This window comes from Cyprinus carpio, unplaced genomic scaffold, assembly GCF_018340385.1.
Source record: "Cyprinus carpio isolate SPL01 unplaced genomic scaffold, ASM1834038v1 S000006514, whole genome shotgun sequence".
NCBI lineage: Eukaryota > Metazoa > Chordata > Actinopteri > Cypriniformes > Cyprinidae > Cyprinus > Cyprinus carpio.
Window position 1 is genome coordinate 271354 of NW_024879182.1, and position 72089 is coordinate 343442.

The window sequence follows — 72089 nt, forward strand, 5'->3', positions numbered from 1 at the left end:
TTTCAAGCAGACCAACCTCCAGGCTCGCCTGAAAAAGACTCTTAAAAACTCTGTAGAGACACGTTGGAATTCCCTGCATACAATGCTAGAGTCTATCAGCAGTCAATATGAAGACATCCGCACACTTCTGGAAGAGCGAGGGGAAGTTGACCACCTCACAAACTTGGATGAAGAGGCCCTCTCCGACTTTGTTGCATTCCTGGAGCGATTTAAGGAAGCCACTAATGCGTTTCGAGGCATCGAAAACCCCGACCCTCCATCTAAACCATTGTTTTGGTATGAGCGCATCAGACGCCACTTGCGAGCTTCTTCAAAATGATAGCATGACCATTTCCTCACTGAAGGAGAAATGCCTCAGTATTCTCCAGGACAAGTTCGAGATTCATTGTTTACACAGTCTTGCAATGTGTTCCTTCATCCTAAACTGAAAAGTATGAAGCTACTTGCTGACAGTAGTGAAGTGGCAAGCGTGCACAGTGAGATGCGGGCACCTTGTGAAAGGTCCCAGTATTAATGCAAACACAGCCACAGGGGGGTTGGAAGAGAGAAAAATAAAAGTGAGATTTTGAGGGAAAATTGTATTTTTTATTAAATAACATTTGAAAAACCTGTTAAAAACTGAAAACACCAAAGAACAACATTAACTATTGAGCGATGGTGACGCGTTCATGAAAAATGTCACAAAGAACAGGGGCAAAAGTATGATTATGAATATGTCAAATATTGCCAGGAGACATTTCAATCGTTTATTAATAAACTAGTGTTATCTGTGTCGGCTGCAAAGATGAAGTTGATGATGCTGACTCGCATCTTCACAGTAGTGAACACGCCAGGAGAGAAATGCACATTTCATACAGATTACAGATTACATAAACAGAGAGCAGTCCGTTTTACTTTTTCGTTTTGAATAGTTTTGTTTAAAAGACACACATTTCAAGCTTTCTATATATTTCTCAGGTCTGTGAGGCATGTAGTAGCTTATACACTGAGTTTCGGTTAATTTATGAGACTAGCTCCAGTTCACGCGCTGGCACCTCCGCTCCGTGTCCTGATTATATTGTCTGCTATATTTACTAATTATTTATTAAATCCAGGCAATATTGGTTGATGAAACATTTATTAAAATTAAGATACAATTAATGCAAAACGAAATTAATTTTAAAGAAAGGCTTTACTTATGACTCATCTCCCGATATGGGCTACTGCGCATCTTATGCCACTCTGTCTCCCGACATACTGCGCAACTTATTACACTTTCCATCCACTTCTCATATAATCAACATAGATGAAATTATATATATATATATATATATATATATATATATATTATATATATATTAAACATAATTGTGAAAATCGTTTTCTTTAATGACTAGGCTACCACACGTGGGCCCCCTAGTACAGAAAAAATGTAATGTGGGAGCGGGATTTGAGCGAACGCGAAAAATGTTTTGCCACCTAAAAGTTACACATTTTTTGTGTCACGTAGACGTGTATTTCCCCTCATATTAAATATAAAACGCATGTGTATACTGATATTTTTCTAATGTCTGGACTCCTTTATTAAGGGGAGTATGGATATATAAACAGACGTTTTTTTAATAATGCATTTTCTGAGAATTTATATTTCGAGTTTTGACTGCAAATGTCACGTCCATAAAATTATTGCACTACAGTGTTTGTTTACATTTATTATAGACCTTAAGGATAAGCGTGAAAGTCCTGAGGAGCAGTGCCGCCACCCCCCACCGGAGAAATGAGTTTGAGTGTCGGCGGACACTTTATCAGACGTAGAAGATTCCAGTGATGAGGCTCCGCTGTATCAGGACGAAGTGGCTGCTTACGTCGATCACAAAACGCCAAAAGATGACCATTTTGACATTTTGTCATGGTGGCAAGACCATGCTCACCTTTTCCCTAATATTGCCCAGATTGCGAGGTCTATCCCCGCCATCCCTGCATCCAGCGCTGCAAGTGAGCGAGACTTCTCTTGTGCTGGATACGTTATCCAGGAGCGGAGGAGTCATCTGAAACCGTCAACAGTGGACGATGTGCTTTTTTTCCACACAGCAATTTAAAACACCACACCACAAATAGGATCTAATCCATCGCACGGGGAAAAAAGGTAGGCCAAAATTGCCCCCATTAGATCCTTTGGATTCATAAACGGGACAGTTTTCACGTCTCAGCCCTAATTGTAATCTATACCTAGGCTGTATAGTTAAGTAGCGTAATTCACAGGCCGGTGTATGTAGGGTTTGTTACGGTTCGCATACAACTGGACTTTTCTTTCATTTAAAAAAGTAGTCTATCACATAGCCTACACTGTTGTTATTGTTTTAATTTAACACTGTTAAGTAGCCTATGTGTGGGGTGCAGAGCGTGTTTGAACCCAAAATTGTCTGATGTAGGCTAGACGAAATTGCATTACTCAGTTTTGTGGTAACGTTAGCCATGTTCTTTATGTACCGGCTTTTTGACAGCTTCGGCTGATGTTGTCCTTGTGTTAAGGCCAAAGGCCGTGTAATAACTTCTGTATGACCTGGCAATAAAAATGTGAAAAAAAAAAAGTGTGTCTATAATGTGATTGGCTAAACTGATTTTGATTTCGGGTGCGGGTCGGGTGTCCGGTTTCTATTTTAAGCGGGTCGGGTCGGGTGCGGATTTTAATTAGTGCTGCTGCGGCAAAAACAGGTCGGATGCGGTTTTTAAGCACTGCGGGTACGGGCGGGTGCGGATTTATAAAATCGGACCCGTGCAGCTCTCTGCCAGGGAGCACACTATGACCCCCTGGTGGTGAGGAAGAAAAACTACCACCCATTAAAACCGATACATGTAAATTCATGACACTTTTATAATGTGTAAATGCGTTTCTGTACATACATTCATTTTATGAATCACATGTACAACATTTTGAGAGATGATCGTAAGATCAAATTTAGGATGGCTTCTGTGCAACATTTTATAAATGAGGCCCCAGGTGTCGAGTGATGATTGGCTAGATCTGAGAAATAAATGACATCACATTAGAGTTTTCCCGGTAGACTTGACTTAGAGCTCTTTTTACATTTTTACAAAACACTTAAATAAAAACCCAAAAAAACATTAAAAATATTTAACAAACCCCACAACAAATGATTAAAATACAAATACATACAAAAACATCCTAATAACCTAAAGACTTAAAGTTACAAATAATACAAAAAATCAAAAGAATGGCTTGAGCCCATCTTATGGTGATGTTTCTTACATACAACTCCATATTAACTTGTGTATGAATAATAAAAAGCCTTTCTATTTTTTTCCCCCAGAATTCTGCTCCAATAAAAATGCTTATTCAAAAGTTATGATTACAACATCACTGGGTAAGTAACACTATATATTTGTTTTTCAAATGTGTAAAATATAAAATGAAATTATTACATAAACATGAAACCATTAGCATATATAGCTTAACTATTATACAATATAAAATAAAAATAAATCATTGAAGCAAACAGAAAAAGGAAATTAAGAAAAGATGAAATTACGAGAACACAAAACAGATTTATGATTTTTCTTTATTTTAACAAACTCTTATAACTGTACAGAAAGTTAAACTCTTTGTAGCAATAGATGAGAATTGTATACAATTCTAGGTTTGTTGTCTGTATATTTTTGTTTGTAATGTACAGACAAGTCCAATTCTTGATGCTCTTCAAATGAAATTCGGTTTTATGTAATTATTTGTTGTCACCAATATAAATGTAAAAAACAGTAAGTCCCATCCCATATATGGACATTTTCCAAAAAAACCTATTACACATATTCCAGATAACGTTCCTCTTCAGTTAGGACGGTGTCAGATCCAGACCGTCCCCCGCGTAGGACCTTCTGGTTTGTCTGGTCCCGTAGTCATAGCGGAGCTCTTCGCCGGTCTGAATGTCCCGTGTGGCCATGAAAAGTTATATGAGCGGTTCATCCTCCATGAAGTGCAGTCTTGGACTGAGATTGGCGCGTAGTGTGAAGAGTGTTTCATTTTGTCTGGCCAAACGTAGTTTTGTTTTGGATGGCACTCGCAGCGGATCCTCATGAGCGTCCAAAACACATGTCCTGTCCGTTCTTGCTGGTTAAAGAAAAAACAGATGTCCAGCTTGAGTCTGATTGGTCTGCTGGATTTCTAGTCCCTCGTCCCTGGAGAATCAGCCGGCCGTGGAAAGTCACAGATCACCTCTCCGCAAGCAAAACGGCCTGCTGGTGACGACCCTGAGACCCTTGGGTGCCTTCTCTGTCCATTCAGCTGCAGGCCTTTCCAGCACTGCCTGCGGCTCATCCTGCGGACTCGATTTTACTGTCTGTCGGTGCCTGGATGCTTCGTGGAGGCTTCCAGTCCTTCACAACTTTCAGCAGCATCTGGCACGTTCTCCTCCATCCATCCCTGCTTCTCAATCCAGCTGTGCACTTTGCTCTCAGATGGCTGACGAGGACCAAACGAATCTGCAGAGACAAGATGATATTAGCTGTGCATGTGACTTCCAAAAATGCCTTCAACTTCAGACACTTTCAGCAATGTTTTTACACTATGACTAGTCTTTACTGAAAGATTATACACTTTCTGGCCAGAAATAAAGTTTGCATATTGATTTATCAGCCTCAAATTGTGCAAGTGAGGGATCAGGGGAGCATGAGAATAATCTTTTGTCTGAATTGTACACAAAAAAATAAATACATTAATAAATTAAGAAAAAAGTACTATTGTTTTAATAAAGCTCAACCTGTCAGATATTGCCAATGCCAAAGTTGATGTAACACCCAAATGAAGAATATCAGTTTTGATGACTTGATGGAATGACTTACCAAGAACAAGACGCTCACGGAGTTTCTTCTGAGTCACGCACCAAAGCGAGTGGCAGTCGCTCTCGAATTGTCTTGAGATTTGCACCCGTGCAGCTCTTTCTGGAGGCGCTGCATGCACCGTTACTGGGTGTGACATCTTCAGCAAGTAGAAAGCTGTGTTTGCATTCATCCATTTGGCCCTCGGGCGCTTGAGCTGGACTAAAGGAACACAATCTCGGTCAGGACACTTGAATGATGTAGAACATGCATATAACATACAATAAAGACCTAGCAGGACAGGACTGGGCTTTCTCCTCATTGTCTGTCCAGAAGCTGAAGTACCTTGAAAGTTTCTCATCATCCGTCCAAATGCAATTTGTGCACAGCGGTGTGTACAGAAGATCTGAGCATATCAGTGGTGATGCTTGGGAGATCATACCTGCATCCAGAACAAAAGGTGGTTTTTAGTAAAGAACGAAGAAGATTCACAAGACCATGCCTGAATCAAAAAAAAAACTGCAAGTAGAAAACAGAAGGTTTATTTGGGGTTGCACTCACTCGTCATGCAGCTTCTTTAGATCCTCACAGGGATTGTCCACCGGATTCCCTGAAGAGCACAGGAAGAATTTCTCAGCTTCATCTGCACTGCATCTCCTGTGTCTCCTCGTGATCAGCACTGAACGCAGAGATTGGTAGTAAACGTCAAACCACTGCATGATGAACAGAAGAGAAAGTTGTGAGGTTTTGACACATCCAAGTAGCTTCATTTTAATCTCATTTATTATTAAACTTACCGCTTCCTCCTCATTTGACAAGACAAAGAATGCATTGCACTCGTCTACTCCCACCAGAACTCGCTCACGGACGGTTTCCCTCAATGTACGCCCGCTTCAGCCAATCAGAAAACCTGCAAACAATTCAGACAATAATAAACCAGAATATCTCTCAATCAGACACTAAAACTGACCAGATTTATCTACAATTATGTGGGTTGATAACAAGAATACACATTATTCTCTTAAAAATGCATGAAAAATCTAACACGACTGAACATATTTTCAGTTTCTAAACAGTCATTTTTATATGTTTTGTGAATAAACCATATGAGTTCACATTTAGGAAATTTTCTAACATTGCTATGCGTTTCAATTTCTTAATTAAAAGTCATATACATTTGACATCTGTTCCCAGCTGATGTTAGTTTGTTTGCATAATACACTAATATCCATCCCAACACACTTGTGGGTTTTAATTTGTTTCAATGGGGACATTTGTGTGTAACTATCTGTGTATCAAGTGTAAATTAACTTTAGAAATATTAAAATTCTTATAAAAAACATACAATGATCAATTTATACAATTTGCTGTAACAGAGCCAAAATGATCAAAATACAAAAAAAAAAGAGAGAAATACTAAATGTCTCTAAAGATGCACAAGGGTTAATGATATTAACATGAATTACTGTTTATGAAGTGATTTTCTGAGTGTTATTTGAGTAGTTGTAACACTAATAAGCTTGAGACATAGAAGCTTATGGTGCTTTTAATGGAAAAACAACAGATTTATTTTGTCTTTATATGAGTTTATATGTTCATGTAGAAGAGTTCATTGTCACTGAGACTAAGTCACTCACAGTCATTTTCTTCACCACTTCTGGCTCTTGGAGGAACGACAGCATCATTAAAGCCTCCAGGAAATACACCAGCATCAGTTCCTGTTCCCTCGTCATTTCTCCCTGACGTATCTCCAGTCACCCATAAGGTTTCAGGATGTTTGTCAAGACGTTGTTTTCAGCAGACTGCAAGACAGCCGAGCACTGCTCTACTGAAAGAACCCTGGAGGAGAAAAGTGAAGGAAACATGCCACGTTTTTTAAGAAAAAAACATAACTCTCTTAAAATAATTATAATCATCATTTTTGGATCATTTTTAATCCGTGATTCTCTATATTCTACAAAAACCAGAAGCAAGATGTTCAACACAAGAGTTTGGAAGCAGTCTGTGTGTTTGAGGCTAAAATGAATACATCAGATCACTATAATGTGATGGAAATGATTTTAAATCTTAAACTTTAGAGATTAAATGTCTGTAGTCAAATTGTAAACCTAAAATGTATATAAACTCTTGCCTATTAATTAAATTTTTTACATTTCTTAGGGTTAAACTTAAATTTAAATTTCAGGCACAGATCTTCTGCAAAGTTTATAGGATATTAATGTCTGAGAACAAACATAAATACATTCATTACTATTTTTTTAGTTTTATGTGTAGTCTTAGTTCAACAAACCTGAGGTCAGTTCAAATGCTAATAAATGCTATAATTTGTAATGAATTGTTTCAGTGGAAACTATCAAGACAACAAAAGTAAAGTATTTACCTTCTCAGAAGCCATTTCAGAGTCCAAATATCTCCAAATAAAGGTTTTTCCCAGAAAGCAAATAAGTCTGAGCGTTTGTTGAGGTGACTTCAGTCGCTGCAGAAGAGATCTACTGAAAAAATCTGTGAGCTGTGGAGACTTTAAATGATCCGAGCAGCTAAACAGACGACCAATCCTGAGCTGACGAGCTCATTAGCATTTGAAGATCATTTCTCTTCCCAGCGTGAACAGCAGAGATTCACAGTGATGGACCGTCATCATGTTAATGGAGCAGACAGATAAAGCAGAAACTCATTTGAATGAGAAACAACTGAATCGTGTAGTTTTACACAAGCAGAATGTCATGTACTCTATATGTTTGGTTTCTATGTCATACGAATATCTTGATTCAGCTTTTCCAGCATGAGGACCAAGTCCTTTTAATCCAAGCACTTATAAAACATTTTAGTATAATTTCATTTACAGAATTAGTCATGCGAATCACACTGCAAACATCTTTCATCATAAAAGAAGAGCATAATCTTTAAGATACCAAATCCTAAACATATTGCATATATTTATTTGCTGAAACACACAGTTTGATGAGTTCTGTGTAAAATTATGGAATGAGTTTCATTCATCAGTAAAGCAGCTCTGGAGAAAAGTGACGTCACCATCAGCTCGGTTTAGTTGATGGTAGATAAAGAGTTGCATTACATTTAATTATTATTTATTTAACAATTTTAGTTAATTTAACAGAGCCTTTTATAAGGGACTTACAAATGAAGATTTTCCTTTTTTTATTTTTCAAATCATTAATTTTAATCAACTTTGTAGTAATAACTATTTATTCTGATGAACTAAATCATTTTATTTTTAAAGGTATAGTGTTAAGCTTTGCTGGTGTCCATTCAAACTGTACTTTCACATATGCATACACTGAAGTTTTAAGCAATAGCTTTATTCTACAAAAGCACAGTTGAATCATTCGGCTGAACATGTTAAAAAACCTTTCAAATGATTTTAGCTTACACTTAAACACATACATACAGCGCTTAATGAATTATTAGACCACCACCACCCAGTGTAATATATTTAGAAAACTATTACATGTCATTAAAATTATGAATGATCAGAAGTATTTTGTAGCTAATTGTACATTTTAGCTTAGTTCCAGAGACTATAATATGTCAAAATATGCTTAGATTTTTAGTGGGTGGTATTTATTTATTTATTGTATTCAATGTAACTTAAAGCTTGCACTATTTCAAGACAAAGTGGCATCTAGATTATGTTTTTAGCAAAACTCAATAAGGGTAAATTTAACATTTCTTATTATGATACAGTAATGTAGTAATAACATGCTCTACTAAAGAGCTGAGAAACTTGGGAAAGGGTTGAGGTGCTCTATCTGATCCTTTAAGCTACTTTAGTTAATGTAACTACATGTAATTAATGTGTTTTAGTAATTGCAGATGTCTTTTCAATGACAATTAAAGAGTTCATTTAGATGAAATAAAGCACTTTCTTTGAAAACTTGAGAAAACATTATAGTGTGGGTTTGAGTCATGTAGAGTCTGACAGATAACTTCAACTGCAGACCAGCTATTAATTGCTTTGTTATCACCCAGCCCCCAGTTCACCTCAGCCATTATATCTGAGAATACAAGACAATAGTGATATTGAGACTTTCCAAAGATAAGTGTTGGTTAAGGTAATGGTGAAATCTTTAGTAGTCTACAGGGTGCGAATTACCGCTATTATGACGCAAAAACCTGCTGATGACTGTAACTGAAGACTGAATGTGTGCTAATGTACTTGCTGAGGGGCACAGGTAAATATGACATATATAATCACTTTATGTGAAGATTGTTTAAAGTTCACTTTAAAAAATAAGTGCATTTTAGTCTGGGACTAGCCTTAAAAAAGCTAGTCTGTAGGTACACTTAACTGGTCTACTAAATTGGAACAACAAATTTTGTTCTTAATGCACTTTGAAAGTCCTACTAAAGATACAGTATACTGAAATATATTTGTTCGTGCTAAAGTATACTTCAGGTACACTTTAAATATCTTGTTGCATTTAAGGACCTTTATTATTCAAAGATCATACAACCCTCATCAATATTGACATTAAAACACATTTTAGGCTTAATATTAAGAAATGTGCATTGTGCACTAGTACTCCAAATAAAGTTTAATTAAAATTTTTATATCATTAAGTCAGTAACCATATTGCTAGATCCGAACTATACTTAGTTTGAAATACATTTAAAATATGACTTGTTTTACTATGGTAAATTTCTACATATGCCATTTGTCATGCCATAGCATCATTAAACTAACATCTAACAATGGACAAAAGTGTTCACTCACTTTCTTACTCCATAAAGGCTGACGTGTAAACCCAGAACTAGATTTTTATAAGCTGACCCCAAAAAACGAGTGTAGAGTGCAACGTGTCATATTACTCTGAGAACTACGCCCACTGGAGGGAAACGTAATTGGCGACAGGAAACATTCATTATTTTTATTTCACTCCCTATGTAAACATGAGAGGAGGAAACTAAATTTTATTGGTCTATGTCAGTGCCCCTTTTCCTTACCTTCCTATTGTTGGAGAAATGATCCAGCTGAATGGCCCAATGTGAAATACCTAGACATCTGCAACTATTTGATCGAATCACCAGGTAACAGCATCATTTAATCTACCAAACAAAGGATAGCTTAGATAGCGTCAACCTATAATTTATGTAATAAGAATAATCACATAGCCACACAGCACATATCCTCAGCTTTATGAAAGTTAGAAAGAAGCAGGGGTGCAGATGATTATTGAAATAATGGGACAAGTCACCTATTATAAAGCTTATATTAGCTATGCTTGTTAGCAAGCTGTAGCTTGGGCCAATTGGTATTCATCCATGCTGATATTTACTAACATATATAATATTAACTATTTGATACAATTTTGATATTTACAAGTATTTGTTTCTAATCCCCTGGCAGGATCATCATTTACCCCAACAAAGATCAAAACCAGGCCTTGCATAGTTTAGTTAGCTTAGCTTTATTAATAATCAAGAGACAATAGCTGTGTCCAAAACTGAAGTGCATTGACTCCGAAGTGCGCATTTGAAGTACAATTGCATCACAGCGTCACAACGTAAGCTGACTCAATTCAGGATGCACTCTCCGAAGACAACATTTAAAGGCTGATTGCATCACCAAGCTGCGACAAAGGCTGACGTAATTTGGCTGACAACATCAAATGCGCCCTCCGTTTCCCAGGAAAATGAAGTGTACATTTGATGGACACTTTGCACCCCACCATATCCCAGAATCACTTGCACGCAGATGATGACGCTGTTTATATTGAAAGAACATAGCGGGTGAGAGTTCTGTTGGGGAAATCACATTGAAATTTAAGTATTGTGTTTTCATTTACTCAAATACCTAGCGAAACAAGTGTTAAACTCCATTTTAACAAATCCCACAAAAAATAACAAAAAACAAAAATAAAACAATATATAAAGCAATAGTCTTTCCCTTAGTTGTGCTTTTGTGGTCATTCAAGATGTCTTCAAATGTTTTAGCCAAACTTTAGCAATTCAGTATTTTTGGAATGCATGTCCTGCTGTGTCGTATTTTTCTACTGTTAAGATTGCAAACCTGTCTTTAGATTTTTCATAAATGTTTCCCCTTTCTTTTGTTTTAGTACTATTCTGGAGAAAATGAGCCTGCTGGGGAAAGACTTAAAAAATATAAAGTAAGCAAGTTAATAGACAGTGCTGTTGTTGTTAACAAGCATGGTTTATCTGCTCTGCTTTAGGATTGCAAGTGTCCTGGGACAGGTGAGGGAGTGAGTGAAAGCTCAGAGAGGACATCAAACTCCAGAGAGAAAGCAAAGAGAGAATGGAGAGACTGTTTTCTCTTCTTGAGAGAATGATTAACAAATACATTATTTATTAACCAAGAGAAAACAGTGGAAAAAATGGGTACATTACAATTTAAAAATTTTTTTTTTGTCACATTGTCAGTGAAACACAACACCAGGGTCTGGATTATGGCACCCCATCACTGTTGCCCATCACTTCTCAGAAGATCCAGCAGCACTGTGAGGGCCTCCCTGCTCAGCACAAAACCATTAAAAACCTGTCCAGCGCTGCCACATTCAGTTTGATCCTGCAGTACAGTACAGTACTACAATAATGCAGTGTTTCAGTAAAATGGAAAAGTGCTCCTCTTATTGATATTATCTATTCAACTTTAAGAGCACTCGGCAAGCTGGTTGGTGAGAAACCAGAATATTTATTTTAATGAAATCCTACTGATATGTTACTTGCGTAATAATTTGGAACACAGTGTATTTATCGGTGTATCCAAATTGGATTGGACCCTACACTACTGTGGCCACTGAACAAAAAAAGTGCTGACCTACAGTCAGAAAAACAAATTATTCAAAAAGTAAACACTGACCACTCCTGAAGCTTGTCCCGCACTTGCCCCAACGCTTGCTTCAGATCCGACACCAGGACTACTGTAGAGCCCTCTGCTGCCCTGTCACCAGCACCAGTGCCTACTCCTGCCCCAGCACTAGCGCCCACTCCTGCTCAGTCACCAGCACCAGTGCCTCCTCCTGCACCAGCACTAGCGCACACTCCTGCTCAGTCACCAGCACCAGTGCCTCCTCCTGCCCCAGCACTAGCGCACACACTCCCTGCTCAGTACCTCACCAGCACCAGTGCCTCCTCCTGCACCAGCACTAGCGCCCACTCCTGCTCAGTCACCAGCACCAGTGCCTCCTCCTGCCCCAGCACTAGCGCCCACTCCTGCTCAGTCACCAGCACCAGTGCCTCCTCCTGCCCCAGCACTAGCGCCCACTCCTGCTCAGTCACCAGCACCAGTGCCTCCTCCTGCCCCAGCACTAGTGCCCACTCCTGCTCAGTCACCAGCACCAGTGCCTCCTCCTGCCCCAGCACTAGCGCCCACTCCTGCTCAGTCACCAGCACCAGTGCCTCCTCCTGCACCAGCACTAGCGCACACTCCTGCTCAGTCACCAGCACCAGTGCCTCCTCCTGCACCAGCACTAGCGCACACTCCTGCTCAGTCACCAGCACCAGTGCCTACTCCTGCCCCAGCACTAGCGCCCACTCCTGCTCAGTCACCAGCACCAGTGCCTCCTCCTGCACCAGCACTAGCGCCCACTCCTGCTCAGTCACCAGCACCAGTGCCTCCTCCTGCCCCAGCACTAGCGCCCACTCCTGCTCAGTCACCAGCACCAGTGCTCCTCCTGCCCCAGCACTAGCGCACACTCCTGCTCAGTCACCAGCACCAGTGCCTCCTCCTGCACCAGCACTAGCGCTAGCGCACACTCCTGCTCAGTGTCACCCAGCACCAGTGCCTCCTCCTGCCCCAGCACTAGCGCCCCACTCCTGCTCAGTCACCAGCACCAGTGCCTCCTCCTGCACCAGCACTAGCGCACACTCCTGCTCAGTCACCAGCACCAGTTCCTCCTCCTGCCCCAGCACTAGCGCCCACTCCTGCTCAGTCACCAGCACCAGTGCCTCCTCCTGCCCCCAGCACTAGCGCCCACTCCTGCTCAGTCACCAGCAACCCCACCAGTGCCTCCTCCTGCCCCAGCACTAGCGCCCACTCCTGCTCAGTCACCAGCACCAGTGCCTACTCCTGCCCCAGCACCAGTGCTAATGCCCACTCCTGCCCAGTCACAAGTACAGCTATTGCATGTATTCAGAAATGTGCATTTCACATAACACGACTTCTTCAGAAATGTAGTCATTGGTCACAGTAGACTAATTATTTTTAAATATTTTGTATGTGGGGGCCAATATAAGATGTTTTCCTTTTTCACCATTTAGGCCATGTATCCAACAGAAAAAAAACTGTCTTGTTGCTGGATACGGTTGGTAGTTGAGTATGACCTGTATCATCTTACTCAATGAAAATGTAAAAGTTTTTCATCATGTCAACGTGTCTACTTTTTGTAGAGATACCCCTTTTTGACTATTCAAAGTGTTGCACGTAATAATTCAAATATTATATCACATAGAAATTGTATTATAAATAAGTACAATATAAACAATAACAACATTAGTAACATTTCATTATTTACATAAATTAGAAAAAATTACAAAACAATTACAATACATATTGCAAGTTAGAATATATATCAATCTATATTTAATAAAAAGTGCAAAAAATGTATTCTGCCTCTTAGAGCAGTGTTTCTCAACCGGGGGTACGTGGACCCCTAGTGGTCCGTGGCATAATTGCAGGGGGTCTGTAGGATCAATAGGAAAAATAATAAATAAATAATAATAATAATAATAAAATTTTTATTAACTGACACTTTATTTGATTTAATATTGACAATAATATGCTTACAAAAACCATTTAAAAAATCAGGTTCAAGTTCAAGTTACTTTAAGCGCATTTTCATATTTGCCGCCATTTTTGATCATTCACGGGAACAGCTTGTCAGTAAACAGCTGCCATTACAGGTGGCTTAAAAAACTCGATGGGCCATCAACCAGTGGACCTGACACAAGTCAAGAAAATTCTGGCCCACCAGAAAAGATAAGAATAACAGACACAAAAACACGTCAATATCAAGACAATTACAAAATGTTTGGGTTCACTGCAACAACGACTGAGCCCGCACAGCCACTATGCTTTCTGTGTGGTGAGGTCCTGTCGAACCACGCAATGAAACCATCCCATTTGCAGCGACATCTGAAACATTCTTCATGTGTCGGTAGGTCGGCCGAATTCTTCCACAGAAAATATTCTGAAATTCAAAAGAGTCAAGGCAAATTAAAAGCTGCTACACAGATGTCCAGCTCTTCCCTCCTTGCATCATATGAGGTATCACTGGTTGTGGCTTAATCTAAAAAACCATATTCAATTGCTGAGAAATTAATCGTGCCAGCAGCAGCTATTCTCGCTGAAACAATGCTAGACAAGAAAGCAGCAAAGGCAATTAAAACGGTACCTTTATCCAATGACACTGTATGCCGTTGAATTGATGATATGGCTGATCAAAGATATCGTTGCACAGGTGGTGGGTAACTTAAAATGGACTACAAGTTCTGCTTTACAATTAGACAAGTCAACTGACATTAGTGGCGAATCACAATTGGTTGCATTTGTTCGCCAAGGACACGGACGATATCAGTGAACATATACTATTCTGTAAGCCAATGCTGGGCAAAAACCACTGGTGAGGACATTTTTAATGTTGTGGACTCTTTTTTCATGCAACACTCATTGGACTGGCAGATGTGCTCACACATATGCACGGACGGCGCAGCATCAATGACGGGGCGGATCCATGGATTCTTCTCGCATGTGAAGCAGGTACATCCCGGCATCAAATCAATGCACTGCATAATTCACAGGGAGGCACTAGCTTCAAAATGATTGAGCCCGAAATTAAACGAAGTCTATTCGAAGAATGTTAAAATCATTAACTTCATCAAATTCCGACTAACGAATGCCAGGCTGTTTAAAAAACTGTGTGACGAAGTCGTCACTGAGCACCATCAATTACTGCTGCATACTGACGTACGTTGGCTCTCAAGAGGAAAAACACTTCAGAGACTGTTTGAATAACGGCACAAAGCATTCGAACTGAATAAATATCACAACTGCCTGGCCCAAAAAACTTCTAACCTAGCGGATATTTTCAGCAGACTGAATGAATCAACAGACTGAATGAATCAAACTTGGAAATGCAAGGTACAGACACATCTGTCTTACACATCTTTTGGTGCTTTTCCACTACACAGTACCAGCTTGACTCGACTTTATTTGGTTTTCCACTGTGTAAAAGTCGTACCTGCTTCCAGGTACTTTTTTTCGTATCACCTCTGGCGAGGTTCTGAGCGAGCTGAGACGATACTAAAACAACACACAAAAAAACTGAAAACTACAAAATTACCACATAGAATCTTCAATAATCACCGCTACACCAACGCACGCGCCAGACGGAGTATCCTGAATAGCCCAGCCAGCAGTTTCGTTTTGCTGACCTCAGCCTCTCTAGAAACAATGTTTGTCTTCTTGCTGTGAGAAACAGCATACGATCGATTTCGATTAGCGGGTGTGTGTCGCATAGAAGATTACGTCACGTCACGTCACGGCAGTTTCCAGCGGCGTCGCTATGACGACCATGTACTATTGTGGAGGTACTATCTGCAATGGAAAGCGGAGCGAAAAGCGAGACGAGGCGAGTCCAGTCAAGTTGATCTAGCAATTAAAAATAATCGAAAAACCCAGTTTCTAATATCAAGAATATGGTTTAAACAAAAGAATAGACCTCTGGAGAAGGAAATGTCAGGATGGGGATCTCAGCAGTTTCCCTCAGCTTAACAGGTGCATTTTAAATGGTGGAGCTGATACAGTCAGCACTCTACAGAGAGTACAGACACACATGAGCAAACTTTCCTCTGAGTTCAAGTCATATTTTCCAAACATTGAGGTCCAGAATTCAGAACTTCACTGGATAAGGAAACCTTTTGTGGCGACCAGCATCGAGACAGCTCCTGTTAGTCTTCAAGAACGACTTATAGATTTGTCCTCAGACACTGGTTTGAAGATAATGTTTTCAGAGACACCACTGACAAAGTTTTGGTGCAGTGTTGAGAAAGAATACCCTGATGTAGGGAAATGTGCTCTGTATGAACTGCTGCCTTTCGGATCAACCAGGTCACATTTTCAGCCATGGCAAACAAAGACAAAACAGAGAAACAGACTCAACCTGAGAGAAGTCTTATTGCTGCTGTTGCCACAGTTCACCCTAGAATGCAAAATCTTATTCGTGATAAACAAATGCAAATTTCACATTGAAAATTAAATGAACAAATTCAGATGGACCTTTATTAATGTAAATAAATTGAAATGTGAAGGTCAAAGCATAAAAGTATTACTGTTAGTGTAATATCCATTTCATGTTAAAATACTGATCAGAAACAAAAGCAAAACAAAGGTATTTTAATGTAAATGCTTTTTGACAAGTTAAATTCAGCTACGACAACTGCCATTAAAATGTTAAATGCGTTCTATCTATTGAAATATGTTTTACAAGTCAATGTTATTGTATTTGATGACTGCGTAATTTTAATGCAAATGAAAACAAACAAACAAAAAAATACTTATTTTGGTTGACAACACAACACCAGAATTCAAAATTTTATTTGTGAAAAACCAGTGCAAATTTAACATTTAAAATGTAATGAATAACTTTACATTCAGATGGACCTTTATTAATGTAAATAAATTAATATACAATTGAAGGTCAAAGCAATTAAGCATTACTGTTACTTTTTTTCATGTTTTTAAAATACTGACCAGTAGCAAAAGCAACACAAAGGTATTTTTATGTAAATCCTTGTTGACCAGTTAAATCCAGCTACAACACAATTGGAGTAAAATGTGTAAATATTTGTTTTATATAATGAAATAGTTTCACAAGTAGGGAAATTTTCCCTGTTTGGAAGACGATTAATTGATAATGTTTTGTCACGGTATGCGATATTATTACGGTATTGAAATTAAGTTCTAAAAAAGTGGTCATAATACAGTAAAACAGGTAAAATAACTTTTTTTATGACAAAAATAACTAAACATTTGAATACAATAAAGCAATACAAAAAATATATTTAAAAATAAAAGTTTTTTAAAACAACACCGATTAAAGTGCAAAAGAACTTTAAGACCCATAGGTACCACTTTACAATAAGACCTCATTAGTTAACCTTAGTTAATGCATTAACATGCATTATGAGCAATGAGCAATAGCTACATTTGGTACAGAAGTTATTAATCTTTGTTAAAAAATTCAAGTCTTAGCTTACGTTAGCTCATTTAATAGCAAACTTGCAACTTTCGAATTTAACAATGTGTTATTAAATATTGGAATACCTAAGATTAATGAATGTTCAGAAGAATTTCTCATTGGCAGTTTAACTAATGAAGCCCTAATGTAAAGTGTTAATGAACAATATAGAATCAAAACACTTTCAAACAAAATCTAGGGCATGTTGTAGTCTAGATTAAAATGGAAAGATTTTATGGAAATATATAAATATTATTTTATATTATTTAAATGTTTAGAAAGTAGCAGCTGCTTTTATTTATGGTGTTTCCAGGGTAAGGGCTGCATTTTCTGCAGTTTAGCGCCATCTGCTGTCAGAGAGTGCATGTGCTTTAATTCATCGCGTCTCTCACGTGTTCCTCCATGTGCTTCTCGTGAGTGCTTGTTTACATCAGAGCGCACATGCGTCTTTAAAGCAGCATACAGCAGTGTTGTGCATTTTGACCACTTGATGGGAAAAGTATACTTAAAATGCATTCCAAATTCGGACGAATATTTGTAATATATAATTATTCTCGGTATTTAGAAGTTGCCCACACGATAACATACCGTGCATATTCATTACCGCGATATAAGCGCATTACCGAATATCGGCACATGTCTATTCACAAGTCAATGTTAGTGTTTGATGATTGTGTAATTTTAATGCAAATGAAAAAAAAAATCTGTTATTTTAGTTGCCAGTTATTATTAATAAAGTATAAAATTATTTGGACTCAATTAAATACTAATTTTAAAAATGTGACTGGAATGGATAATGGGAGTGGTAGTGCACTGTCAGAAATAGGGGTACAGTAGGGAGTCCATTTCTGTCCCCCAAGGTACAATCTACACTAACGTACCCCATAGGACTTATTATTTGACCTCAAGGTACTGTATGTACATTTTTGAGGGTCAAAAAGGTACATATATGTTCCCAAGTATTAAAAGGTAGATATATGTACTGTTTCTTTTAAAGGTTAAGGTACAATATCAAGAGACAGCCTCTGCTAAGGCATTTTTATTTTTTTTTTTTTGTAAAAGTTGTTGTTTAAAGATTTTAATGATACCTTCATTATTTATGGTAGAAAAATAACTATATTAATAATAATAATAACCACTATATTTAAGTACCCTTGAAATAAAGGAAATAAAAGTTTTGTCAATTTTGTCAAAAGTTTTGTCAAAGTCAATTTGCTGATATTAAATCATTATAATAAAATTATCCAGCTGATGAAATTATGATATTATATTGATCATGTAAATGAAAAACAACACACATAACACACAATGTCTGATTCTCTCACTGTTATAGTGTATTTCATCCAGAAATATTTTTGCATTGCTTAGCCTGAGTACATTATCCCTAATTTTACTTGAGAGAGCGGGAATGGAGACTGGCAACTCACTAGTTTTTTTGATTGGTGAAAAGATGTGTCAAATATGTAGAGCCAGCCCTGATTGGCTGCTTGAATCTCAATTTAAAAGAATGTCCAGTTCGCGGTCTTTCTTTTGGCGGAGAGAAGTCATAGCACGGTTACTCATGGTTTTTACAGGGCTTTCAACCGAGGAGGTCCTTCAAAAAATATCAGAAGCAGGCATAGAAGTAACCGACGTCGAAGCCCAGAGATTCAGAGGTAAGTTTTTATTCAAATGCCATTTTATTTGACAAAATATTTGTGGTAGCTGATGCTAACGGGATAATGTTACCCCCGCCAATTGTATATGTCCTCTGCTAGTGGATTATAAAGTGGATGAAACCTAGAATGTTACTGAATTTTTCCTTGGCTGGTAAGGCCATGTTTTTATTATTAATATTATAAAATATTAGAATTGCAGAGGACTTTACAGGGGCTTGTGCATAAGCTCGCCAGTTAGTGGCGTCATAGGCCAGTCCCGCCGCTCGGCAGCCATCTTGGTAACGGTCAGTTTTTTCGGACTAACAACCAGGCCCCTATCTAAATGAACGTGGAGAGAGCCACAACTGAATTTTCACTGGTCATCAGGACAAACACTGCTGGTAGAATCAGCAGTAAAATATGAATAATATTGCAGCGCACATAGCATCCTATCTGAAAGCCCAGGTGAGCAGTTGTCGCTACCATCGGGCTATCAGTCTCAACTTTGGTCAGTAAGTTAGCTGGTTAGAAAGACACAGGAGCTTAGCTTGGGTCTCAAGTCTACGTTATTCACTGACTGTAAAATAGCACCCGCTAATGTATTAGCACCATCTCGGTCGCACACACTCACACACCAACGCTGTGTTCGTGGTCTTAACTTTACTGCTAGCCTCTACTATCTGCTCCTGTCGTCAATCTCTCTCTCTCTCTGTGTTTCTCTCACTGTGTCTGCACCTATTTTTAAATGAATTTAAATGAATTTTGTATGACACATTTTAGGTTACAGGGATTAAAGTTTTCCATCGCTACAACAGATTTCCATTAATTGCAGAGAGTCTACGACGGGTTTCCATCAGTATCAGGGCTCCCCCTGTCTTTATGTCTTAAGTTCACTTTTAATAATTTTAAGGTCAAAAATATGCTTACATTTCTCAAATAGTGTAATAAATGTCTTAATTTTAGTTTGAATGGGTCTTAAATTAAGTAAGGATGAAGTGTATTCTCCCTGGTGAGGGGGATGCGATCAAAGCCTGGAGTGGAGTGAAAGCACGTTCCTCTCTGCACTCTAGCATTCTGTAATTACACCGCTCCTGATCCACTCCGGGTTTTCTATACCCGATAACAGAAAAACTTCTCAGGATAAGTGCAAAATGAAGGTTGTGAAATGATTGCCTAATGTAAACTCTACTTTGGTGCTGCAATGATATTGCATATTACCACGATAACCGACCTCATCTGAGATGCTTTAGGGGCCGTTCACAATTGTGCTCACATTTGTTTTTTTAAATGTAGATGCGCGAAAAGTGCGCTCAAAGAGCGACGCCGTTGCAACTATCGCTTGTTTTCCCAGGCAAGGTGAAAAAAAAAATCAAAGTAAGTTAGTCTTTAGGGCTTTTTGTTCACTGAAGCTGTGAGCAGAGCGCGAATTCCAGCGCGACACTTCACGACACACTTCAGTTAACGGTCATAAAATATGAGTCTGGCCTGCGCGATGTATAGCTAAGCCAAACAACTGTTTACGATATAAACGAGTAACAGAAACAGAAATCAGTTTGCAACGACTGTATCAATCAAATCACAGCTTTGGGAAGGTTTGCACTTGTATTACGTACACGCACCTGATTTGTATGTGCGCTATTATGGTACTAGGTAAACCACGCCATACGAAAGTATAGTCACCCAAAATGTGTAACCTTAAAAACTGTTTTATGGCTTAATTTCAGAATGAGTTATTTAGGAGAGAGTGATGCACTGCTAGTGAAGCAGAAGCAGTTGGAAGCAGGCCTGTAGTCCACCTGGAACTGGTCATGGCTAAAACTGGAATATAATGTTTAATATAAGATTTAGGTTAAAGGGTTAGTTCACCCAAAAATCAAAATTATGTCATTAATGACACACCCTCATGTCGTTCCAAACCCGTAAGACCTCCGTTCATCTTCGGAACACAGTTTAAGATATTTTAGATTTAGTCCGAGAGCTTTCTGTTCCTCCATTGAGAATGTATGTACGGTATACTGTCTACGTCCAAAAGGTAATAAAAACATCATCAAAGTAGTCCATGTGACATCAGAAGGTCAGTTAGAAATTGTTGAAGCATTGAAAATACATTTTGGTCCAAAAATAACAAAAATTACAACTTTATTCAGCATGGTCTTCTCTTCCGGGTCTGTTGTCAATTCCGACCCAAGACACTTCAGAGACGCTTCTGATGCGTTATCTAGTGCGCCCGAGCTTCGTTTGCAGTCTGAGGGAGACGCATGCTGTATTCAAGCTATTCAACATTGTTTGTATTTTGGTATCGCTATATTTTTTTTAAAATGGTGCGTAAGTGTGCATGTCGCAGATGTCCTAGTCGCCTAATCGACTAAATCGAAAATATCTTAAACTGTGTTCCGAAGATGAACGGAGGTCTTACGGGTTTGGAACGACATGAGGGTGAGTCATTAATGACATCATTTTGATTTTTGGGTGAACTAACCCTTTAAAGGAGAAGACCTTACATTCCCTTTATCAGATGTTGTCAAGAAAATTAATAAGAAGGATCATGTGAGATGTATTCTCTGCCACAAAGAAATAAACACATTTTTTTAAATGTGCTACATATAAAAATGTTACAGCGGAAATAAATAATGCAGATTTTAATGGTTTTATAGTATGAAAACTAACATGTAGTCTACACACAAATGCCACATATCTTCCATATGCCATTAAGTACTGCTTCTTAGATTAGTATCAAGCTGAATGATGATTTCTGATACGGAATAAAGCTTAATGTTTTTTTCTTCTGTAGTTGTGTGATGAGTTGGAACGTATCCATCCAGGAGCAGGGAACTTGTGTCAGCGATTCAATAAAGGCTTCAAATGTATTGTACCGAAGGTGCTTCACCTAGATCAAAGGAAATGCCCACCATTCAAGTTTTACCTGGAGACAAAAGAAGAAGCTCTTACTGAGGATCTTCCAGGTACTGATTAAATGTTAATGCCTATACCACAGTGTTTCCAAGTCGTTGGCCTTAATATGTCTTTAATTCTATTTTAGATTTGTTATTATTATGTCATAAAACAGTGTACTTCAATTGACAAAGTGTTAATTAACACAGGTTCTGTGGGAAAATCATCTTTTTATATTCAAATTGCTTACCTGAAATTGACATCTACACTGGACCAAATGCATAGTGATGACCTTTTATATTTACCTGCACTGCTTCTTAATTAGAAAAATTACATTTTAAATATCAAGTATATCTTATGTCTTGCAGATATTGACTTTAGGGCAGCCCCCATCTTTCTGCCTTACATCTCCAAGGAGAACATTGATCGCTTTATTACACTTGGAGAGGTATGTCTTGCTTGCTAAAATCTCTTTTGTTCACCTCCATAACACCAAATACACTTGACAAACGTACTGATAGAAAGAAAATCACATTTTTAACACCACACATATCTCTACTTTATCCACTTTTAATTATTTCATTACTTTTAAGTGGTATGTAAAGTGGTAATGAGGCTGATCACCTCATCATTGTTGCTATGCTGAAGACTTGCTTGGATGGTCCTATTGCTTTTTGTCTTCCACCATTGTTAAATTACTTTAGATTCATCAATTCTTGCTTAAATCCAGTCAAACAAGTTTTAACAGCAATTCATACCTGTTCTTGTGTGAAAGGAAAAGGCAGAATTTTGAGTACATAAGCACAATATTTGTGCACAATGACTAAAAAATAAAATGTTACTCTAATTGTGTAGCATGAACACCCAAAACAAAATCTAATTTACTATTTATTACATAATTTATGCACACCACATTAGAATATAGTCGCATTGTAATTATAAACCAATATTTGAGCATATAATGTGTAAAGAAAGAATGTAGATGATGCATGTGGTTAGTTATCTAGTTTATCTACCCAATAACACAATGCTAATTATTGCTATTTTAACAACCCTATCAATGAACAATATCACAACAGCCTCACATTCCTCCTTAAAGAGCAAGTGCAATATGTCAGAATGGATTAACGTTTCGTTCGTTACCAGAATTTGTGAGGTATTCATATTTTTCACCAAATGGTAAGACTGTCAGGTTAATTTGCTTTTTACCTTTTGGCTTTGAATAGACTGATCTTGACAGCCCGTACCCAACTATTCAGTTGACCGACCGAGACTTGAAAATGGCCTTTGCCAGGAGAGCTCCAAACATTCTGAAAGTGGACCACATCGAGGGGTTTCGCAACTCAGGAATCGACGAAGAAATCCTCTCAGCCTTCTGCACATACTTTGTGTTCAATCTTGCATATCCAAGACATCTGAAGAACACTCTGGGCCCTATCATACACCCGGCGCAATGCGACGCAAGGTGCAGCACAAGTGTGTTTGCTAGTTTCAGTCCGGTGCTGTTCGCATTTTCCCGTCCAGCGCCACGTAGTCTAATTAGCAAATGCATTTGCGCCCATGGGTGTGCTGGTCTAAAAAAGAGGTGTGTTCAGGCGCATTGCTATTTTAAGGAGCTGAAAATAGACTGCGCCATAGACCAACTCAAACCTGGTCTAAAGTCTGGCGCAATGTTTTTTCTTTGTTATTTAAAGAGCATGTTAGTAATAGGCGGGTCCACAATGTGCGTACACGCTGCTTATTAAACACAGGGACGCACAGCAGCACACAAACATGCCAAATATTAAAAAATAATGGATCGCAATGCATAAGAATTTTTTGTAGGCTAATTAAATATAAAAATGCCTACATGTCATAATGGATAGTTATTGCATGTATCAGAATCAGGCTATCTATCTCTGTTTCATCTCGGAGACGCGTTCTGTCTTTGCGCTTGCCAAATTCCGCCGTGTAAATGGCAAATCCGTCATGGCAGGAGCGCAACTGGCTCTTAAAGGGAATGGAAGATGAGACTCTGATTGGTTTATTGCACGTTACGCCCAAAAACCACCCATTACTCATTAAGAGAACAGGGACAACCCGTTTAGACCATGCGCCCGGGCACGCCAACCGTTTTTCTGTCGTTAAAATAGCGAAAGTGGATTTGGACACGCCCTGAGTGCACATGCACCATACGCTTTACATTTTGCGTTTAGATCGTTAAAATAGGGCCCTCTGATGTTTCTCCAAAGGTACATTGCCACAATAGTTGTGGATGGTTACCAGCCTCTGCCAGTAACTGTCACTAGGCAAATAAATCTCCTCTACTGACTCCACCATGCCTTGTCCATACCAGTGCTCCAAATGCTCCAGGAGGACATTCACTTTGATGAAACTAATTCAGCACATAGGACTCATTCATGCACATGAAGCCAATTTCACTATTACATGTGGACTTAATGACTGCCAGTCAACATTTACAAAATATGAGTCTTTTAGGCGACATGTATATCGAAAACACACAGACCGTGTTTTACGTCCTGACAATGATGATGATGATGGAAATACTGAGGTAGCAGATGAAAATTTTGATCAGCCTAGGACACACACTGTCACTGAAAATGCTCCATGTATGGATGAGCTGTTAAAGAATTTCAAAGAAATTGAAGTATGCTGGGTGAATTTTAGAAAGTCCCGGTAAAAAGTGTGACCATTCCATTTTTATCTTTACCTGTGGAGCTGCAGAGAGCCCTGATGGTCAATCACAACCTCTGTGATGTAGATTTAACAGAGAAAGCTATCCAACGTGTGTCTGAAGTAACAGTCAACAATGTGAAGTATGCTGTCAGAGATGTATTTGTCATAGATGTACTGCATTCTGAGAATGTTCCAGTGTTATGGCAAATCAAGTACATCTTTAAGATAGACACCATGTGGATCCTTTGTGGAAAAATGTTGATTCCTTTGTCCTATGACCGTCACTTTCATGCATGCAGTTTCAAGGTTGATAAAGAATGGACTTTACTGAAACCAGAAGATGAAATTGAGTTTCAGGCAAATGACACTTACTCAGTTGATGATTGTTTATATGCCACAGTTAGACATTGTGTTTAAAATGAAATGTTGTAAAATGTGTAAATGAAAAGGATTTAATAAATTCAGCGTGTGTGCATGTAATATATCTATCTCATTATAGTCAATGATTGTACCCTGTAGAACGGGGGTTGGTTTGATATATGATAGGGGTCCAGTGCTCAAAAAAGGTTGAGAACCACTGCCTTAGAGCACCGATGAGAGTGAAATTAGTCAATGTGTCACATTGGAAAAGTTAAACATTGTCTCATCCTTTCCAGCCAGACTCTACATCATGTGGTGCCTTTGCAATAAAAGTGTGATGTAGATGTAACTTATATCATGTTTTATGTTTTCAGTTTGCAAAGAAAATCTTGTGGCAGGAATCTTGTTTTCCTGCGGCTATGAACAACATTGTGGAGCTAAGATGGGAGACGGCCACCACGCTTCTCAGAGAGTCTGGTGTATTCTGTGATTAAACTATTAACGAGTGAAATTCCTTACAAAAATCAACTTGTAAAATCATAAAAATTAGTCATGTACAGGTGCATCTCAATAAATTAGAATGTCGTGGAAAAGTTCATTTATTTCAGTAATTCAACTCAAATTGTGAAACTTGTGTATTAAATAAATTCAATGCACACAGACTGAAGTAGTTTAAGTCTTTGGTTCTTTAAATTGTGATGATTTTGGCTCACATTTAACAAAAACCCACCAATTCACTATCTCAACAAATTAGAATATGATGACATGCCAATCAACTAATCAACTAAAAACACCTGCAAAGGTTTCCTGAGCCTTCAAAATGGTCTCTCAGTTTGGTTTACTAGGCTACACAATCATGGGGAAGACTGCTGATCTGACAGTTGTCCAGAAGACAATCATTGACACCCTTCATAAGGAGGGTAAGCCACAAACATTCATTACTAAAGAAGCTGGCTGTTCACAGAGTGCTGTATCCAAGCATGTTAACAGAAAGTTGAGTGGAACGAAAAAAGTGTGGAAGAAAAAGATGCACAACCAACCGAGAGTACCGCAGCCTTATGAGGATTGTCAAGCAAAATCGATTCAAGAATTTGAGTGAAATTCACAAGGAATGGACTGAGGCTGGGGTCAAGGCATCAAGAGCCACCACACACAGACATGTCAGGAATTTGGCTACAGTTGTCGTATTCCTCTTGGGGGAAGGTTCTCAAGGTCCTAGAGTCTGGAGAAAGGGCGGAGAAGCTCATAGCCCAAGTCGTTTGAAGTCCAGTGTTAAGTCTCCACAGTCGGTGATGATTTGGGGTGCAATGTCATCTGCTGGTGTTGGTCCACTGTGTTTTTTGAAAACCAAAGTCACTGCACCCGTTTACCAAGAAATTTTGGAGCACTTCATGCTTCCTTCTGCTGACCAGCTTTTTTAAGATGCTGATTTCATTTTCCAGCAGGATTTGGCACCTGTCCACACTGCCAAAAGCATCAAAAGTTGGTTAAATGACCATGGTGATGGTGTGCTTGACTGGCCAGCAAACTCACCAGAACTGAACCCCAGAGAGAATCTATGGGGTATTGTCAAGAAGAAAATGAGAAACAAGAGACCAAAAATGCAGATGAGCTGAAGGCCCACTGTCAAAGAAAACCTGGGCTTCCACACCACCTCAGCAGTACCACAAACTGATCACCTCCAAGGCACGCTGAATTGAGGGAGTAATTAAAGCAAAAGGAGCCCCCAAGTATTGAGTACATGTACAGTAAATAAACATACTTTCCAGAAGGCCAACAATTCACTAAAAAGGTTTATTTATTTTTTTGGGTTTTTTTTTTTTTTTTTTTTTATTGGTCTTATAAAGTATTCTAATTTGTTGAGATTGTTAAATGTGAGCCAAAATCATCACAATTAAAAGAACCAAAGACTTAAACTACTTCATTCTGTGTGCACTGAATTTATTTAATACACAAGTTTCACAACTTTCCCACGACATTCTAATTTATTGAGATGCACCTGTATCAGTGTAGGCATAGGGGACAAACAAGAAGTGGAGAGGATCTAAGTGCAGGCAGTCCTTTACTAAAACAAAGATCCACAACGGAATAATCTAAAACAGATAAAATGTAACAGCTTAGCACTAATAACTCAGGGCACACTGTTTAATCTATGTCAAGATTGTGGAGAGTGAAAGTCTTCCTGTGTGTGCAATGCGAACTCGTTAGTAAATTCCTGCATTTGGGTTCCAACTCTCTCTTAGTCTATTTCCTAACAGAACGCCAGGTCGGTAAAGGGATAGTTCACCCAAAAATTTTAATTTACTCACCCTCCACGTGTTCCAAAGCTATATAAGCTAAATATCTTTGTTCAACTTCTTTGTGTTCAACAGAAGAAAGAAGAAGATTGCTGGTAATAGACAATTCATGGTAGCAACTGACTTGACAAATTATTGATTTGGTTCCACAGATGACCTAACCAACATCTGTCACCTTTGCGGGGATGAAAATATGGAGAAGGAATCCCATGAAGACCTGAACTGGGTATATACTGTTAAAGCCCCACACCTATTTTGTTATTTCCATGTAATTTCTTTATTTGTTTAAATGAGACACTTTTACTTCCAGATTTCATGTGATGCCTGCCAAAGGTGGTTCCAGAAAGGCCAGAGAGAAGCAGGACATGTTCCTCCTTTTATTTTATTTGCTCATTTTAAATTGTTTTTATTTTGTTATTAATCTTATTGTTATTTTTATTTGTCCATATTTGTTTCTAATTTAATGTTTATTTACCACTAGTGTAGGCTTGAACACAGAACACTTTTTTCTTCACTTGTTTTATTATTTTAATATTTTGTTTTGATTCATTTTCTTTTGATTAGTTTGTATAATTACAGATCAAGTGACAGTTCATGTTACTTAAAAGAACACAACAAAATAATAATAAAAAATAATCTGAAAAAAGACAAATTAACATTTTATCATTCATAATTAATTATGGTGTTTGTCTTTCAAAACAAGAGTCGTTTCACAACCCCTCAAGCACGTTTGATCCCTCACAAAAATAGAAGGGATCTCCCACGACGAGGGGGACGATTTATGAGAAACGATTATTTTATTGAACAATATTGTGACTTCCCATATGAGGTCAATAGTCATGAAGAATCATTCCCAGGCTACAGTAACAGTGTACACAATGCAACTTGATCGGAGAATATTGCAAATCCTTTCTTTCATCAGTCACTTGATCAACACTTTAAATCAGGGGAGATTTAAACCCACACGAAAGAGAGTGACTTTCGGGGAAAATAGGATTATTTACCCCACAGAAGAGAATGGATTTGCTGAACAGAGATACAGAAACGCACAATATTCTCCTCATAGTATGAAATTAAAAACTTGTTCTAATATGCAGAAAAAATCCAAACACAATACTACTAATAACACCTTTCATAATATTAAAAAGAACATCACTAATTTGATTCGATCGGTCCATCTCCTCAGTAATATTGAAACACGTATCAAGAACAATCAACCTGTCACTTTGAAAAGATTAATCGAATTACTGAAAAGTGTGATTAAACCTTTTGCCCCCACAATGTCCACAAAAGAAATGCTGGAGGGCAATGCAAAGAATTGGGCATACACAACACAACTGGTGTTAACAGCAACACATATCATACAGCACACATGAGGGACCTTATGAGGAGAAACACAGAGAACGGACTGGTTACATGCTTTTGAGATTGCTGTCAGATGGGCAATGAGGAATTTCGGTAAAAGGATTTCCCAGAGGGCAATTCAGCAGACCGAAACTTTAGTCCTGAGGTAGCCCAAACCCTCCAAAACCCCTCAGTGTCACCGAATCTTTCTGACCTTGACTTTTCAGTATATTCAGTGACAGCTCTTGAATCAGGGTCTCCTCGTGAGACAGATATTTTCTTCCATTTGTTTTGTAAGTTTTACCCTTCTCTGTGACACTCACCACTAACAGAAAAACAATAACAGAAACAGAAAAGTGCAATAAAGCAGAAAAACCAGTAAAACAGAAGCTGAAAAATGCAGGAAAGATCAGTAAAACAGACAAAATCACTGTAGCTGACAGTCAGAGTCAAAGGTCGCCACATAAGCCATACATGCACCTTAGAACTAACAAAAAGTTAAATGAGTGGAAATTAGCACTCAAAGAAAAGCATGTGATCATCGGTGACTATAATTTGAGCAGAATTCCCACCTTTGACATCCCAGAATTGCAGCTTTGACAACTTTCCAGGTGCTTTTTTTCATTAAAAAAATTATTACTGGTGCATGTGATTAAAAAAGTTATTTTTTATAAATAAAGTTATATGGTCTTAGTTTTGCTACAGAAATAGGTGTCTTGTACAGGTGTAAATTCTAAAATAATAGGTTAAAAAAAAAAACAATAAAAAAAAAAAAACAAAAAAAAAAAAAAAAAAAAAATAAAAAAAAGTAAAATAAACTAGGGATGCACGATTTTATCGGCAAGTAATCGGAATCTGCCGATATTAGCATTTAAATTAATTATCGGCATTGGCCCGATGAGGAAAATTACGCCGATATGCTTTGCCGATACAAGAGTGTTGATTATGCGCAGGCGTCAACTTGCATGTTTTTGTAAGAGTGCTAAAGCCATTATGTCAGTTGTGTGGACATACTTCACAGTAAGTCAGACTGACTGCATAGTTGCCATTTGCAACAATTGCAAGGCTTCAGTCTTGCAGTGAGGAGACAAGCCACATCCTTTCAACACAACAAATCCAATAGCTCATCTTAAAAATCGCCATCATGATCTCTATGAGCTGTTTATTAAGCAAAAAGAAAAAAACGCGCAAACAAAAACTCGTCAGGAGCATATTCAATCATTTGAAAAGGCAATAACATTCAGCAACGACCACCAAAAGGTAAAAACTTGGAACAGAAAAATAATCAAAATGATAGCTATTGATAATCAGCCTTTTAGCGTTGTGGAGAATGAAGGATTTCGCCTACTGATTAACTACCAAGAGCCATGGTATGCTATGCCTAGCCGTTGCTACTTCTCTGATGTGGCCTTACCTGAACTGTATAGTGTTGTCTATTGTCCACATAATAATAATAATAAATAATAATAAAATAATACTAATTTCTTTACATTTATATAGCGCTTTTCCTTGCAACTCAAAGCGCTGTCCATAGAAGGGTGTAATCTCCTCAACCACCACCGTTGTGCAGCATCCGCCTGGATGATGCGCAACCCGCAGCCATACTTGTCACCAATAACGCCCCCACTACACACACAGTCATTGGTGGAGAGTATACATAGTGATGAAGCCAATCAGGCAGATATGGACATCGTATGTAGCGCTGTCAGTAGTTAAGACTGGACTGCCCACTGTTTTGACCAGACTGATGTCGGCCTTTAAAATGTTGATTCTACACTCAAAAGAGTTGTCCCGGTTCTCACCACCGCTGCAGCAATTGTGACGACTGACGGGACCTCCCCATGACTGGAAAAGTGGAAAATACGTGCATCCGCCTACAAAAGTATACAGACGCGAGATTGGGATGCCAATAAAATGTCTGTCCAAAGATGTCGCAACTAGGTGCAATCGACGTTTATATGATGGAAAGTTTGGTCGAGCAGAATAGGGCAACTAGCCGCATATGCGATTGTCAGCACAAGAGGGTTCCGCCAGAGAATAAGATGTGAACAGGACAGAATAAGAATAGTAGTGGGTTTGTAACAAATATCAACAGTATCCTTCTAAACATAATCGACAAAAAAAGAAATTGCATTGATGGTGAAAAGCAGAATAAGAATAGTAGTGGGTTTGTAACATTTTTCATTGGTTTCGGTTTTAACAGCTGAAATAGCCACAGTATGCTTCTATATTTTTATATTAATTACTTTCTTAGAGGTAATTTTTACAATTGTACATTGAAAATAGAGTTTAAAATTGCTGTTGTTGATCTAGATTAGTCAGGCAGCTCAGTGTCTAAGAGAGTCTCATTGTTTCCAATGTTAAACATTAAATCCAAAATTATCATGTTCAGATTCTTGCTCAGCACTTATTTTTTTCAGTGAATTGTACAAACTATACTTTTGCCAATAAATTTTATAGTGATCTATTTTGAAAAGGGTAATTAAGGTTTAATCCCCAAAAAAAGCCATAATTAACGGTTAATTTAAAATGTGGCACTGCACTGCAAACATGCCACTGCACTATGGCTACGTCAAATATTCTTTTCTCGTTTTGCATCTTGTTTTACATGTCTACTTTTATCAGGCACATTGTTCATTAAAAGTTTGTATATATATTATATATATATATATACTATATATATCTAGAATAATAGATATTATTTAAATATTACAATTTACTGTTACTATTTTTGTAAATAATAAAATCATATATATTGCACCCATTTCTGATGGTTTGTTTATTTACGAAATGGTCTATGTAATACATAAAAATCGCAAACATGACACTTGTAAATAATTATATATATATGCTGGAAGTAGCCATCAGAGGAAATTGCACACATGACCAAATGTAAAATATTTTATATATATATAGTATATGATATATATATACACACCCACACAATTGAACACTTAATTAGCTGTTTTTAAAAATCTTGCATAACTATTCCCTGTTTTTACAGCTCCTTTGAAATAGTCATATTGAAGCGGCTGTAACTTTTTGCTGTAGGCTTTCTAAAATAAAAACCTAAAAGCAATAACAGTGGCTTACTATCATTTCTAAATTAAGTAGTAGTTGATGTTTTTCACGTGGAGCTGTCTGTCTTGGTTGTAAATGAAACTAGAAGGAATAAAAAAAAGTGACACTTAATTGACATATTAATAATCATCAAAATACTTTAATTCTAAACAGCCGGAGGAAAAATAGAAATGCGAATTCAAGAGCTCTTAAAGAGAATTTTACAATCGCAATCTGCGAATGAAACGCAGCATCCACAGACTGAATGAACTCCGGCCGTTGCTTTACGTTGTTGACGGCTGTGTGGTAGAGCATTTTAAATGTTTATAACATAAAATATCAGATTACAATCCATCTGTCTCTAAAATTTAGAACTGATTCAGTGTTATTTTAAGTAATTTGAATTAGTGTTCTTTGTCAGCTGTACTGTGTGTGGACCGCGGAGCACGCAGGAGAATTACCATAAACAGGAGCTGTATATCTAAACCACAAGGAACATGGGGGAAAACACACATAGCTGGAGATCAATAAAAACAGGGAACACTATTTAAAACACTGAACTGGAAATGGGAAGACGAGGACAACACCTGGGCTTCAAAACAAAATACACGGGGAAACACCTGAAATGAATCAATGCGTGAGACGAAACTGGTCCACAGAGAAAACAAGGAGCAAAAAACACACACAAAACAATGGAAATTCTGACAAGTCTCTCATTAAAATAACATTATTAATGGTTATTTATTTCATGTGATCCATATCCTTTCAAAACAAGACTGGGACTCTGAAACTGAAAAAAAAAAAAACGAGCAATAAATATATATATAAAACTATATTCGTTTATATATTATATATATATATATATATAGATATCATATATATATAATATATCATTAGGGCTGTCAGTTTAATGGATTCACTTAATTAGTTATGAAAAGTGCTGTTTCTGTCCTGAACATCAATATGATGCAGGGCAACAACTCCATAAATGCAGTTATGCCCTAAAACGCAAGATATTGGGGTAAAGAGCAAATATTGCAGCGAGAGCAGTATCAGACGAGTGCTGTTTCTGTCCTGAACATCACAAGTTTAAATGTGATTTTATACAACAATTCAGTAAATAAGTTAATTGTTATATTTTAGACACAATATTATGTTTTTGCTCAGTTTTGCAGAGAACATATTACCTTTAAAGCCATAGCAGAATTGTTTCGCGTCTCCGGCAGCACAGAGTTGTTTAGTTTCTGAATGAATCCACCTTTGAACGAATCCTGTGAATCAATGGCTGTGTCCCAAAGTTGAGTGTATGGACTTTGAAGACCAGGCCTCCGAAGTGCAAAAGGGCCCCCCGAAGGTGTGAGATGCTCCGCCTTAATTTCCTGACAAGTAAACCTTTTTGTAACCTTTTTAAAAAAAATTTTCCCATGTTCTGACTTTAATTAATTTTGTAGATAACAAGTGCAGTTAGAAATTTTTATTTGATGTTTAGATAAGACAAATTATTTCAGGATATTTTTTTAATAAATAAAGTTTTTTATTTTAAACAGCATTTATTTTAAACAGATTGGTTCTGTAGGATTTTCCTAGACATTGTAGAACTTTGATTTTTGTTTCTTTAGACATGGACATAAACTATACAATCAATCACTCATCAATCCACAAGAACATCAATCCAGTCTAGTTTTATGTAGAAAATGACACTTTGGGAAAAGTGTCATAAGGCTATCAAAATACACATTTTTAAAAGAGATTTAAATGCATTACAATAAGTAAATAAGTTAGACCTTGTGCATTAAGGGTCAGGTTTGACAGACGTGTACTGTGGCTTTACACATGAAATTATACAGATTTAACATCTGTTATGGAGATTTTTCTCAAATGACTAATGTTAGATTAAATTTCATTCAAATTGGTTGAATTAACAATGTATGTAACGGATGAAATGATTAAATTTGAAATTTTCATTGAATTTCACAATTCTGAATAAAATTACAATAAATGAAGGAATCGTGTGTTTGAGAACATAGGTTCAAAACAAACAACTACATGATTATAAGTATTAGTCTTATTTGACAAAGGAAAGCGGGTTTCACTCTGATCCACCTATTATGAACCATGTAGCTTTAAAAGTAGTTTCAGGCTGTTGATCTTTTTCCCTCTGAAATGGGAAATGTTAATGCAAGTTACAACGTAGCATTATTACGGTTGGTCTATTGGAACACAGTATCAGAGACTAACGCGAAACAAACTGGCGACGGAAGGACTACTAATCCAGAAGAACGTGTGGGCAACATCTCCAAGGCTCTCAAGAGACCTTCGGGCAAAGCTATCAGTACGGTTAAAAGTTCTTAGGCACTTGTGTACAACATAGTGCTCGGTCAAATCAAGGGTCGCTCATATAATAGATTTTTCTTTAATCAATTAACCTTCAATTAATGATATCAAACTCAACATTTGGTGTGACGACTCATCCTTATGATTAAAGCAGCTTTTGAAACAACTGTGTTAAGTCCCTGTTACATATCAGATTCTTTTCCCTGTCTGTGTTGTCTATGTGGGCAGTTCATAGCTAGAAGAAACTGCAGTGTCTTCATGGTGAAAGACACTACACTGGCAACAGACCGAAGAGTACAAACAAAAAACTAAGTGGTTCAAAAAATTATTCTAACTTCAAAAGGATTATATATATAACACTATATGTAAGTGCCAAATTTTTTAATTCGTTTAAGGCCTGAACACGCAGTTGTTTTAGAACCAATCTATCTTTGTTAAATTCTTTCTTTAGATATAGTTCCGCATGGGTAAGAGAGGCAGATATGATGGCCGCAGTGGATTATTACAGTGAGATAAAGAAGATAGAACTTTTGCTAATTTTGTGTTGTTATAAGACCAAAATGCTAAATTACAAGAATGTCCCAACAGAGTGATGGTGGGGACGATTGCCGCCATCCCTACCCCACTCATGGATCAATCTTCACCTAAATAAATAACCCCATGAAGGCAATAGCTGAAAGGTGATCAGAACCCACATAGAACGGGGTGGCCACTCACTTAACATTGTTGGTGAGCACTTTTAAAATCAATGTAAAATGTCATATAATCTAAAATGAATTAATACTAGACATTCTATATATACAAAACTGCTTATTTAATCTTATTTACAGACGGATTATTTTTTTAATGTTTTTTCTTATTGCCTGGCACTTTTTGTCATGATTGTGTATGACCTAGAGGTTCACAATCCATCGGAGAATGGCACTGGACTGGGACACATCTAGTAGTCAGTGTTTTATAAAGCCGTAAACCAAAAAAAATAAAAAACAGTGTTTTGAGCTTTTTACCATTCTGCTATACATCTTGTCTTTTTACAACACTCTCAACCATGGTAAAATCACTGTAATGCATGGCCTCAATGTGATTTATTTTGCTTTATTTATCAATTCTGCTCAATATAATGACTGTAAAAGGTCTTATGGAGCAACTGAAACTAATTTGCAGCATCACTCAAAAACTGCACTGAACATCTTAAAATACTATTTAGACCTATAATATTTCATGATGTGGTGGTCACTCAACATATTACGACTTTCTCACTATACTCACGGTTGCACATCACACTGGGCTACATTTCCCATACACCACTTCACTAAATAACGTGCACACCTGTATCCAATTAGACATGCTACTTAAGAGACAGTAAGTTCCTGTTCTAGTTGCCAAGTATTGTTTGTGCATTTATCGTTTCCATAGACGATAACAACCTTACAGAGCCAACCCGAGTTCCCTAGCCTTGTCTTGATTTAATCCTTGTCTTTTTGTGTTCGGACCTTAGCCTTGTTTCCTGGATTCTCTCTCTCCCGCCTAGCCCTGTTTGTTTATTGTTTGCTCCTGTCAGGACCTTTGCTCTGTACCTGGATTACTCTCCTTGTCTTACCCTCCTGGATATCGTACCGCTGTCGGACTGATCTCCGCCTGTTTATTGGACTGCCTTTTGCCCTGTCTCCACACTACTCCTGTTCACCATGTTTGACTTCAGCCTATTTATGACCATTTCTTTTATTAAAGCTTGCAAGTGGATCTGCATGTCTCCCGTCTCTGTCATCTCATTACAATTTGTGAGTTTAGACGGTTTAGACATATGTATTATTTATGTATGTGTGAATGATGGTTATCATATAACAGCAACAGGATGTGGGTTTTTCTGCACCTTAGGTACAGTGCTATCTTTTCTCGGACTTCACTTTCCATTTTCTGTCGAGCATTTGTCTATGGTGAAGTAGAAAAACACAGTCAACACACCCTAAAAGACGACACAAGTTGAAACAAGGGTAAGCCTTTTAAAAAGATTAGTCACTGTTATTGAAACACAACTGTGTTAATAGAATATTGCATAGAATATTACTGAAGTGTGTTTATATAGACCAATTTATTTTTTCTCTTTCTTTCTTTCACTGTAACTTCCTGACAAGTAAACCATTTTGTAACCTTTTTTAATTGTACTCCAGTTCATTCTGACTTTAATTACATTTTGTAGTGTAATAAGTGCAGTCAGAAATATTTATCTGATGTTTAGATAAGACAAATTATTTCAGGATTTTTTTTTAATAAACAAAGTTTTTATTTTAAACAGATTTTTCTGTAAGATTTATGGTTAAAAGTTTTAGGCACTTGTGTAAAAATGCAGTCAAAAACTATGTCATAAATAGATTTTCTTTATCAATTAACTTCAATTAACTAAATCAAATCAACATTTGGTGTGACCATGCTTTATGATGAAAGCGGCTTTTGCCCTCGGTGCACTTGCGCAGAGTTATTCAGGTAGCTTTGCACGAAGGTCTCTTGAAGCATCTTGGAGATGTTGCCACAGTTCTTCTGGATTTAGTCTGTCTCCGTTTGTTCTGTTTCTTCATGTCATTCCAGACAGACTGATGATGATCAGATCAGATATCTGTGTGGAGCAAACGAAAATCTCACTGGATTATTACAATTAATGGAAAAATGAATCTTTGGAAATGTGAACTGATATTTCCTACTGACACACTACAGCAAAAGATACAATAGCTGATTTAAAACAATTTTTAGCTGGTAAAAATACTAGTGTTCTAATAAATTTGGCCACCACTGTATGTAATCATCCATAAAAAAAAGTAACTGTAGTCTAATTACGAGTATTTTAAAATGTAATTTACTCTAATGACACAGTACTTAATTTTTGAAATCTGATTACGGAATCCAGATTACATAAAATCAGTTACTACATCGATAAATTATCGATAACGACTGATATGAACTTTTTTTTTTGTGATGAAAGACACTACAACACAACAGACATAACATTACTGTGTGTCTATGTGGGCAGTTCATATCTAGAAGAAACTGCAGTGTCTTCATGGTGAAAGACACTACACTGCAACAGACAGAAGAGTAAAAAAAAAAAAAAAAAAAAAAAAACAGGTTAAAAAAATTATTTAAAGATTTATATATGTAAACTATATGTGATGTCCAAATGTTTAATTAGTAAGTCCCTGTAAAAATCAGTGGTTTAAAACACAATCTTTGTTAATTCTTCTTTAGATATATGTTCAGCATGTGCAGGATGATGATGCATCAGTGTTATTATAGGAGATAAAGAGAAACATTTGCTAATTTTGTTGTTATAGAACAAAATGCTAAATTACAAAATGTACAAGTGATTGGGTAAGATGGCCCCTACCTCATGGAAATACCAAATAATAACCCCATGAAGGCAATAGCTGAAGGTGATCAGAAGTAGAACGGGCATCACTTTATTGTTGGTGAGCACTTTTAAAATCAATGTAAATGTCATATAATCTAAATTAATTAATTAATAGACATTCTATATATACAACTGCTTATTTTTATCTCATTACGGACTGAATTTTTTTATTGCCTGGCACTTTTTGTCATGATTGTGTATGACGCTAGAGCAGGGGTCGGCAACCTTTTCGACATGACATCCCATTTTTAATTTTTCTGGTTAACCACTGTGCCAACACCTGGTTAACGCACCCCCCTCCCCCGCTTTGTACAGTACATACACATTTTTAAATGATACGATTAAAAAAAAACTAAAAAAAAACATTGATTTTCGTGTAAAATGTTTCAGAAGATTTTTTCATAAATAGTTTTTTTTAACTTTTCAAAAGTTTCTTGAATAACAGATATACCGTGTGACCATACTGAACATCACTGAATGTGTGTGTGACAAGGTCAATGCATTAAAACCGTTCAGTTTAATCACCGTTCTACATTAATGCACTGCTTTAATTGATGTGCGTCCACACACACACACACCACTGGCACACAGATCTGAGATCGCGCTGTGCAAAAAGTAACATTCAAGCTCATAAACTTGTTGTCAGCACTGTCACGCAACTTTTATTAATTGATACTGAATCGCTACATTATATTTCTCAGCAAGGGAGGGGGGTAAAATCGTTGTAGAGAAAGACATACGCAGGCAATTTATACATCTCTCTCTCTCTCTCTCTAAAAATGGCCATGAAAGTGAAAAGTCAAAAACACAAAAAATGGCCATAAAAAAGTGAAATGTCGTGACATTTTTCAAGTATGGTAACCCATACTCGAAATTGGTGCTCTGCATTTAACCCATCCAAGTGCACACTTGCACACACACAGCAGTGAGCACACCGACACAACCGTGAACACACACCCGGAGCAGTGGGCAGCTATATCCAGCGCCCGGGGGCATCTGGGGGTTCAGTGCCTTGCTCAAGGGCACTTCAGCCATGAGTATTGAGGGTGGAAGAGAGTGCTGTTCATTCACTCCTACACCTACAACTCCTGCCAGCACCGAGACTCAAACCTGCCACCTTCTGGTTACAAGTTCAATTCTCTAACCATTAGACCACAGCTGCCCCCCTGCCATATTTGAGAAAAAAAAAATTCTATTAGTTACCATCACTGGATATAGCTGTCGGTCATTTAACATTTCTATCGTAAATGTATCATTAAAAGTTGACTAATATTAAATGATTTGCAGCTTCATCTTACCTCACTCTCTTTAACGTTAAACTTAAGCTTTGCGCTCTGCTTCTGTCACCAGTAAACCCCGCCTACTTTGATTTGATTGGCCATCACAGTCATGTTGACATTGATGAGTGCTGTTAGACTGCTGAGGCTTTGATCTGAAGTGCCAGTATGTGCAGCGGTCACGCACGCATCCATAGACTAGCACAAGTTAATTCTCATACTTTAATAGTATTTATATAATTTATTAGAAAAGCAAATTTAACAACAAATAAAAATATTTAAACAACCTTCTTACAAAAATATTAAATAACATAAATCTTAATAAAATAAACAAAAATACCAAAAACATAAACTGTGTATATTTTTTTTACTTATATTTTTTTAAATAAATAAATAGATTAAATAACATAACAAATTGTGCCATTTTGTGTGCGACCGTCAGTGGCGGAGCCAGGGTGTTTTCATAGGGGTGGCCAGGGAGGGGCCAGCAAACAGTCTGGGGTGCCACAGAAGTCATAATTATTTCAATATAAAAATGTGTTTGACTATAATGTACTAGACTGTTTTAGTGCCTAAAACACAACAGAGTACAATTATTTTCTACTTAACTGTAATTAAAATATTTGTGAATTAGAGCAAGTAATACTGAGTGAATATGACAGTTTTTGTATTATTCCTCAACTCCAGGTATTTTAATAAAGGGGATCACTATAGCTTTAGTTCACATATTTCCATACCGTTGAAGATTGTGCACTGTGAACACAGTAAAACAGCTGATGGGACAGGAAAGTGTTTTACTGTCATATAGTCTAACAACATCTCATCAGACCGAAGCTCATTTGGCTGCTGTATTTTTTCCGCGCTAGTTTGACTCGCGCCTGACGCTGAGGTGAAGCTGAAGTGCGCAATTCCTCATACACACACACGACGTTGTCGTAAAGAGATATGGCGGTTCTGCATCTTAATAAATGCATTTATTGTCAAGAAAAAAATAGACAAAACTGCAGTTTTGAGTGCGGTGGCCAAGCTTTCGTCAGTGGTTGCTACGGCCACCCCTGGCGACTGTTTGTGTTGTGATTGTGAATAGCATCACACCACTGCGCAGCCGCAGACCGATCGGTGTGTAATGTCATACCACCATGTCCCCAAATGCTATTCTTTGTTTATATATAACACACACCATCCCCAATTGACCCACACACTGCTAAATACGTTTAGTTATGCAGAAATTATTAATATAATTAAGTATTGATACTTTACAGAAAATATCGTTACCACAATAGTAGCTTCTGAGTATCGATACTGCAGCATCGATGTGCACATCCATAGTTGCCATAGCCAATACTTAAGGAGCCAACTCGAGTTTCCTAGCCTTCTCTTGATTCAACCCTTGTCTTTTTTTGTGTTCGGACCTTAGCCTTGTTTCCTGGATTCTCTCTCTCCCGCCTAGCCCTGTTTGTTTATCTTTTGCTCCTGTCAGGACCTTTTTTCTTTACCTGGATTACTCTCTTGTCTTACCCTCCTGGATATCGTACGCTGTCGACTGATCTCCGCCTGTTTATTGGACTGCCTTTGCCCTGTCTCCAATACTCCTGTTCACCATTGTTTGACTTCAGCCTATTTATGACCATTTCTTTTATTAAAGCTTGAAAGTGGATCTGTATGTCTCCCGTCTCTGTAGTCTCGTTACAATTTGTGAGTTTAGACTGTCAATTTTATTATTTATATACAGTAGGTGGACAACCAAAATGGGTAATACCGCTGGGTGAACCGCCGCCACAGGACCAAGGGGTTAACTGCAAGTCAATCACGTTTTAAAGTTTTTCACGAAACTATCGCCAGGTGGCGCAAAGGGACGGGTTGCAAGCTGACTATAATTGTAAAATTTTGGTTTGTAAACGGAGATGAAACAACGAAGTAAAAAAACAATTACATTAATATAACATTGTAACATAATTAAAAACCATTAGAAAATTTACAGTGAGTTAATTTCAAAACATGGGATAGTCTTAGGCTACAGTCTACGCATCAGAAATTAAAAGACCTTTACACAAAGGCTCTTACTGCATGCTATTGTAGTTAAACTGTCATCTGTGGACAATTAAAAAATGTTTGATATAAAGGTTGCTGTCCCATTTTATACAGGAATTGTTATTATTAAAGGGTTACTCCACCGAAAAATGAAAATTTTGTCATTAATCATTTACCCCCATGTCGTTCCAAACCCGTAAAAGCTTCGTTCGTCTTCAGAACACAATTTAAGATATTTTGGCTGAAAACCGGTAGCCTTGAGACTGTCCCATAGACTGCCAAATAAATAACAGTGTCAAGGTCCAGAAAAGTATGAAAAGCATCATCAGAATAGTCTATCTGCCATCAGTGATTCAACCATAACGTTATGAAGCGACGAGAATACTTTTTGTACACGAATTGGACAGTGTCTGATGAGGTTTTCAAACTTGCAGAGCAGGTTTAGGCAAAGTATCTGTTTTAGGTTTTAGGTCAAATGCTTCGTTTGGTTTGGCTTTTGCAATTTTTGCAACAGCATAGCCCTACAAAGTATTACAATATTATATGGTTTTGTTTTTTCTCAGGAGAGATGTGGCGCTTATGAGAGAGAGAGACAAAGAAACTGGAGAAAGAAATGCGTGTCTGCCAGAGAGACAAAAACTTGGCAACGCTGCAGTCGTTTTGGCAATACAAATGTAAAAATATATTGCAGTAATAAGAAACTGTCCCGAGACATCATGTAGGCCTAATTATTTTTAGTTTTATTATTGGGCAATTCCAGCATTACTGATGTGATATTCGCAGTCAAAACCTGAAATATAAATTCCCACAGAAAGTATTCATTAACAATATATTGAACCATCTCTTTATGTTTTTCTAAATCCCAAAACAGAGTCCAGACATCAGAAAAGTATCTGTCTATGAACATGTTTTATAGGCTATTTTAGATTTGGAAAATACATTGGAAAAAGTTTTTGGGAGACAACATATTTTGTAGACTTTCTGTGATTTACAATGCACAAACCAGAAGCAACAATATCTGCAGAATGGAGAAGGGTAGAACATTCTCAAAACATAAAATATCAATTTTATTTCAATTTTCATTTTTGTTTCAGAGGAAAAATCAATGTTAAGGCATCTCTCCATTACGGACCGTTCTGAAAGTAGAATTTATGCAAACACTTATAAAATGCTTTAAAAACTTTAACAGAGATGTCTAGAGGGTATTTAATAGGTCTGCCCCCCACATAAGATTTTTCTAGTTACTAGCACGTTTATATTAAATTTACATCTATAATCCATAATGAGCCTTAATATATTCCGCGCTCAAGCACACACATTAAGTTTGCCACAAAGTACAGGCAGAAGTAGCTCAATAATTGTGAAAAAGGAGACATTTTAATTATTTATTAAAAAACTAATGTTTTCTTGTCGGCTGCAAGATGAAATTCACGGTGCTGACTCTCATCTCCACAGGATGCGCATAATCAAGGAGTATTTGCTTTCGTTTTGAATTGGTTTGATTAAAAGAAGACATTTCAATCTTTCTGTAGATATATTTTTCATGTATGTAAGGCACCCCAATTTTAAGTTATTTCATTATCAGCAAAAAATAAACAAATAAATGATCGCGAGGGCGCCTCCCTGTCATGCATGCACATTAATAATTTTCCGCACAAAAACACTTAATTAAATTTCTTTTAGGTTACATTATGGGATCCGCATTAAAAATAAATCTTCACAAGTCTTCAACTGAGACAGATGAAGTTATAACCTGTAAATTAAAGGCTATTTGACATTTTAAAATGATCTAACAGCTGATGCCGCTCCAATTTGTTGATTTTGATTGTTTTAATAAATCTCTTTTACATTAAATAATAAAGATACAAAGCAGGTTAAGTAAGATATTATTGTACAAATAATTATAAAATGCTATAGACTGCGAATAAGATGGCAGTTTCATATTTTGCATATGCATTACAAAGTTCATTATTTTTACGTGCAATGATGCAAAATAAAACCAATAAATATTTGTAATAAAGAAAAATATGTAGACAAATAAGAATAAATGTTGTGCGTCGCATCATGCGCGCTGCACAAATCTTGCATTTTGATATTTTAAGGAATAGAAATCACTACTGCATTTAAATGCGGTTGCGGTATTTATTTATTTCCTTTTTACTTAAATTGTATGAAAGCAAGTAAATGTGGCTCCCTTTAAAATCACTGAAGTTGTCAATTAATGAAGCTCTTTTTTTACATTGTGTGCACTTTGTTGATTATAATGAGAGAACTTGAGTTTAAACGTGAGAACATTTTATTAATCCGTCAATTCTTTTCTGTTTCAATGATTTAGCTCAATCGTGGCCAGGTTAAATTTATCGTTTCTTGTTTTAGTTTGGCCTAAAAAATGGGAGCGAAATTCAGTGCCTCATGTTTTACTAAAATAATGAAAATAATTTATAAAACATGCAACAATTTCTTAATCAGTGTACAGACAGATACCTTTTGTCAAAATAAATGACAGGTAATGAATAACAAAGTATGTGCATGTTTTATACTTTCTAAGAAACGAACATAACTTCATAATTAGGCTACTAAATTCATCTGTGAATATTACATATTTTAACTACAGTGTTTTTCTTTCATTTTACCTGACTGCAGCCGTCAAATGTAACACACCAGCAAGGCAAAGCTGATGGCTATTTGCAAAAATGTGCTTTGCATTTGTTTGATAAATTGTGGTTAAAGCGCCACTCAGTGGTCAAAAGCAGCAAATTCACTTTGCAGACGCGGCGGCGGCGCTCACAGCGGTAGAAAGCACACTCTGGTTGGCCACCTACTGTATGTGTGAACGATGGTTATCATATTACAGCAACAGGATGTGGGTTTTTCTGCACCTTAGGTACAGTGCTATCTTTTCTCGGACTTTACAGTCAACACACCCTAAAAGACGAGACAAGTTGAAACAGTGGTAAGCCTTTTAAAAAGATTAGTCACTGTTATTAAAACACAATTGTGTTAATAGAATATTGCATAGAATATTACTGAAGTGTGTTTATATAGACCAATTTATTTTTCTCTTTTTTTTTCACTGTAACTTCCTGACAAGTAAACCATTTTGTAACCTTTTTTTAATTTTACTCCAGTTCATTCTGACTTTAATTACATTTTGTAGTGTAACAAGTACAGTTAGAAATATTTATTTGGTGTTTAGATAAAAATAAAAAGACCTGAAATAATTTGTCTTATTTTTTTTTTTAAACAGCATTTATTTTTTAACATATTTTTATGTATGATTTTCTAGAACTGTAGAACCTAAATTTTTAAAGAGATTTAAACGCATTACAATAAGTAAATAAGTTAGAGCTTGTGCATTAAAGGTCAGGTTTGGCATATGTGAACTGTGGCTTTACACATGAAATTATACAGAATTTTAACATCTGTTAGTCAGATTTGTCTCAAATTACTATTGTTAGACTAAAATTTAATTCAAATGTTGATTAAAAATGTATGTAATGGATGACAATGATTAATAATTTGAAATTTCATTGAATTTCACAATTCTGAAATAAAATTACAAATAAATGAAGGAATGTGTGTTTGTAGAACATAGGTTCAAAAACTAAACAATCTACATTATTATAATTATTCTATATTTGAAAACGGAAAGAGGGTTTCACTCTGCTCCACCTATTAATGAACCATTGTAGCATGAAAAATAGTTTCAGGCTGTTGATCTTCTTTTTCATCTGAAAGGAAAAGTTAATGCAAGTTAAATTAGTATATTATATTTGGAAACATTACAGAGTAACTGGAGTTAGTAAGTTTAAATAAGAAGTTACTGAACAGATGCAATATGGTTTTTGTTTGAAAAATATTAAGTTATGACTGTTTTATAAGCTTACATTCCACAGGGTCAAAAGTGACCCAAAAAATGTGCAATATGTATACAGTATTTTAATTAGCATTAGATGGTTAAAATGTAGCTGCAAACAGCAATGAAAGGCCCAAACCCTGTTAGCACCAACACCCCAGTGACATCAGGAAAACAGTGAACAGCGAGGACATGCATTTAACAATTTAACACTGACAGTCTGGTTGTTGAGCTGAGCAATGAAAGGGTTACTCCAGAATAGCCAGAGTGTGAAACAGATACACACATCCACACACAAGGAGGGATCAAAGGTTACATTTGAGACTGTTACTAGTAAGTTGAGCCTGAAGACTAAACTAAGGTCATAGAAAGACACAGCTCTGAACAAGAAATCTAAAAAATAAATAAATAAAAACAAAGATACTCTCTCTCTCGCTCTCTCTTTCTCTCTCTCTCTCTCTCTCTCTCTCTATATATATATCCAAATGCAGCCCTAAAAAGCAATCTTTTGAAATATTTATTAATAGGGCTATACAGCTATTTAGCAGTTAAAGGATTAGTTCACCCCAAAATAAAAATTCTGTCATTAATTACTCACACTCATGCCGTTCCAAACCCGTAAGACCTTTGTTCATCTTCGGAACACAAATTAAGATATTTTTGATGAAATACAAGAGCTTTCTGACCCTCCCATAGACAGCAACGTAACTGTAATGTTCCCAGGTCCAGAAACGTAGTAAGGACATCGAATGAGCTGTGAGTTTAACCTGCTTATTTTATGACTCCTCCCTATCCAGTTTGTTGAATACATTTTGATCTTGCATTGATGTAACTTTTGTAGCATTTTTGCACTTTCACAGTCAGTTTAAGATAATAAAACTATACAGCAGCCTATTTTATTATTGTGCGTATCAGACAGTTTACAAAATTAAATGATTGGGACACTGTTTGTCTTTGAAATGGCTTGGAAGAGTGTCCCAATAAACCTGAATTCACCCTACTCTTTGAAATCATGATTGAATTACAGTGTGGTGTTTTAAACTCAATATATTTATATATATTTTTTTATAACTGCATTATAATTCCTCATTAAAAATTATTGAGTTCTTTGTAATGTTAATTGTAAAACAAAATGAATAAAAAAGTTGAAAGTAGTTTCAATGTAGATTACTTTTTCAGAAGGGTAGCTTGAATGTAGCTTAATTTCCTTAATACTTTAATTTACGAGTAGCTTGTAGCTGGTCAAGCTACAGTTTCAGAGTAGTTTCCCCAACACTGGCAGTTGTGAAATAATTATATGAAGCTATATTGACAGTAAAGTAGATTCTGTTTCTGTGTATATATTTTTTATTCAAACTGACTGCTTAAAAGCTGATTAGGCTTAAAAGATATTTTATCCTTCTTATCTAGTGGACAACCTTAGTATTACAGCCTTCATCTGTCAGCTAAAATGTCTGATAGTTTTTAATTTATTGTTAGGCCCCAGAGCATCATAAATTCATGACTTTCCTCAAAAATGGCTTGTCCTCCGTATGTAAAAGGTTTTAAGGAGTTTGAACTACACTTTAAAAATAGACTATATGACAATTCTTGTTTCCTTTTTTGACATTACTTGCATTTTGAAAATAACACACTTCCTGCTACCAGTTGGTGGTGCTATAAATTTGACTTATAATAGTCACATCTATGTGGTCGGCCTCATACAATGAACAACCTGCCGAAGTTTGATCAAAATCAGACAATGTTTGCTGAAGTTGCAACACACTTCCGGTTTTCTTTGTCGCCTCACCACCACCAAACCATTCGAGATATCAAAACTCCCTGTGCAATTTTGCATTCTCATTGTCTTGAGAGCATATGTGTTTTTCAAACAATCCAACATTGCCAACTTCCCGTTGGGTGGAGCACTGACTGTCAGCACGAAAGTTCTTCAGGCTGATGAGATCTGTATGTGTATGAATTTTAGTTACTATAAGTGAGACGCTGTGTGCTACAGAGCTTGTTGAAAAGTGCCTTATTCAAAGGAAAAAATCACAACGTCCCCTAGTGGCACAAACACAAACATAAAGGCATGCATCTAAATTTGTTGTTGTTCTGCAATGTGTTTATTATTTGTTTATTAAAAACAAATTATGTAATAATAATTATTCATTCTACTCATATGAAAAGTAATTCTTATTTTCTTCATTGTAGGGGGATCTGTGCACCATACAAAGATCTTGTGTGTTGGACTACAGCAAAAAAACATCATCAAACTTCCCTCAGAAGATGGCTAGTCTTTTGTTAAAGGAATGTCTTGCATTTCTGAAACGGAGTCATGTTTTCATCCAATTTCCATTGAGTGCTTTACTATTTGGATTAGAGGAGATCGTTGAAATCCACTTTACATGCCCGTGCAATGTTAAGATGAATTATTATTTAGTGCTGACAATGTTCTTGGGACCTTTTTTGTTTATTTTTGCTTTAATGTTCTTGTTTTATCGGCCTTTTAAACATGGGTATTTGCATTGTGCTAAGAAAGCAAATGGAGAAACTTTAAATGAAAGTCAGCAGAGCTGTCCTAAATCTCTTGGATATTGTCTGATTGCACCTGTAATGTGGGTCATCATCTTGTTTCTTGATGGAGATTACTTTGTTTGTTATCGTACAGACTGGAATGGACATTATGTTTTTGATGAGAAGCTCAACAGGTCTTGGTGTAAACCTACTGAGGGGATGCGAACTGAGATAGAGCTACGCAGTTTGACTAACCATAATCTTCATTATTCTCGGGTAAATATCATATCTACCATGTGAGCTTGTTCTGTTACTGTAATATCATAAAGGAATGTTAAATTAGTTCCCTCTTGACCTCACAATATATCAGAGAGGGAAAATAGTAGTTTTATTTCAGTAGCATATTTTATGTGAGAAAAATATATTTGTAGACATATGTGTACGTTTCATATGTGTCAATTATGTGAAATATGCAAAAAATGAGAAAGAAGAATAATACACAAACTTAACCCTTTAATACGTACGATCACACCGGTGTGATCAATCTAGGCTCGTCCCTGAGGCGTACGATCACACCAGTGTGATTAGAACGCTCATTGCATCACGTGTTCAACTGAGCCAGATCAGACATGCTGAGCGCTTGTCATAATATTACAACTATTCAGTGTTTTCAACCACACGTTTATATTAGGTTTCATACATTTAAATACTCATAAGTACTAGCAAAACAATACATTTATAGTTTGTAAAATACACACCAATGTCAATGGAAATGGCAATAATAATTTTAACAAATATAATCTGACGACATGTTTTATTGATATTTTATTGATATCATATACACATTGAGCAGGTAATTATAAAGTTAACTCTACTCTTCTCCCAGTTTACCAGAGACTGACTTTAGGCCCAATCCCAATTCTATTTTATAACCCTTCACCTATCCCCCTAAGAATTGGGACACCACTACTATACCGTTACACGTCATCATATGTCATCTAGCTCGTACAATACACACACCTATACTGGTGTGCATTAGAGCCTATAATTACAGTTCTATATTAATGCGCTGCTTACTGACACACACACACACACACACACACACACATACATACACGTATCAGAGATCATGCAGCATCCAGGACAAAAGAAACTTGTCAATGCCGCCTCGCGACTTTTATTAATAACAGTTTAAATACTTAATCTCTACATTATACTTTCCAGCAACGAGAGGACAAAATCGCTGTTTTTTTAAGTAAACTCACTCATTGTAAAGAGAGGCGCATACACACAACTTTCATCTCTCTCTCCAAATTGGCCAAATTGGCAGATTTTTTTTCAGCAATTTCGAATTATTGATGTAACATAAAACAAATGATTTATTTTCATTAAAATCTTTATAAATGCCAATAATGCTTACATTTATGGATCTTCTTGTTCGCTCAGGCAGCCATGTTGCCGCTGTAGCTGGTTTACGCTGAGATAATTCACACCCCTTCGTTTGGAGTGTGTTCCCGAAAAATCTTCATTTGAAGGGCTATCTGGCCCTTGCCCTTACCTCTACCCCTCCAACCAAAAGAGAATCGAGACACCCCTTCACGTGAATGCGCCAAAACAGAGGGGTAGGTTTACGTGTAGGGGTAAGGGGTAGAATGGGACTTGGCCTTAATGTCTTTTTGGGGAGGAGAGGATGAATTTACGTGTTGTTAATCCCACAGCTCGGAATCAGCTAAAATGGTGGCGCACATCACCCGGCATAGATCAGCTAACATGCTCATTATAAAAGGGTTTAAACTACCAAATACGTTTACTTGCACATATTTGACAAAAATGGAATATCAGATATTTTATAATATAGTGAAAATGTTTGTGATTATTTTTAATAAAAATTGAAAAACGAAGTAAAACCGATACATGTGTCATAAAGCTCTATTGTGGCTGCGGTGTGTCACATGACAAGCATAGCACATTGCCATGGAAACAATAAGGCGATACATTCGGAAAAAACGGTCACCTAAAAAAACTTACGCTGGGGGCTCAGCTAGAATATTTTTAAACTCACATTGTAAAGGGTAAAAGAACAACAGAACAAAGATACAAAGTAAACAAACAGTGCTTTCAGTTTTTCAGTAGTATTAAGGTAGAAATATAATGTATAATTTTATCTTAACCTTATTAAAGCTAAAGAAGTTATTTTTTCCCCTTATAATAACATGAAGGACATCAGCAGGTATATTAAGTTTCTGTTACTTTACGACCAAATGCATGGACTGACACACATCAGATTTTCTCGCAACTATGTACTTTTTCTTTTATCTCAGTAAAAATTGTTGTTTTTGTGTGTGTGTCCAGTATGTTAAAGTGCAAAAAAGACGCTCTGTTGCTTGTAAATGGTTTAAAATCATTGGTATGCTTAAACCTAAGACCTAATCCAAGCTCATAAATGAGCTTTGCTGGCTTTTAAAAGATGGTGGTCACGTTATAAGTCTGTTTTCTAGTTCTAAATAACGAGCAGGTTTTTATACCAAGTAGCTGAAAAGCATGAACTTCCTCACAATATAGAGCTAAATAGAACATTGCACCAATTTCGCAATCGGTTGTTATTTTGCGCTGAGGCCAGGGTAGACAAAGCTCCTGGTCCTCAGTCTAAACAATGAAATGATTCTCTTTTTCAGTATACATTTTTTCTTGTTCTTATTGATCAATTAAACCCACAAACAAACCTCAACCAACTCAACATGAGCTTGCAGCTATGTGGATTTCACAAATATAAATACACAAAATAAATTTGTAGGACCTTATGATCCATTTTTTCCAAAATAATTTTTTTTTATAACCCGGATTCCATTTTTTCAGTTTAATTTTAATAATTGAATTAAATTTCTGTATTTTAAAAAAGCATGTCTAATTAATTGAAATCAATTAAATTTTTATGGCCCTGTGAAATACTTTTTATTTTTTCAAAATCCGGTTTTTATTTTCCTCAATTCTGTCTTCCGCTTTAATGTTAGTTTCCATTTTAATGCTTGAATTAAATTTTAATAGTCAGAAATAATGTCAAAAAGCATCAATTAAAACTTTAACAATAAAAATAATATATATTTTTTTTTTTCAGAAATGGTGTAGTTTTATTTAATACAATTATCAAAATGGTGCTGATTAGAAGGTATTAAACATTATTAATCAAATTAATCTTTTAAAATGTAATCAAATAAAGATTAAACTCTTTTTATATTTATGTTTGTTCATGTCCTCATATAGTGAGAAGGCAGAGTAGAAGCTGTAAACACAAGAGCATCATGCATGCTTGAGTAAGCCTGTGTGATAGTTTATTCACAGAGAGATGCAGAACATACAGACTTTTAATATTGCAAACCTTTTTTGTTTTGTATTCATAGATACTAGTCCATATTGCAATTTGATTAAGTGCACTGCACCAGTTTATTCATCCTAAAACTGCCAAATTCCGTCACATTCTGCGTAACATAATAAATTCCATTTTTATTACTGGATTCTGTGATTTTGTCCAGAAAACCATAGGGCCATACATTTAACTGATAGTATTATAACCCTTGATTTTTTCTTAATGTATTGTTTCTCTCTCTTTCTCAGTATATAGGTTACATCTTGATGAGTGTCCTCGGTAGTTTTCTGGTAACCACAGTGGGTCTTTATGACTGCTGCATAACTGGAAAATGTGACCCCAACCCAAATATTAAAAAAATAACGACTAACAAATAAACAGAACCAGAGAAATCGAATCAGACACAGAGTGGTAATGAAACAGTGAGTCCAAGCCCTGAGAATAGCCCTCCGGAACAGAACGTGATCCCAATGTTGGCCTTAAGCTCTGACCAATCCCAGAAGCCCAGCATCCCTAGCAACGTCCCTGATCCTGAGACAGAGAATAGACAAGGTGAAGGACCAACTGAACCAACAGGTGAAACATCGACTGAACCAACAGGTGAAACACCGACTGAACCAACAGGTGAAACATCGACTGAACCAACAGGTGAAACATCGACTGAACCAGCAGAGACTGACCAATTAATCAAAAACAAAAAAAAAAGTCCATAAAATTCCTGCCAGTGTCTTTCTGTCTTCGCAGCACAGATATTCTATTTAGAAATTAAAGGGACAAATTAAAGTCTTATGGTAAAAACTTTTGATATCATTGCCTTAATAACATAATGTTATGTGTGTTGGTTATGTGTGTTGGTAATAATATATTTCTCCTATATACATTTTATGCTATTTCTGAGTGTCATACATACGTGCACATACACATATACATATATATATTAGTGATGTCAACGTTAACGCATGCAATTAATTTTACAATCCTTAACGCATTGAAATAATTTAACGCAGTTAACGCAAAATTACTGAAGCACAATTTCTATTCTAACCCTTTAACCCAATTTTGCTTCTCTGCTTGCAATAGGATAATTTTAAGCCACAAACTCCGGGAAATTTTCCAGTCCAGTGATCCAGTAAGCGAATGCATAATCCTTTCTAGTGTGTTTCACTTTTAAACACAAGCTCTGTCATATTCTGTGATTGTCTCAGAAGAGCGTGAGGCCTCGCACGTCGCGCTGTGTGAAGTACAGACTGAACGGATTGTCAGCACCGCTGTATGGCCAGATGAGACGTAAACTACGCTAGCCGAGAGAGCTCAACGCGCTGCAATTTAAGAAAACACATGCAAATTGAAAAAACACCAGCAAATGAAGAAAACATCTTCATCAGTTTGACAACACAAGTGTTGCAAATCCTCACAACACATGCAAATTAAGAAACGCGCTGCAAATCCTCACAACTATGGCAAGCCAAAAGGTTCAGAATTACGCCTAGATTAAACGCGTTTACATATAAATGCATTTTTTTACGGCGTTTAAAACGGTATTAGCGGTGTCAAATACGCTGTCCTGATAGCAGACGCCCTAAAAAAATGCACGTAAACTGTAAAAAACGGTGTTTTAGTGTTTGTAAAAAGCGCCGCTTTTGACGCTGTAAAAAGCGCTGTTTTGGTTGCACAGAGCGCGCGTTATTTACGCCGTTTTGCTAATAGTATAATGATCCAATCAATGATGACCTGACTCAGGCCAGACCAGTTTACATCCGAGTTTGATTGTCATTTTAAAACCTGTTAGCCTGCACCCAAACACCAGCATCCTCAACTCGCCTTGTTTGCACGTGTCAATATTTACGAATAGATTAAATGAAACGGGACAAATTTAATCTTGACAAACTATATATCATTATAAAGATCTAAGCCTCAAGCATCGATGACAGATCACTGTTTTTCAATGGAAAGCTTATAAAGAATCTATTTGCTAAATTTGTGTAAGCAGTACACATCAAAACATGAAGAATGCAAATGCAGTACATACCAGATTCGTCGTAATAACAAGTCAACAGCTGTAAATCCTGCTTTAGTTAGAAAGGTAAGGGTCCACTGAACGAAGTCTCATGGAGCACGTTTAGTCCAACGAAGCAATAACATATAAATAAAAATGAAAATTCCTTTGTAACAAACACTTTATCCCTGAAGAACTGAAATGTAAACAGTTATGGAATAACTCACGCTTGGTAATAAAAAAAGGGCATGGTTTTGTAGCGTACAGTGTACAGCGTACAGTGTCACAAACAGAATGAGATCCACAAAAAAAAGTGAAAGATAGGCAGAAGATTGTTTATTTGAATTCTGGCGCTCTCTCGTGACGGCTTGTGACGCACCTGTCATCTGATGGAGGCGGAACTTAGCGATCACCTTTTGCTTTATTTTTTTACATTTTTCTACAATTTTTTTTATATATGTGTGAGTGTGTTTTATGTTGAATGTGCCTGTATCTGCATGATTACCATCTGTTTGAGCGCAAATCAGCTCGCTATCACTGAGTAATCACAGCTATCAATGTGAACACCGTCTATATGAATAGAGTGTGATTTATTGACTTTATGGCACATTTATATGATTACCATCTCTATAACTGGCCATCAGCACATCAGCACGTATTTTCATTGTAATTCATTGTAAATGCTGCATTTCTAGCAATCTCAGGATGTTCTGTAATTTGCATACAAAGTTAAATCTTTTTTATTTTTCTCACTCAAATTATTCTTATTGTATTTTTCTAGTGCACAAATAAATCACTTATATGATGTTTAAGTTTCTGTCTAGTGTTTTATAATTGAAAAAAAAAACTATGCAGTGGTATGTTTAATGACTAAAATAGTTTGTAGAATCCTTCAATACAGTTAAAGGTAAAGGTAAATAGACATTGACTCAGAATAATGTTTGCAGGAATCTCATTTTTCATGGTATCTCCTTTAGATTTGAAATAGAAACTCATGAGACATGTGACTTTAAACCCATTACTTTTCTAAATTGCTCCAGGACTGATTTCATGTATTTTATATATCAAATTAAAAAAAAATTAATGTGGTAATAATAAATGTTGGTAAAAAAAATTTCAAGGCACTTCAGTGTCTATAACTTTTAATATTTTGGAGCATTATCAACTCTGGTTGATAAAAAAGTACAGCCCAAAGAGTCTTCTTTTTTTTTCCAAAGACCACCAAAATGATGTGTGTAACACCCTGAAGTAAGGAACTTTTACAATTTCAAGTTAAGTAGAGCACTTTTTAGCTGTGAGTCCCATAATGGGGGGGGGGCTCTAACAGGTTAATCATTCGGTTGATTGACATCAAGATGGCAAGGAGAAAGCTTTATTTTGCGTTGTCAGCAGACGCTGAACAATTGCACTCAACAGCTGACAGAAGATTCTGGTGTACTACTGTCAACTTTAGTGAGGTAAGGATTGCTTTGTTTCAGATTATATAAAACATGGGCGCTGTCCTGCAACCATTTTGCTCCAACCCCAATTAAACACACCTGATTCAGCTAATCAAGCCCTCAGCAGCATACTGGAAACTTCTAGTCAGGTGTATTGCAAGTTGCGCTAAACTCTGCAGGACAGTGACCTTCTAGGACTGAACCCCTGTCCCCACCCCTGTTTCTGAACCTTGGATTTGTGCGCTGTCTTTAGCCCATTAAGTTGAATGTTCTTATTCTATTCTTATTTATTATCACTTTTATTATATTGCTGAACATTTTGCATCCTGAAAATTCAGTACTTATATGTGGCTTTTTTTTTTTTTAAAGGCTAGAAACAATGTAGAGAAACATTGAATGGGCGAGAGGAAGGCTGATCAATGCACCAGGATCTCAATGAATATAGAGCAGAGGTACAAGACCATAGGCAGCATGGACAACAAGGTAAGTAATTTCTAAACTGTATCTCTGTAATATATTGAACTTTTTACAATTCTGGCTGTCTACCTATCTGTTTTTCTAAAATCTCTCTCTTTCTCTATCATTTCTATACAATCTATATTCTAAACTCTCTATCTTTTGCTAAACTGTCCGTTTATCTGTCATTTTTAAACTAATTGTCTATCTATAATTTCTAAATTATCCATCTATTTATTTTCTAAACTATCCATCTATCATTTATATCTATCGTCTATCTTTTCTAAAACTATTCATCTATTGCTTTCTAATTGTCTTCATCTATCATTTCTAAACTATCCGTCTTATTGTTTCTAAACTTGTCTAAAATAACTCTTTTTCTAAACCGTCTTTTCTGAACTATTTGTCTTCTGTCTAATCCCTCTAGCTATAGCTTTCAAACTGTCTGTCTAGCAGGTTCTAAGTATAAAAGAGCCCATATTAATTTAAATTAACTTTTATTGGAGATTAATTGAAAATGGTGAACAGAATTTATACATTAGCCATTCTGATGAGATGTGGTTCTCATCACTTTAAAATCTTAGTACATTTAAATCCTTTTTTTCTTTTGGCTGTAATATTGTATAAAACTATTGTGGCCCAAAAACAGATCATAGGGTTACAGTAATTTATTGTTGCAGCCAGTTCCAGTATTCAGGCTCACACTTACCTGTAGTGGTTGATCGAGGTGTACCCCATACAGCATCACCGAGAGCAACTTCCTTTCTGAAAATGTGTGGTTTTTAGTCTTCCTTCAATAGCAGAGATTCTGCAAGTGTCTCTGGCTACCGTCAAACGCCGTATGAAGTAAGTTTGGTTTTAGAATTAGCTTTTTATGACTTGTCATGCATGAAAAGAGCATTTAGAGTGAATTGTTCAAAATTAGTTTGATAAGCAATAATACTTATGTTTACATGTTTGTTCCAGGAGGTTCCATTTGAATCGCTCGATGCAATGATCACAGACATTGTGGATGGAAATGACCAGCTGGGATCGGAGGCTGTCAGGACACAGTTACGGGCAGGTGGAATTCGTGTACAAAGACACAGAGTACGCAGGAGCTTGGTTCGAATTAACCCAAGGGCAGCGGCACTACGGGCCATGTCACAAAGACCACACAGAAGGTTGTACAGTGTTGCTGCTCCAAATCCCTGTGGCACCTAGATGGCAACCACAAATTGATAAGGTAGATATCGGTTTCCTCTGCATTGCCAACATTTTTTATTTTTTTTTACTTGGTTTAATTCGCTTGGTAACAACCCTGTTATGTCTAATTGAATCTGATGAAATTTAAGAACAATATGGAAAATATTATTTGTCAAGGTACCAGCATAATAACACACTCAGCAAGATATCCTCTAATTATCATTAACGATAAAACCACAGAAAATATTTATGTAATTTTGTCAATATTGCACACCCCTAGTTTTTATCCGTTCAAAGAGATTAACTAAAATAAGATTGTGTATGATTGAACGGATGAACCTTGTCATAGTTTGTTCACTGGCAAAAGGAAATTGACACATCAACCCTCATGATTCTGCCCGTCTAAGGCTACAGGAAAAGCATTGCAGTGGCAATGACAGGGTTTTGTGAGTACTGCATAAACTAAAGAGTTTCTGGAAAAAAACTCATGCTTGGATTTGGCTGGTTTTGTAGCAAAAGACAATCAAATGTTAAAGGGATCATTCACTCAAATGAAATTCGTCACATTACTCACCCTTAATTTGTCAACACCTGTGTGAGTTTCTTTCCTTTGAACACAATAGAATACACTAAAAAGAATGCTGGTAGCCATTGACTTCCATAGTGATAAAAAACAAAAAATACTATGAACTTTGAACAGTAAGGCATTTCCAATAACTGACTTGTTTGTCTTTAATATCTCTCTCTCTCTCTTTTATATATATATATATATATATATATATATATATATATAGTTATATATATATATATATATATATAAAGAAAAAACAATTTTTCTCTTATGTTTTTAGATGGAGAATTGTCATTCCTACGGTGGTATAGATGGCTACAGTAGCGTCCTCATAGTCTTTCTCCGTTGCCTCAAACAACAAAACGCAGCAGCACTGTAATGAGTTACTTTTTGAATGCTATGGCAAGGTATGGAGTGCCTTTTAGGGGGTCAGAACAGAACATGGAGGAGAAAAACCGTGGATGGTCTGTGTGAGATGAACATTTTCAGAGGCTCAGAGAGAGAGGCAGCGCAATAAGAGGCAGGAGCGTTCAAACCAAAGAATTGAGTAGGCTCTGGGGTGAACATGTGGCAGGGAGTGACTAATGTATTTTACAATCTCTTCCACTTCCTGGAGACTGAAGGTATCTTGGACATAAGACAATGAAAATGAACATATGGGCTCTTCACTTTGTCTATGTGCCGAGGATCAACAAGGCGTTTACCAGCCTTTACTCGGCCAGTGGAACAAACCATGGGTCTGAGAACAGAACAACACCAGACCACCCATGACGGATTTTGTCGAGGGCTGCCTGGAACAACAAGGACAGCGAACCACTGCAATGGAAGAGATCGTTGGCAGAACAGCTGGGCCAGCAAAGAAACTGTTCTTCAGGCCACTGGCAGCAGAATCAAGCTTGCAGGAGGCACCAGTGTTTGACTGGCCAGAGGAGCTAGCTGTTCCTCAAAGTGACCTTCACATGGGACAGTGCTGCCTTAGAGCAACATTGTTGCACAAATTAATCCACTTGGTGGTTCACGGGCACAACTCGGAGTGGATGTCCTTCAAATGTTTTTGTCTCTCTTGACGTCTCTGAATGCCCAACAGTAAAGAAAATAATGGGTATTTCTGTAATCACAGATTATGGTCACCACTGACTAATTATATGGACATAGAATTTTTGGTGAGCCAACCACTTAAGTTTGTTGTGGGCGTGGATAGATCAACTTGTAGTTATATTTTTGAGTACCTATTACTATATGCAAGTTATGGTTAAAGGGTTAGCTCACCCAAAAATGAAATTTCTGTCATTCATTACTCACCCTCATGTTTGCCCCAAAACCTGTAAGACCTTTTGTTTGTCCTCATAACACCAAATTAAGACATTTGGGGCGGAACATGGTTGAAAATCCAAGGATGATCCACATAAGCAGCAATGGTACTGCGTCTTTTTGAGGTCCAGATGGGTATTAAAAGACATAGATAGTGTTTCAACATTAATATTATAAAGCAACGTAAATACTTTTTTTGCGCAAAAACAAAACAACTTTTTCAACAATATCTAGTGAAGGACGATCTCGAAACACTAATCACGAAGCTTCGATTCTTGTTATGAATCTTGTTTCGAATTACTCTCATGTATCTGTAATATCTATCATTTGTGTTCTGAGGACTAACGAAGGTCTTACAGGTTTGGTACATTATGAGGGTGATTAATTAATGACAGAAATTTCATTTTTGGGTGAACTATCCCTTTAAGATGGTGTGAAATTTTAAAGTAACATCACAAATAGCAAGGTCTCCATTTGGAACTTGAAAATAAAAGTTTCTAGTTCCCACATTGTGTCCTCTGATTTACTTGTACATCACCAGAAATACTGAGAACCTCATTTACCAGAATCTGTCATTTAAAATGTTAAAATAATTTTTAGGATTTTTAAAAATGTTTTATATTTCATAAGAAAATCCATTTTATATAAAAAACTAAACTTAACTTAATAAATCAAATCAAATCAAACACAACACTCATCTTCTGTAGTTGTTGCATTCCTTGGGGCAGGGGCTGGGCAGGTAGATTTTAGATTGAAATGCCTCTATCTCATCTGTCAATCACATTAAAAACTCAGTGATTTGTAAGCAAAAAGATATGAACAGTAACATTGTACTTAAAGGGATAGTTTGTCCCAAAAATGAAAATCTCTCATCGATTTACTCTCAACCACTCATAAAATTCCTTTGTTCTGCTGAACACAACACATTTGTGACGTCACGGAAAACCAGTGACACAAGTTGGCAGCACAACTTTCGAGCAAAAATGAGAAAGAAGTGTTTTTTTTTTTTCAAAATTGGTGATTTTCGTTTTTTTGCAGAATCTGTTAGTTGAGATCACGAAGAAGAAGCCTCTCCGGTGTTGAGATAGCAGTATTGGTATATTTAAAAGCGTATATTTTGAGGTTGAAATCGGCTTGTTTTCAGGAGAGACTAGAGCACGCAGTAGGGGTGTGTCATTGTCTGAGTGTATTTCCATACTTCTCGGATAAGCCGGCTTTTGTTTCTTTTGTTATTTGCCCCCCGCCCTCCAAGGGAAAGCGTGGTGCCTACTTATTATGTAGCGCTCTGGCCGGCTCTAGCTGATATCAAAATGGGTCAATAAAGATGGATGCCGGCAAAGCTATCGCAGACGAGCGGGGAACGGGGGCGTGGCCGTTACACCGAAAATGTTTTGAAGTAACTTCTTCGACAAGCTGGATGACATAGAACAAGCGCTCATGATGTGAAGGACGATTGAACGACGATCTGAGCGACGATGGAAAGCGGCATAATAAGGACGGAATAATATCCCTAAGTCTACAAATGAGGGAAGATGAAAGCCGAGGGATAGAATGTCTCGGATATGGCGTCAGATGCGTTGGACCGTTAGATTATCAGAGCTATATCGATAGTAACATTGATGGGGATGAAAGGGGGGACAGAGAAATGGGGGGAAAATCCGTAATTGGACTGTAAATGCTACAGAGGAGGAAAAGAGGACTTCTCTGCATGGGAGACAGTCCTGTAGCCAGAAGCTTTCCCCAGACATTTTGTACAACATACGGCTGGATTCTTGTCGCTGCGGAAAAAGAAGAGTGGCAGGACAGGCAATCTAACATATGGACATTATAGAGGCAAACAGACGCACAGTGCAAAAACTTCGGAGATGGTTACATCCACAAAGAAGACCTCCGCAAAGAGAAAGTGTGCCCGGAACGACTATATTTCATTGGACAGGCAACGAGATCTGCAAGATACTTTTCTGTTTCTCGTATGTTGAAAAGTTTTATGTGCTTATTTTTTTTTTTTCTGTCACAGCTTTGACGGGCCAAGAGACCAGGTGTGGTGCTTGCAAAACTCACACCATGATGCACAACCTGTCGAATATCAGCTACTGCGCAACGGAGCAGATCTGCCCCCTATCGACGGTTCTTCCTGTCCTGGCCCACCTGGACTGCTGAACATTGACACGGCAGACCTATCTGTATGAAAAAATCAGGCCATTCTGTGCTGACGAGCAAGAGAGATCAGTCACATGCCCAGCGCCAAGGGTCACAACACAGAAGAGACCACAGAAGAAGATGCGAATATGATATCATTGGACATTGAAAGGTGCTTGAATTTATTTTTTGTGCAAGAAGTTTTCTGGAAGAAATTCCATATTATTGTCTCGGTCCATGATAATGTTTATTCTTGCAATTACGTCATATCCTGTTCATATGGCCAAAAATAAATGGGAAAAAAAGCTTTCGCATAGTTGTGTTTGACACATGAAAAACTGTAACAATGTATTTTACAAGGGTAACCACGATTTAACCCTTGCTCTCACTCGAAATGTGTCCCCCACATTAAGTCCTTGAATTTGGAGGGGTATTGGACCTGGAAAGTTCTTGAAAAGTTCTTGAATTTCTAAGTTAAACCAAGCTGTGGAAACGCTGTATTAACAACTATCCAAACTGTTTTAGACCTAAAAGAGTCTTTGTAGGCCTATGTTACCCTTAAATGTCAGAGAAAAGAACAGAATCAGAGATTAATTTTTTTCTTATAAAAAATTGTACTTTGCATATTATACTATAAAAACACATAATTATAGTTGATTTTAGTTTATCATAGTTGATCATAACTAGAGATGAAATGGCATGAAAATTTCATTTCATGATTATAGTGACCAAAATGATCACGGTTATCACAGAATCCTGTTCAAAAAGTTCTAATGGTACACAATGAAATCAATTCACCAACTTTTATGTAGAAAACCAGCAAATAACAAATAAAATTTGGCATCAATATGTACTTTTTGTTTACATAACATTAAAAATAATAACATTAAAAATTATGGCAGATTTTAAAGGAGTGTCCTGCAACGTTATCTACCATGCACAAGTTTAAATAGAGTTTTGACACAAAAGGGTAATGCACAAAAAAGATAAAACACACATATTTCAGACTCTAAATCATTTTTATAAAAGTCAAAAAAGATAGATTACTGATATTTACAATGCACATTATCCTTTTTATTAATAGTATCGGTCCGATTTTTTCCCCGTTGCGTCTGTCGTTGTTATGCAACCATGCAGCTTTACAGGGGGTATGGCTTTATCTAAATGAGAGCTGTAAATGAGCCCTACTGTCACTCCCAGCAGGTGAGAACAGGTGAGAATCTGCACAATCTTTAAGAGGCCATTTTTCTCCCTTTTGAGCTTTTTGAGGTGCCTACCTTCAAATGGCCACAACTTCTCCAAATATGATCAGATTTCCATGTGTTTTACACAATCGTTGGAAAGGTTGGGAGACTACACTTTTCAGAATATGTGAATAACTCAACAAAATGCCCCCAGAACCGACTTGTGTCCCCTACTTTCCGTGATTGGTCACATTTAAAAATGTCCGTAACCAACTAACTAAACAGAATCTTTATCCCCCATAGTACTTATGTTTCCTACTGTGGCAGTCAATGGGGGATGAGATCTGTTTGGTAACTGGCATTCTTTCAAATGTCTTGTGTTGAGCAGAACAAAGGAATTTGGGTTGAGAGTAAATTATGTGAGGAATTTTTTCATTTTTTGGGTGAACCATCCCTTTAATCATTCAGAAAATATTAAATATGATAAAATTAGTGCAGGGGTGTCCAAACTCTGTCCTGGATGGCCACTGTTCTGCAGAGTTTACCTCAAACTTACCACAACTGCCTGGAAATTTTCTGTAGGCCTAAAAAACTTGATTAGTTGGATCAGGTGTGTTTAATTGGGGTTGGAGCTAAACTCTCAGGACAGTGGCCCTCCAGAAGCAGGATTGGACAACCCTGGCTTAGTGACTTTCAAATTTTTTATTAAGATTTTAGAACACTTAGCCTCACACTTCCCAAAGCCAAGAGATCCTTTTAGGGCAAGGAACAATAATTCTTTAAATACCTATTCCTCTGACACCTCTTTTTGGAAGAAAGAGGTTTCCAGGTGGATGCATGCAAAGGGAGTCTAGAAGACTATGTTCTCCTCCAGGTCTCGCCTGGTTGCTCCCTGGTGAACTCCAGACAACAGTTCTCCGAGCGGAGTGGAATCTTCAGAATGCGCTACTAGAGTCACATGCAGACCAGCAGGATAGCGATTTTATTTTTTCATCAGTTTAAAATGGTTTGAATTTGTGTATATTACATAGCTACTATTTTGGATTGACTTCAGTCTTTGTTAAAATGTATCTAACCTTAAACTTCTGTATAAGTCAAAAAAATGTTTCTTGGTGACTATTTGAAGTTAGACTCTTTCTCATTTTAAATTTCTTCTTAATTTAGGCTACTACTTTTTTGCCAAATTTTATAATCAAAAATGTAAATTTTCAAAGAAAAATCATTCTTTTTTTATTTTTCAAATAATCTGACTTCATTTTAGATAATCTGACTTCCTGCCACTGAGGAATCTATACTGCATGTAAAGATTGTGTAAATCATTTAAGCTAGTTTAATATTTAATATTGTTTGTGGTTGGTATTGTAAACATTATATTTGTTTATATTCGTTCATATTGTTTACTCTCTTTTCTTGTTTTTGTTCTTGTTATTTTTTGGGATTGCACATTTCAAATATTTGAGTTCTAATGGAAAATATGATATTACTCTAACAGCTGTATATTGTCTTTCGAAGGTCTTTGAATATGTTTCTCATATAAAAAAATAATTACAAACACAGTCTAATGAGTCAAACTGTTCCTTTAAGTAGGCAGGCCTTACTGCATACAGCATCCCGCGTAGTTTTGGCGCACTTTTGGTTAATCAAGGCAGCGAGTGATGGTGAGAAATCAGTTTGATTGAATTATTATAAATTAATTAGGATGTTAATTAAGTATTGATCATATTATATAAGTATGGTGGATGAAAACCGATTCAGAAGAAGAATCCATGAGATAAGAGACCGAATGAATGCTCAGTTTCATCGACTTCTTAATGAAGACCCTCCAGAAGAGGAGCAGACAGCACTACTGGATAGGTATGTAACGTTTGGATACGTATTGGATATTTTCAAATGTTGTAAAATCTTTTAGCCAGTTATCTAAATTAATTCAGACCATTGCATAAAACTTCTAAATTAATTGTCTGTTCCACAATGTTAATAATTACTCTTGAACCATTAACGTTAGTTTTGAAATGTCAATTGCACAGAAAAAAAACAAATATGCTTGTACGATATCCATGCATATTTTCATAATACATAATGCAGAACTTTTGCAAGAAATGTTTAACTTTGGGTAAAATCATATCTATTATTCTGTAGGCTGCTGGAGCAGCCATATTGGTGCCCAAACGACAGAGGTCAAATAATGATCTAAAATCATTATTAGTTTGTAGTGTATCATTCATACAGAATATAGGGGATAAAGCAATATATATAAATCGTTGTAATGAGTGTCTACTGCACACTACAGAAATCTCTTGTACATGCTTGATCAAGCGTGTTTGGACCATATATCAGATTTCTGTCGACACAGATGACTGGCCTAACACAAATATATTTCTTTATGTGCGTAATTATGCGTTTTTTTACAGAAAATATTAAACAAATCATTCGTTATTAGCAGAAATTCATTCGGATATACAATTTTTACAACTATTACATGTCTATGACTATATTATTATATTGTTGTATTGAAATTTAAGGTGTACCTGCATCACCTTGATTCAGACACCAGAATGAGCACTTCATTATGTTTAATACATAGGCTATGTTGAGGTGTCTGATCTGATATTTTAACTACTGTAATGAAGATAAACTCAACTCTTCAATAAGCAGGGAAGTTCCTGACCTAATAAAGATGTAAGCAAGTACTTAGGACGTTTCGCTTTGCATTGTAAGAATTTACAAGAAGACTTTAAATATGACTTGGTAATGTTTTCTCATTAAAATCAGATAATTTTATATTAAGATAATAGAATGTGTGGGAATACCAACATTTACTTGTTATGACCTCAGAGCAAATCTGTTTTTATAGATCAGTATTGCTGCACTAGAAAAACACAGGATGTGTTGTTACTGACTTGATTACTGAAAAAATAACAGGTTTCATCATCTTATCCCCCATGTTTAGGTGAAATAATTATGTAGCTGTTATACTGTAGATAAAAATAAAGACATTAATCATAACTAGATAAAAAAAGTTAGTCAAGACAAACTTTAGGTTGGCCTGAGAAAGCCTAGCTAGAAAGTATGAGAGTAGCTTAAAACCACGTTTGAAGGTTTTCAGTTTTAACTAGTTTGAAGTTTAAATTAGTTTTTAAAGCTTTAAAGTTTTGAGGACAATGCAATTTATCAGAAAGATAGATAGATAGGAAATATTAAATTAAATTAGAAATTTTAGATGTAGGGATTAAATAGACTGTAGCGTGTGTCTATGTGGTTTCTATGTGTTGCTATGCAGTTGCTTAAAGCACCTTGGGTGGTTGCTAGGGATGTTGCTTTGCGGGTTGCTAGGGTACCTGGGTAGGTTGCTAGAGTGATGCTATGCGGTTGCTAGCTAACGCAGGGGTGGTTGTTAGGGTGTTGCTATGCTGTTTGCTAAGGCAACTGGGTGGTTGCTAAGCTGCTGCTATGCGGTTGCTAGGATGTTTGCTATGCGGTTGCTAGGGTACCTGGGGTGGTTGCTAGGGTGTTGCTATGTGAGAGGGATGGTACTTGGGGGTGTTGCTAAGGTGTTACTAGGCAGTTGCTATGGTACCCGAGGTGGTTGATAAGGTGTTGCTAGTTGGTTGCTAGGCTACCTGGGGTTGTCGCTAGGGTATTGCTATGCGGTTGCTAGGGTACCCAGGGTGGTTGCTAAGGTGTTGCTATGCGGTTGCTATGGTACTCGGTGTGGTTGCTAGGGTGTTGCTATGCGGTTGCTAGGGTACCTGGGGTGGTTGCTAAGGTGTTGCTATGTGATTGCTAGGGTACCCAGGGGCCGGTTGCTAAGGTGTTGCTATGCAGTTGCTAGGGTACCTGGGGCAGTTTCAGGGTGTTGCTGTGAGGTTGCTAAGGTACTCTGGTTGGGTGCTAGGGTGTTGCTATGCGTTTGCTAGGATACGCGGGTTGATTGTTAAGGTGTTGCTAGGCTACCTGGGGTGTTTGCTAGGGCTTTGCTAGGCAGTTGCTAGAATACTCAGGGTGGTTGCTAGGGTATTACTAGCATTTTGTTAGCATGATTAGCTAGTTACCAGCATGTCTCTAGCATTACTAGCATGTTTCTAGCATGATTAACCAGTTACTAGCATGTTGCTAGCATGTTTCTAGCATGATTAGCATGTTTCTAGCATGTGACTAGCATGTTTGTAACATTATTAGCATGTTGTTAAGATAGATAGATAGTCAGATGATAGATACAAATAGATGATAGATAGATAGATAGACAGATAGATAGAAATAGTCAGATGATAGATAGATAGATAGATAGAAATAGTCTATATATTAAATATACATATATTAGGGGTGGAACAGTTCAACTTATTCATGGTTTTAGAGTCACGCTTTTGGTACGGTTCGGTATGTGCTGTTTATATGGAAAAACTAAAAAAAATATCACATGAAAAAAATATATATATTCTAACTACTAGCAACAGCACAAATAAATACAATAGAGTAAAGATACAAATAAATTAAACAGTGATTTTCAGTTTTTTTTAGGGAGGTCTACCATTACCCATACAGAAAGGTAATATATTCACATGTATGTGAAACACTGTTAAAATATATTGAAATATATTTTAAAATGCATTTAACAATAAAGCTCATGTTGCGTGTTTAATTGTGTTTCTGTAAAATTATAATAATACATACAACTCTTTCCTGACACTTTCTTACATGTAACTGACACGTTTTCTGTTCAATATTTACTTTACAGAAAGGTTTTTGAGTGTCTTCGGAAAAAAAAGACCGTTAGCATCACAAACCGTTAACTTGTACATGCTAACTATAAGAGGTAGGCTAACTATAGATTTGAGCTCTTACTTAATGAAAGTTTGGCCTTTTAATCACATCTTATGTGTAGATGATGAGCGGTTTTTAATAGCATTGTAAAATGTTTTGCTGGTAATTTGTCAATAGGTAAATGGAATCTGGAAGTAAGCTAAAAGTCTGCACTGTAGGAGAGTCTATCGGTGACGTCACTTACATGCAGGCTAAAATGGGCTGAAAACTATTTAAAAACACTGTTTCAAAACACGTTTTGATTTTTTCATTGTAAACAAAATATTGATAAAAATTGTACTATGATTTCAGGAGCATCAGAATTTTTTTTAAAACAGGTGAAGTTCCAAGAAAATTTCTAATGGGAGCTGCATTGTGATTGGCCGAACATCGCAAGCACTCATCGGAAATGTAACCTTTCCATAATCGTGAGCTTCATCTTTCAAAATAAATGTAAAGACAGTTTAATAATGTTCTTAGTTTTATCATCAGTTCAAGCCTGAAAGGGGAACAGAGTGGCGTGACAGACACAGTGATGAAGCTCATATGTGTTTGCAGTGCACAAGCCACGGACGGTTAAGACAGCTGACTCCACTGTGTGACCCTGTCTCTCTCTCTCACAAACACACATGCGCTCACACACACATACACACACACAAAACTCCGCATTTGAACAGTCAATAGCAAATACTTAAACTAATAACAAAACATACTTACAGTAGCTGATTCAGAAGTGCCAGATTGTTGTAGCAAAGTCAGAATTACCTCCCTTCATAGGTTGATGAAACGGTCGTCCAAACGGTCGTTGTTTCTGTTCTGTTTGTAAGTAATCTTAAAGATTCATAAATGCATCTACCTTTGGAAGGCCAAATAAAGTGCTTTTGCTTTCCTGACGCCTAGAACACACACAGCCAATATCTCTCCCTGACATGGTGCTGCTTCAACACTAACTGCGGTTACTGAAACCAACGCCTTGTTTCTTTGCGTGAACATTTTGGGCGGCATTACGCAAATATTTTGCACATAGTGACGTAGATATGTGGGGGCGTGTGTTTTCGTGTTTAAACGAGGCGTTTTAGGAGGGCGTGGCACATGAGGGCACAGACAGGTCTTAACTTTTATAATTTTGAGAGTTTATTGTTTGCAGCTTTACAGATCTTCTTCATGCACCAAGAGCTTGTAACACTCCAAAGAGAAAGGAAAAAAATTGAAATCGCATCATATGACCCCTTTTAATAACTTCATATGAATTTTTCACAATATATCATCATGCATCTGTAAATCTAAAAATCTATCTTAATATTTCTTTGTATCGTTTTCCATATTACTATTTCTCTTTTTTTTCTGCATTTCACCCTACAGTATGCTCTAGTTTTCCTTATTTCTAATAAACCTGACATTGTATACTATTATATTGTTGGCTCCGTGACAAATTGTTCCTATATTCTTCCATGCTGATGGCCATGCTGGACGGCGGATCTCCTTTTGAAGAACATCTCCAAGGTGCTATGAACCATCTGACTAGTAAATAGTAACATTAAAAAGTTAATCTAATATAAAAAAAAAATCAAATATCAAATACTTCCTGTATGTCCTACAAGGTCATCTTGTTTTAACTCTGCACTGAGGACACTTTATACACAACAACCTACAATGAGGGTCCCAACATAATTCATAGATAAAAAATAAATATTTCCTTGAAGTTAGAATTAATAACCTTAAGACAGATCCATAGTACTGTGAACATGCCTCACTTTAAACTGTAACGGTCTGTAAAGGTTATAATTTCCCAAGCTGGATAGACGCTGAAGGTTGAATTTTTTTGATACGTCAATTTCCCGATGCTAACCATTAAATGTACTATCAGGGGTGTGATTCTTCCGGAAAAATCCGGAAATCCCAGCTTTTCGACCTGAAAATTATGGCTTTTGTTAATCTTGCAACAACAAAAAAAAAAAAAAAAAAGGGGAATGCTCACAGAAGGATAATCTTTATTTATATGCCAAAAACATCATGAGCATGCATAATTTTTGATGGTTCATGCTGAACTTGTGTTGATAAATGTACTCTCTTTATATTAATAAGTCAATTATTTGGATATCGTCACTGTTTTTAAGTTGCATTGTCTGGAGATTTTTTTACATTTTTTCATGTGTCCAATTTCTGTTTGATTTATTATGAAGGAGCCAATTTATAATCTATAAAATATAATACATAATATATAAAATGAAAACATTTACATATATGATTTAGATTTAATTTACTCACAGGGGGGAGTTTGAGTAAACAGTAATATATTCAGTGATGAAACATGTTTAAGTTTATTTAACTTATACGCGATGTAGATTAAAAAGGAGAATTATTGAATATTTGAATGTTTTAAAATATATTTTACATTTATAGAAATCGAATATATTTACATATACATAAATGTAATATGTTAACAAATATTGCAAATGAATATGTTTACATAGTCTGGATATCTAAATTGATATTTACATATAAAGGAAATAAATATATGTATTAAAATATATTTCAAATATTTTTACATATATTGTATAAAATAAGATTTTCTTACTATTTACAAATAGATTAAAAAATATATTAATAATAAATACATTTTTCATATATGTGACTTCATGTATGGGTAGTTTAGGTACAGAAATTGAATAAAGTAATGAATCAAATGTAAAACAGCCATTGCATATTGGACTGGTATATAAATTCATAGTTTGTTCTTTATTAAATTTACAAAAAGCTTTTCAATCAAGAGCAGTGAGTGATTTCTATTTATTGTTCGCTGTTGATTAATATAAACTTGTCTAAAACTGCGTCACCGCGGCGACGACGTAACAGTGACTAATTTTGAATCCTCTGATGGACACTTCGCCACCCTAACGCACTATCCCAGAATTCAAAGACTGGCGGGTTGAGAGTTCTGTGGAGGAAAGTCATATTGAAAAATGTAAGTATTGGTTGTTTCATTCACTGTGCAACATACCAAAGCGAAAGTGTTAAAAGCCATGTTTTTTTTAACATAAAGCCCACAAACAATAAGACATACCACACTATATAGGCAATACTTTCGGCTTTGTTGTGTGTCTATAGTGGGGACTGTTATGCAAAGAGATGTCTACAAATATTTGAACCAAACTTAAGCACTTCAGTATTTTGTATGCATGTCCTGCTGTGTCAATATTTTCTCATGTTAAATTGCAAACCTGTCTTTCATATTTCTCATACAGTGTTACGATTTTCTCTTATTTTTAGCACTAATTCTGGAGGAAAATGAGGCCTGCTGGGGAGAAGGACACAAGACTTAAAAAATACAAAGTAAGCATACGCTACTAGACACATTGTACGGAAATCATGGTGATGATTTTGTAACAGGCATGATTATGTGCTAAGTTTCTGGGCCACAGGTGGACATAGTACGTGGCAGGTACTAGGACAGGTGAGGATATTGCAGCGTGAGGTTGTACTTGGGACAGGTGCTGGGGAGTGAGTGTGTGTCCTGGGCACAGTGAGGGAGTGTCCTGGGACACGGTGAGGGAGGGAGTCGTGGTCTGGGAAGGTGAAGGGAGAGTGACGTGTCCTGGGACGGTGATGGGAGCGTGACGGGTCCGGGACAGGTGAAGGGAGGCCGTAGTGTCTGGGGACAGGTGCAGGGAATGGTTGTCCGGGTCAGGTGAGGCGAAGTGAGTGTCCTGGGTCAGGTGGCTGAGGGAGTGAGTGTCTGGGAAGAGGTGAGGAGTGAGTGTCCGGGACAGGTGAGGAGTGAGTGTCTGGGGACAAGGTGAGGGACGGTGAGTTCTGGGTCAGGTTGAAGGGACGTGACGTGTCCTTGGGAGAGGTGGTGAGTGAGTGTCTGGGGACAGGTGAGTGATCGGGAGTGTCCTGGGACAGGTGAGGGACGGTGAGTGTCCCTGGGCAGGTGAGGGAGTGAGTGTCCTGGACAGGGAGGGAGTGTGATTCTGGGCAGGTGAGGGAGTGAGTGTCGTTGGCGACGGTTGAGTGAGCTGCTCAGTCCTGGGACAGGTTTGTAGTGGGATTGGTGAGAGTCCTGAGACAGTGAGGGAGTGATGTGTATGGGACCGGGATGGAGTGAGGTGTCCTGGGACAAGGTGGAGGGACGTGTGTGTCTCGGGTGCCGTGGGGCAGGGAGAGGTGTCCTGGGTCTGGTTCTGGGAGGTTGAGTGTCTTGAGAGAATGCTTGAGGGAAATGAGTTGTCCATGGGAAGGGGAGGGAGTGAGTGTCCTGGGACAGGTGAGGGAGTGAGTGTACTGGGGAAGGTGACTTAGTCTAGGTGAGTGATCCTGGGTCAGGTGAGGGGAGGGGAGTGTCTGGGAGAGGTGAGGGCAGTGTGTGGCCGTGGTCAGGTGAGGGAGTGGAGTGTCTGGGTCAGGTGAGGGAGTGCGGTCTGGGGACAGGTGAGGGAGTGTGTGTCCTGGGTCAGGTGAGGGAGTGAATGTCCTGGACAGGGGAGGGAGTGAGTGTCCTGGGGACAGGTGAGGGAGGAGTGTCTGGGAACAGGTGAGTGAGTGAGTGTCCTGGGACAGGTGCCGGGAGCGTGAGTGTCCTGGGACAGGTGAGGGAAGTGAGTGTACGGGAAAGAGTGATGTGGAGTGAGTGGTCCTGGGACAGGTGAGGGAGTGAAGTGGAAGCTGGTGGAGAGCTCAGAAAGGAAATCAAACTCCAAGAGAGAGGAGAAACAGACCGAGACGGGGGAAAGGGAAAGTAAGGGGGATGTTTTCTGTTCTGCGAGAATGCTTTACAATACACTTAGTAATTGCACTTCTCTATTAGCCCACGAAGAAAAGCAAGCAGTGGAAAAAATGGGTACATTAGTTTTTCAAATATCTTTTTTAAATGAGTATTGTCAATGCACCAACCCCAATTTCTGTAGTATTTTTTGTGATGTAAGTTAAAAATGAACTGTATAGGTTGTATTCATCTTTTGTGTAACTTTATATGTAAATGAGCCTAGTACTTCTGTACATCTGGTATCTTTGTGTTTGTGCATCTCACGTGTAAATTTTAAAGAGAAATATGTACAAATGTTAGATTTTTTAATACAGCTTTAATTTTATAGCATATTCAAAACTCTTTTATATGGTTTTTTTTGTGTCCTAAAATATTATTTTTACACATTAGAACATAGATTGTCTATACTAAACTGTGAAAGTACATTTTTACACCTATTGACAATATAATCTTGGGGTTAACATAGGACAACAAACATCAGTTTTGCGCCAGGCCTGCCTCCATGTGCTCTGTGGGTCGTCATGAGGTCAAATCTCTTGGGAATGGCCAGCACCCTCCTCAGCGACTCGGAGGACAATGCGGGTGACAGTGGAACGAGGCACATGTCAAACTCTCTGGAGCCCCATCTGTATGATGTACCGCCGGCAGACAGAAAAGAGAAACACCAGGGTTATGGACTTTCTCAGAAGATCCGAGCATCACTGTCATGGTGCGCTCGCTGCTCAGCCCAAAACCATTAAACCTGTATCCATCGCTGGTACATTCAGCGTATCCTGCAGTACAGGGGTGGTTCTGATTTAGGGGAAAAGAAGGAAAATAGGAAATTGTTCAGAGCTATGACAACGTAATTAGTAGACGATAATATTGTTGAGATACGTTAGTAAACTAACTTTTAGAACACTCTATACCACATTGCGGGAAAAGTTACTCGTCAATATTTAAAACCTTAGCTAAAACGCGGAGTTCACCCAAAAAGGAGCAATTCCATTAACCTGAAAAAAACTTACGGGTGAGGGTAAATGCATTACAGAACTTCATTTTTGGCTGAACTAATCCTTTAAGTAAAAAGTATTATCTTTCATACTCTAATATACTTAAGGTATGTGAGAGTTAAACGTATCACAGTATTGGTCGAAAACAAGCAGATCGACGGAGGAATAGGTTTTTTTCAAATATTACTTCTTCACTAGTGTGTATGTTGCATTGTTACTTCTGACTATGTTGCAAGGGTTATTAATTTTAAAGTTGCATACTATATATACTGTTGGGTATGTTAATTCTTAAACGAGTGCATCACATGTTGATAAAAAGACCAATATTTGTGAGTGTTGCTGTCTGTGAGAAAAAAAAAGAAAACTCGTACTTATAAGTTGTACAGTCACACTCATGTACTTTCCTTACAGTCCATCTCCGTTATTGTGAAAATGTCAAGAACAACAACATTTTGTCAGGAAATATTACCCCTGTTGCTGATTAGAGGCGATCAAAAAGGCTGCAGCTTAAAGAACTCCGACCAGTCAAACCGCTTGCCACTGCCAATACTAAGCTGTGCTATAATCTTGTTTTTCTTCAAGTTTTATATTTTATGCTTAAGAGCCTAAACAGTTGCTACATATATATCACCCTGTCAAGACAAGATAAACTATATAAAGTCCCACTTTGTAAGATATCAGTCCGCATTTGACCTGCTGTGTGTGTATTTTGTAGTTTTTCATATGTAGGCTATCATTACATTATTCAAGTAAGCTCAAGCCAATACCGGCAGTTAAAGTTTTAATCCGTAAAAAAAAACAAAAGGATGCCAGCCAAACCAGTGTAATTTTACCTAGGCCTCATGCGTGGCAAAGCCTGAGGTACATCACCCTCTCCCCCTCCCTTAGACGAGCATATACACACATCAAAAAAACAAACACTAGCAGTTTCCTGGCTCCCCCTACGCAGATGTCCTCATCGTCACTCGGCACTCGCCTCTGCGTTGCTATGTGACAGAGTGGGAGGGGCCTTTTGAAAAATTCGGGGGGGACAAACCCCCTCCTTGGGTTGGGGGGGGTTGCATTTAGGAAAATCCTGCAAAGGCGGACGCCTTCATGCACTTCAAGGCCTGGTCTTTGGTCTGTGGCCTTCAAAGTGTGTACTAAACTTTGGGACACAGCAAAAACTGTCCTTTAAGAGAATGCAGTGTCCATGCA

The 72089-nt window shown here is 37.1% G+C and overlaps 1 long non-coding RNA gene across 1 annotated transcript; it reads left to right on the forward strand.

Moving 5' to 3' along the window:
* Positions 1 to 43249: 43249 nt before the first annotated feature.
* Positions 43250 to 50383, forward strand: LOC109058114. The gene is made up of 3 exons (XR_006159386.1): positions 43250 to 43291; positions 46388 to 46966; positions 50303 to 50383. It is a non-coding gene; the product is annotated as an uncharacterized LOC109058114 (long non-coding RNA).
* The last annotated feature ends 21706 nt before the right edge of the window (positions 50384 to 72089 follow it).